The sequence below is a fragment of the Vitis riparia genome, chromosome 3, assembly GCF_004353265.1.
Source record: "Vitis riparia cultivar Riparia Gloire de Montpellier isolate 1030 chromosome 3, EGFV_Vit.rip_1.0, whole genome shotgun sequence".
NCBI classification, from domain to species: Eukaryota; Viridiplantae; Streptophyta; class Magnoliopsida; order Vitales; family Vitaceae; genus Vitis; species Vitis riparia.
The window spans coordinates 19,509,245-19,571,118 of NC_048433.1; the positions used below are offsets into that span (position 1 = coordinate 19,509,245).

A 61,874-nucleotide genomic window follows, 5' to 3' on the forward strand; every position below is an offset into this window, starting at 1 on the left:
GTAGGATGATTGCAGGCCACCAAGAAGAAAGGAGATCAGGTCTTGATCGTCAACAGGCTTGCCAGCTGCTGCCAATTGATCTGCAAGGGTTTTGGCACTTTCAAGATACTCAGAATAGGATTTGGTACCTTGAGTCAATGTTTGAAGTTGACGTTTAAGATGAGAGATTCGAGAACGCGATTGAGAAGAAAAGCGAGTCTGCAGGGCAGTCCAGACTTGCTTAGATGTTTCTAATCCATATATAGTAGAAACAAGTTTTTCTGAAAGAGATGCAAGTATCCATCCAAGGAGACAAACATCTTTCTTCTGCCAAACAACATAGGCAGGATTTAATGAACCAGAGGCAATATGTTTTGGAGGACAAGCTTCAGTGCCATCAATGAAGCCCATTAAGTCATGTCCTCGGAGGAGATTAAGGAACTGCATTTTCCATGCCAAATAATTGTGGGAGCCGTCTAGCTTAACAGAAATAATGGTGGTAGATGGTGGTAGGATAGATACAGGGATGGAGGTGTCATCGGTGTTGGCCATTTGGAGGATGCGGAAGCTGGAGAGAGGATCGTTTGAAAAGCGTGAGCTTATAGAATTAAGCTCTGATACCATGTAAAACCTTAACAACTCAACAGAAAGATGAACACACAATATATCTTTGACTTGGCTCTCGCACTCAAGCTGTGGAGTTTTCCATTATATTTATAGTTGTACACTTGAACTGATAAGCGTATAATAAGGAACACAAGTATGAGCAAAGATAAGGAAACAATCAAATACACATTTGTAGGAGAAAATAATGCTAACAGTTGGATCATTTTGATTCAGTAACAGAATGGATAAAGTGAGGAATGGGTGCAGATGCTTCTGGAATTTCTGCTGGAATTTCTGCTGAAGATTCTGATAATTCTGATAGTCTAACATATGCAACTTATCTGAGCTGTTGAATCTCCATTAGATCAAAGCATCAAGTAGCTGCAACCACTTCATAAATCCTAGCTTTCATTACAGCTGAAAGGGGATGGAAATCTCCATTAAAATCAAGCTTCCATTATGGCTCAAAGTGATTAAAATCTCCATTAAAATCAGGCTTTCATCACGGCTCAAAATGGCATAAAAAAATCAAGAGCATTATCCACTAAAACACACACTCACGCACCATGTATTCTACATTATTTCAGCCACTAGAGAACCATTTGATGGCTGCCACTTTCAGCCATTAGACTTCCCATATTTTATCCACTTTAAACAAGTATAAGAATTCTCCATTATGCAACCAAAACTTCCTTAATGTTCAGCCATAAGAATCTTCATTATGCAGCCACAATTTCCCCTTAATTTTCCACCGAAATTCAGCCTCCAAAATCCACTAACAGCAATAAAAAATTCAGCAAGTTTGGTTAGCTTCAGCAAGCACCATTGGAAGAATCGAACTCCACTTTCAGCAAATAAAAAAATTCTGATTCTCCCCATCCATAGCCGTGTCTCCATCATGAAATTCTCCACTTGTAGCAAATAAAATTCAGCAACTTTTAAGCTCCATTCTCTGTAAATTTTCAGCCACAAAAGTTCCATATTGCATTCGCTTTATTCAACCATCTATCCTCCATGATGCAACCACCGTATTTGAATTGTTAATGCAACAAATTCATCTCATCTCCACGACCATAAACTTCCATTTAAATTAAACCTTTCAAGCCCCGTTAACGGCCCGCAATTCAACCATGAGTCTTCTTCTTCATTAAGCTCTCCACTAAGTGCCAAAAGTGGCTGCTAATGGTGTGAGCTGGAAGTTTCTAACAATAATCTGGTGCTCTTCTCAACTCCTTCTCTTCTCAACTCCTCCCATGTAACCCCAAGTCAAAACCTTAAGATCTCCCATGCATCATCCAGAGAGTCATCCTAATCTCCAAAATCCTCAAGTCGTATCCTTCAACATTTGGCACCCCCTTTGCCCTAAAGTCCCAATGCTCTTCATCTCCAAAAACGCTCACCAAAAGATGTCCTCTCCCATCTCAAATTCTCCAGCATCCGCAAGTCTCGTCGAACTCCAATAACGTGATCCATCCAAATGGCAGCCCTCAAGTCCCCTAATGAATATTAAATCGCAGCCCGCATGCCCCTCTCCAATGACCTGATTCTCTCTTCTCTATCGCCCGTGTATGTGTTCTTGAAGAAATCTGATTCTTCTTCTCTCTATAGCCCGTGTGCCTGTTCTTGAAGAAATCTCACCCTTCTTCTCTCTACAGCCCGTGTGCCTCTTGTTAGCTTTTTTCCTATAATGTGTGGTCATATATGATTATATTTGTGTAAATATTATTTAAGGGTATTAATTGATAAGTAGGTAAATCAATTTATTGAGCATCCAAGAGTCTTATGTATCAAAGACTCAAATTATAAGTTATATATCAATTCATAAAGAAAAAGAAATATGTATGAATTAATTTCATATTATATATGAAACAAGGGACGTACAAGTTATATATAGCCACTTTCTCATTATAAGAAATGAAATGTATTGTTACCTTATAATTATAGGCATTTGAATGGGGATGAATATCTCAACCTCTCCAATGCGTTCTTCCTTAGCTCTTGCAAGTCATCCATCAACTTTTTCTTTCATAAATAATTTGCAGGCCATTTAATATTCAAAATTATAAGATATTATATGAAAGTTTTAGAGATAAGTGGGGCAGCTATGCCTCTACTGCCGTTACATATATATTGTTTATTATAGGCCTTCCTTGTTCTCGAGAAAGAATGTAACGTGTTTGAAGGAAAGAGATAAGAATAAAGAAAATTAAGAAAAATAAATTAAAGAAAGTAAAAGTGTTTACTTATATCTTAAGTAAAGAATTCTCTTTAAATTTTGTAAGTGTTTATGCTTATAATTTCTTTTTCTATATATATATATATATATATATATATATATATATATATATATTTATAATTATGTATATTTTTTTAATGGATTAATTTGCTTTGACAGGAAATATAGTTAAGTTCAATTTAAAGAAACCATGCCTACCCTATATATATATATATATATATATATTTCATAATCAATCATTTTATAGCTAGTCCAACATGTCTAGCCTTTTTTATTTTATTTCCCCCCTTGTTTTGCAGAATCTTTACATGTTTAATTTCCTTTTGAGAGTGCTCATAAAGTTTTAAGAAGATGCCTAACTACTATACTTTCATTTAACTAGCTTGCTTTGGGTTCTCATTAGGTATACTGCCTCCTGTTTGTATTTTTAAGGCATCAAAACACCAAAATGAAAATATTAATAAATAACTCCCTCTTTCTTAGTGGTTAACTAAAATGATTAATCATCCATAGAAATTAAAGCCAAAAGACTTGACCTTGATAAAATTCCACAAGGCAAGGGTTTGGTAATTCTTCACATGACCTTAGTAATCTAACAATAGTTTATTAGCACACAAATACATTTTGACACCAGTTATATTATTTTTATTATTATATTATTCTACCAATACTATTTAATTATTATATATATTATTATAAGTTTTATTCTTTTGAGTGGACATATCTATGTGGAAGATGAATTAAATATTCAATTGAGTTGCTAAGAAGATGGATACAGCTTGTTGGGGGAGAGTGGTTTTATAGGATTAATCCAAGAGAAGGACTAGATTAGGTCTTATAAGAATTGTTGTAAGTGGCATATGGATACTGAGATCAACTTGAAAGAGTACAAATTATCATAATTTTTTGGAACATTCTAGAAGAAATATCAGCATTACCTAGTCAATTTTCTTTATCATAATTTGGTTGAATTTATATATATATATATATAATGGCTTTAATGATTCTTACTAGTCGATCAAGTTAATGATTCTTAATGTTCTTATCAGGTCATAATCTACTGGAAGGGCTAGTAGTTTGTCAACACTATGGTATTTACAAAGTATTTTCACAAAGAACTTGTCGAGTTTCAGTTTCCTTAATGTATAATACTATATAATACATGGATATCCAACAGTCTTACAAACAAGGAATTTGATTAATGTATGTAGAAAACCAGCATGTAGCTTAGAAATGAAAATTTTTAAACTCAGTGAAAAGGGAGAATTATCAAACCCAAAATTATTAATCCCAAATTTTGTAATTGAATAGAACTCCAAAAGTTGATCGGTCTCCTAACCAGAAAATAAACTAATCGGAGAATTTCAATATCAGTTCTAGCATCATAATCATAAAATTAAGAATTTAAGAGAAAGGCATTATAAGTTTATAACAAATATGTGCTTTTGCCATAAATTATTCGTGGCGAGGTTGTAGCTATAAGTCCGTGAGCAATTATTTTTTACCATAAAATAAATAATTTTTCCATAAAATAAAATTTGTGACAAAATGTCATCTTTCACCATAAAATAAAACTTGTGACAATATATAATTTTTCTTGAACATGATCATGGTAACAAGTCTTTTTTGTCATAAAAAATTCAAGGTGAAAGATCATCTTTTAACCATGAAATATAATTTCCTGGAAAATGTATTTTACTACAAAAAAAAAAAAAAATTATTTTTATGCATCTGCTTCGCTTTTAACTCATCTCCCTTGTTTTAGCTTTAAATATTTTTTCTAATAAATTTAATAGTAACATTTCAAACATGAATAACAATAATGATACATGTACTTGTATATAATTTCTAAAAATGAAGTTTGGGGCCAAAAACCAGTAGGAATAGCAGAACAGGAAAACTGTGTGCAAACTAGAGAACCTACAAATACTGTGCATATCACAAAGACCCTAGAAGATCAGCTGTAGATAGCATTTGACATGGTTGACAGAACTAAAATAATGGTCAAATATTTATTTCCAAGCCCACAAAACTGAGAAGGAGCTGGGTCAGGATCATGAATACAGGCCCCAACTCTAGGACTTCAAGTTCCATGTCTAGTTTTAAGGAAAAGTTCTTCTGTTGAAGTCTACATTTTGATGAAACATGTATTGAATTATAGAACAAATATATTTCTATCAGCTTTCAATTTTCTTAGCAATGAAACAAACCATTAACCAACAAAAAAAATGCAACTGAACCATTTCCTTTTAGGAGGGAAAATCTGAGATACACCATTCAAAATAGGAGAAAAGGTCTAGACATAGTATCAAATAGCATGGAAAAACTTCAAAGTTATAACAAACCTTTTAGCCTAAATTTTAAACTAGATCTCGAGCCAACTCTAGTGTGAAATTGGTTCAGAATTTAAATTTCAACATTTAAAGTTTTCTCAATAAGACTAACTAGGATCGCCCACTTCCCCAAAGTGCTTTTATTAAACAGTTGATGTTTCCTTTGAAAAAGCTAACTTCATTATCAAATTTCATATTCTATCATCTTAAGTCAATTAAAATGCAAACTATCATATCAATCAAAAGGTGCAGAACTATTTCGATTGAGCCAGTGGTTCTTAGCCTTTTTATCCACCAAACACCTTTTCCATAAAATCTAGAGAATGCACCAAAGAAAACACATATATAAGCAAATACATATCTTAATTACCACGAAATCATAGTTTTAGAAACATTCTAAACATTACAATTAGAAACTTTCTAATTGAAAAGTAAATTTTATTTAGAAACTTTCTAAACATTACAATTAGATTCAGTCTCTAAAAGTCAAATGAAAATATTTTATTTTATGTGGTTATTTTAGTTTATGTTTTTTAGTAGTCAAGTCTTAGAAGGTTTCTATATTCTATTATTAGGAATTTCTATTTTGCTCAATATGAGTATATATCTATAAATTAGAGATTATGTAATATTTGAAAAAAAAATAGTGGGAGGCAATAAAGTTTTAAGTCTCCCCAATTTCTATCTTCTTTTATAATTGTTTGTGTTCCTCCTTTAACCCTATTACATCAACAAATTAATTGATATCAAAGCTTTTGCATACCCTACAAATTGGTATCAAAGTCATATGATAAGATGGCAAGTGGGATGCATCCATTTCAAGTCCCCCAACTCAACAAAAGACAATTACGACAATTGGAGTACTAAGATGAAGGCTCTACTTGGTTCATAAGATGCATGAGAGGTTGTAAAGAAAGGCTACAAAGAGTCACAAGATGAAACCACTATATCCTTAAATCAAATGGATTTTTTGAAAGTTATGAGGAAGAGAGACAAAAAAACTCTCATCATCATTTATCAAGCAATGGATAAAGGTATTTTTGAGAAGACTTAAATGCAATCACCTCGAAGGAAGTTTGGAAGATACTACAAAATACACACAAAAGAATTGATAAGGTACAAAAAGTTCATTTTCAAGCATTTAGAGGAGAATTTGAAGTTTTGAATATGAAAGAATCGGAATCAATCTCTAATTATTTTTCTAGAGTATTAACTATCATGAATTTATTAAAAAGAAAGTGTAAGAGTTTAAATGATACTCATAATTTATTAAAAAGAAAATGCAAGATTTTAAATGATACTCGTGTAATTGAAAAAATATTTTGATCGTTAGATTCGAAGTTTGATGTTGTGGCCATTGAAGAATCTAAATATTTTGATTCTATGACCATTGATCAACTAATGGCATCATTGTAACCATGTGAAGAAGAGATTAAAAAAGAAGAACTAAGAAAAAATTAAAACAAGTTCTTCAAACAAAATTTCCAATAAAACAAAATTAAGAAAATTTAATGAAAGAAGTCAGAATAATCATAGACACGACCATGCACATGGTCATGAACATGGCCAAGGCAATAGAGGAATAGGTGGTTTTGATTCATCAAACAATGAAGGAACAAGTCAAAACCCATATTCCTCAAAAGGACGTGGAAGATGGCATAACTCAAGGCAAAATGAAATGCGAAGGTATGATAAATCCCAAATTCAATGTTATAATTGTAACAAATACGATTATTATGCTTTTTACTAACAATATGGAAAGACAAGCCAACTATATTGGAAAGAAAGATCAAGAAGAGCCTACCATATTATTGGTATATAAAGGAGCAAGTAAAGAGAAAAACACATAAGATCTTGACACCAGAGCAAGAAATCACATGTGTGGATTCAAAAACATGGTTGTAGAGCTTAATGAATTGGAAAGTGGTCATGTTACTCTTGGAGATGCATCCAAAAGTCAAATCAAAGGCAAAGGTAAAATCCTAATTCGCTTGAAAAATGGAAGACATCAATTTATCTTGAATGTCTACTTTATATCTAACATGAAAAATAATATATCAAGTTTAAGTCAACTCTTAGAAAAATGTTATGATATTCAGATGAAAAATCGAAGTCTTTCAATAAGATATCAACATAATTCAAAATGATATTGTAAAATGTCTAAAGTCAAGGATTTGTCTTGGATTTGGAACTTAAGATTTGAGCATTTTAATTTTAGAGGATTGTAACTGTTGAGCAAGAAAAATATGGTGAGAGCATTGTCTTCTATAAATCACCTAGATCAATTATGTGAAGGATGCCCACTTGGAAAACATGCCCAAAGTAGTTTTACAAAAAAAGCAACTACAAGAGCAAAAAAACCTCTAAAGCTTATTCATGTGGATGTATGCAGCTCAATTCATCTAAACTCTTTTGGTAAGAATAAATATCTTTAGCTTTTCATTGATGATTTTAGTAGAAAAACATAGGTCTATTTTTTGAAGGAAAATTTTGAAGCATTTAGTGCTTTTAAGAAATTTAAAGCACTTGTTGAAAAAGAAAGTGGACACAATATAAGAGCGATGGGATTCGATAGAGGAGGTGAATTCATATCAAAAGAATTTAAAATTGTTGGCATGTTAGATCTAAGCATTGGAAGCAATACTAATTATTTAAAAACAAATGATCTTTAGGGTTAAAATACTAACCTTTAGGTTTGGATGTTCCTAAACCTTAAATCCAAGTGTTGAAGAATCAAATCAATGTCATCGAAAGTCTCGTAAACCCACGATCTTCCACCCAATGACTCAACCTCATTCCTTAGCACACAAATGGTGGGTAGTTTGGGAGGATTGAGGCTAGGACTCTTTTCTTTTAAGATGGTAGAAGATAAAAAGTGATAGAAACCCTAACCCCTAGGGGTATTTATAAGATTCCTAACTGGGCTTAAGTGACTTAAGCCCACATAGGCTTGGGTAACTTATTCTAGCCCAAATTGGATCCTAATTAATTAATTAATCTAATATGGCCTATTAATTAATTAAATAACCCAAATCCAAAGACCTTGTTCACTTACTCTTGTATAACCTTGCCTAATTACCAAAATTCTCTTATGCACAAAAGTGAACTTAGAGCTAATACGATCCTTAAAACCTATGCTAACAATGTATGTGAGCTCAAAGCGAGGACCAATAGGACCCGAAGGAATATTATCTCCCTTAGAATCCAATTTTGAAGTTGATTCAACATTCCACTACACATGATCAACTAAACTCCAATATCCTTTGTAAATAACAACAAGACATTATGTGCTTGAGTTCATGACTTTTTACCCATTGTATTCAGTCTCCCTATGAACTGGTGTCCATAGTCTAACAAGGCGAAAAGTATCAATCTTTCGAGACTACCTCTACTATCCTTGAGTTACAGATCCTCCCATTGTATGTTCAACTAACAAGTCTTAGCTCTCAAAAAACGTATGTCAAGTTCCACTTAAAGAACTACTATGACCATAGTTTCCATGAACACACGTCCTTATGATCACTTAAGGTGACTCTCTATCTCTATCTCATAAGATATCATGGTGTCTCTATTGAGAATATCTTTTGCTACCAACTTTCACCAACAATGACTCAATCCATAAGGAATATATAATTAACTTACGATCTCACCCGTAGGTTAAAGCCACTACTAACTTTAGCACAAACTCAATATTATCTTAAGGTTAAGAGACAACACAATGAAGAAGCTTTGTGAGGTCATGACTACTTGATAACCTTAAGTCATGACTCACCATAAGTCTTGTCCAATGTGTAACCATACACACTAGTGCACTCACCAAGGGAAACTTATCACAATAGCCAAGACTAGTCATTCCTCTAATTAGGAGGTGGTGCACTACAACCTCTAATAGGTTACCTAGATCCATGAACCAGTTGTGACCAAGTCATCTATTTGCAAGGAACCTATGATTTGGATCTTTCTTGCAACTCCTAATGCACCCAAATCACATACAATGCAAAAGATGCTAGACAAGAATGCGCATAAAGTACAATACATGAAATAAGAATAGATAAAAGTGAAAATGGAATAACATTAAATAATGAATTCCAAATTTGTTACATCATGTCATGCCTTTAAGGGCTTTATCCTAACATTCTCCCACTAACCCTCAAAGCATAATGCTACCAAACCATATCAAATACTCATCTAAAATCAATGGTGTCCTTATGACCAACATAGACTCTCCCTGTCAATGTCTTTGTGAAGGGATCCACCAGGTTCTCCATAGAAGGTATCTTGTCAACCATCACATCATTTAGAACACAAGTCCCTCATTCTCGAAAAATACTTGAGTAACATAATTTTCCTATACTTTTAGTCTATAAGGGCCTTAAACCCACGAATATATTGCTCCCCTTCTAGACTTCCATCTATAATCGAATAGACAACTAGATCTTGATTGATGACAATATCCCTACATTATTCTCAATTAGTAGATTGTCATCTACATATAAAATCTTAAAGCACCACTATGTTTCTCTACACTTTCTTACACACACAAGGTCCTTTGCTATGAAAATATCTTGTTACATCATATAGACGTTAATATCAAGATAATCATTTAAGAACACTATCTTGACATCCTATTGCAATATCTCATAAATGAGATACACCATAATGGATAAAGGTACTTTGGTTGATTTAAGTATGACAACTGGTGAAAAGGTTTCCTATAGTCGAAACAATGTTTCAAACTATAACCTTTAGCTACAACATAGCCACATAAATCTCAACCTTTTCATCTACTCCTTTGTTCCTTTTATAAACCAACTTACACCTATGGGTTTTTATCCTTTCAGGTACTTCTATAGGAATTTAGACTATGTTAGAATACAAAAATTCTAACTTTCCCTTCATAGCTCCTTATCGAGTTATGAGCACCAACACATTATGCTAAGAATATGTGTAATTATCCTAGCCTTTTTCTAAATCCTATGCACAATGGAAAAATAACATTTTTATATTTTAAAATGATTCATAAAATGCTAATGAAAACCATACCTCAGATTTGGATTTTCCCAAATCAAATCCACATGGTGAAGATGAAGATCGAAATCGCAGAAGTCATGTAAACCCGAAGTCTTCTGCCCGATGACTCGAACCTTGATTTTGGCACACTTCCGATAAAGAGGAAAAGAAGATGGATGTTATGGTTGTCTATCTCTCTAGATGGTGGAAGATAAAAGTTATGGAAATCCTAACCCCTATGGGTATTTATAGGGTTCGTAAGTGGGCCTAAGTGACTTGAGCCCAGATGGGCTTGGGTCACTTAATCTAGCCCAAAATGGTATCTAATTGATTAATTAACCCAATATGATCTATTATTTAATCAATTCACCCAATCCAGAGACCTTGTTCACTTACCCCTATGCAACCTTGCGTAATTACCAAAACGCTCTTATGCACAAAATTGAACCTAGAGTCAATCCGACCCTCATAACTGATTGAAGCCAAAATATGTGCTCTAATGGCACATATTCTATATGATTTGTACACCAAAGGACATTCAAATCACTCAACTTGACCTAAATCAATGCTAAGGCCTTAGCCATGAGTTTAATCTGTACTTTGGAGACTTATCTCAGGTTCAAGGGAAGAAAATTGTGCAAATTGAATGACTTTAGATTTTGAAAGATCAAGAAAGGGCTAAATGAGGAAATAAGTGAGTCAAGACTCATTGAACATAAGGAAAGGCAAAACGAGGATATCATGAGGTTGGAAGATGATAAATAACCATTATGGAGTAAGAAAGAAGGCAAAAAAGCATGGGAAATGAGGCATGAAGCAAGATTTAGCTGCATGGAAATTTAGAACTCAAAAATCTGATAGCATTATATACTCTGACCTTGAGGACAAATTTGAAGAACTTTCTGGAGTCCATTATATACATACTATATATCGTTTCGAAGCTCGGGAAGTCAGGAGTCCAACACTTCAAACGTTTTGCAAATCGGAGCTGAAATGAAGAAGTTATGGCCATTTGAAGACAACTGCACCAAGCTGGAGGGTCATTTCGAAATGATTTCGAAATTCAACTTATGATTTCGAAATTCAACTTATGAATTCGAAATCCACTTCGAAATGACACCAATTTCGAATTCACCCACTGCCACTTTGATGTTCCGCCTCTTCTACCCCAGGAATTGCATCTATTCAACTTATGAATTCGAAATCCACTTCGAAATGACACCAATTTCGAATTCACCCACTGCCACTTTGATGTTCCGCCTCCTTTACCTCGAGAATTGCATCTAAAGCACTCCATCCACCCTAGGTGGACCCCACACGACTAGAAATCACCATTTTATTATTTTTTAATCATTTTTAGGAAATTATTTTGTAATAAGTGGCCAATGAGAGTGTGTCACATGTTAGGTAATTGATGGTATTATATAAACTCTCTCAATTCTAGGTTTTAGGGATCTTGGATTTTTTTTTTTTTCTAGAGAGTTTGACATTGAAGGTGGAAGAAGACGAGAACTTTGGTTTGTTTTCTTTTTCTTCTTTATTGAATATATTGTTTTTAGTTTCTTTTTATTCAAATTATGGATTTTTACCCTATTATGGATTGTGAATGTGACATCACCCCCATGAGAGGCTAAGACCTAACTTGGGGTTTGAAGCATGAAAACCTAAGGGCTAGGAAACCTATAGGGACAATGGGTAAATTATTATAACAATGAGATTAATTATTGGATGGGTGACAATTTATCATTTTTTTATCCTATCCTTGTGAGTTCGTTTAAGGAATGATATGGTAGGTTATTACTTGATACTAGTGATTCTTGGTAATTCTTGATCATTAGTTATCCTCGTCTTACCTACCGTTATTTGCCCCTAAACAAATCTATAAGGAGTAGGAAGGGTTAAAAAGCCAAATCTTAAATCGATAATCAATCTCATTCATTTGATAGTTTTAGGAATCTGTTTTAAAAAGGAAAAATTAGGTTTCTAATGCAATTTTGAGTTATAGAACTCAACTTGATCACGAGCAGCCAAGGATCCCAAAACCCTAAGATCATATTACTTAAAATACCCTTGTTTTCTTTAATTTCTATACCCTATGTTGGATTGTGGAAAACTCCAAACTTGAATCAATTGAATTTAAAATTAATATTCATTTTTTCTTATTAATTTAATTTCTTTTACTTAGTTTCACATTATTCACATATTGTTTTTCATTTAAGGATTTAGACAAAAACAATTCATTTATTCTAGTATTGACAATTTTCATAAGTCAGTCCTTGAGAACGATACCTGAAATACTACAAAAGGCGTAGTGACTCTTTCTCTAGTTTTTTCTTGACCAGAGTTACTACGTAAAAAGGCTAAGTATTTTGGTACAATAGAGAATTTCGGTCAATAACCCATGTCAATAAGGTATATGAGTTCAGAACGGGGACCACTTAGACCTATAAGAATACTGGCTCCTTCATAATCCAAATCTAAAGTTGATTCAACATCTCACTATAGAGAATCAGCTGAACTCCAATATCCTATGTAAATAACAACGAGACACCAAGTGTTCGGGTCTGTGACCTATCCATTGTGTTCAGTCTCCCCATGAACTAGTATTTGTAGTCTAACAAGGTGATAGTTATCATCCTTTCAAGACTACCTCTACCATCCTTGAGTTACAAATCCTTTTATTGTGTGTTCAATCAACATATCTTAGCTCTCAAAGAGTCTATGTCAAGTTCTGCTTAAGGAACTATCATGGTCATAGTTTTCATGAACACACCTCTTTAGGATGACCCAATGGGACACCCTGTCTCAATCCCAAGAGATATCATGGTGCATTTATTGAGAATACCTATTGTTACCAGCTTCCATCAACAGTGACTCAATCCATAGGGAATATATGATCAGCTCACGATCTTACCCGTAGGTCAAAGTCATTGCTAACTTTAACACAAGCTCAATATTCTCTCAAGGTTGAGAGACAACACAATGAAGTAGCTTGGTGAGGTCATGACTACTTGATAACCTTAAGTCATGACTAATCGTAGGTCCTGTCCAATGTATAACCATACACACTAGTGCACTCACCATGGGAAACCCAACCCGATAACTAAGACAAATCATCCATCTAATTAGGAGGTAGTGCACTACAACCTCTAATAGGTTTCTTAGACCCATGAACTGGTTGTGAACAAGTCATCTATTTGCAAAGAACCCATGACTTAGATCTTTTGTGCAACTCCTAATGCACCTAAGTCACATACAATGCAAAAAATGCAGGCAAGAATGCTCATAAAGTATAATACATGGAATAAGGATAGATAAAAGTGAAATTGGAGCATCATTAAATAAATAATGACTTCCAAATATAGTACATCATGTCATGCTTTTAAGGGCTCTATCCTAACAGTATAAACCTCATATTATGATGAGGTACTCATCTACTGGAAATAATAGGAATGGTGTGTCTCTCCTCTAGATCCATAGTATCGTATGCAATGTGCATAAGACTATCTTCTAGTGTTCTTCAATCTATATCACTATTTGTCTTATTACATATCATATAGTCTTCATTAGAAATCTAGTATTTGTAGCAACAAACACCTTCTAATAATCCTAACTATAAAATAATAATCCTGAAGTCATCTTGGATATCTTATAGACTGATGTAGTTCTTACCTTGCTTTCAACTAGTCTACCTTAGTGTTCAGTACGAGTATTGGACACTCTCATATGTGGATTTTTTGTAAATTAATTTTACAATATGCCCACATCTCTTTGGGAGTTAAAGGTACCGACTTAGTAATGGAGGTAAGATACAATTCCTAAGGAATATCCCAAATGAATATGAAAAGTGATGCGAAACCAATCATCAATCCCACTATGTCCATCAAAGTTCAATTTCTTATTTACTCCATTATGCAATGGAGTCCCCGGTACACACAACTAGGATATTATCTAATGCTCCTTGTGGAAAGAATCGAACATACTAGACACACCACCTTGATGTAATCAAAGTGTGTTGATATGTTTACTCAATATTTTATCTAATTCTACCTTAAATTCAATGAATGTATCCAAGGCATCAAATTTCCTATCTACATATTCAAACCTAGAGTATTTATTAGTAAAATAATCAAATACTCATACTTTCCATGCATAAACACAAAAAGGTTCATACACGTCATATGCACTAACTCCAAATATTCCTTGGTTCCATGTCCTTTAGAAATAAAGGGGTCTCCTAGTCATTTTACCATCTATATAGGATTCGCAGACTGAAAAATCCTCTAGAATAAAAAGGTTCAAACTTAATCAGTTTTTGGATCTTGTTTAGATCAACATCCTAGGCTTTAGAAACCAAATGTTTGATTATTGCTAGGTTTGTACTTGAGATATGATTATTCTCAATATTTGGCAAAAGGTAATGGATTCAATGTAAAAGAGGTAATATCTCCCACTAGCCTGCACAGCTAACCTTGAAACTAAAGTTAAGGTAAGTACAATCCCATCATTTAACCTTCTCATTTGTTGAAAACCTTGTAGAGAACTATAGATAGTGGTATTAGAATCAATCCACCACTGTTTTTTCAACAATGAGAATATGATGTGTACTTGTCTATCTTCATGTAATTCAGGCATTCCTTTTCTAGTTTCCTAAAAGGTTTACAAAGAAATCACTGCCCATGAGTTTGTTCTTTCATTCCCTTTTCTTGAACTTTCCTTTTTTGGTGTTATTCTTCTTCTTCTTGATAAAAGAGCCTAAAAAACATTAACTTCTATATGAACACACTTCTACTCTTTGAGAATCTTCTTGCCCATCCCAAAGGAATCTGATAAGATCTCAAAGATAACATGAATCCTAGTTTTCATAATAATCATAAGTGCAACTTGTCTAATTGACTTACCATTATCACCAAATAATCCTTGCAACTTTAAAAAGAATATCATAGACCATAACAATAGACATATGTTGTTTTTGCAACACACTATCCAAAGACCCAAGTATGAGACACTTGGTCTTTTGATATGTCTTGCCACCTTTGATATGCTTCTCTTTTTTATGTTAGGTTTGTTTAAAAGAAATAACAAACTCTATCTAAATTAGTTTATATGCAATTAATAATATATTTAGATTATTTTCATTCCATAACTAGGTCCAATTTAAACATGAAATAAGAGGTGACAGGCTAAAGACATGATATCTATAAAAAATATTATAATTTCATACATTAATAAAAGGAACTGAGCATTCAAGGTAAGTTGGTAATTAGTGCTCTCACACTACATGTCTTTTTGCAAGGTATTCTAGTATTATAAGAATCAAGTCTACTTTAGGCAGGTCATGACTCCTATTACTAGGGTATAATTGATCAACTTTCCTTAAACTTTAAAAGTTATCTTAAGGCATTGATCAACATACCCTTTTGTTTAGCCCTTAGCCCATGCAAGTGGACCACTTAGGAAATTCTACCACTTCATGTCTAAATTAAGTGTGTAATTAAGATCCTTGACCTCAAAGTTACAAAGTGAAGAGTTCCATTTTTAGGATGGGTCACTCCCACTACAAACATATATGGTCTCATCTACAAAGAATAGTCCATATCCCTTGATTCCTTAGGTTATTTCATCTTTAGGATGGTGATGCACCCAAAATCAAAATGAGCTCAATCTTGCAAGTTATGGGTTTGCCTAAGCCCTCTTCCACTTAATCTTTTGAAACTAAATAAGAACTTTTAAAACTTTAGTAATTATTTTGATAAATAAATTATCTTCTTTGAGAATTTCCAAAAATATTTATTGCTTAATTAGAAAACCTAGTGTTATAAGAAAATGTCTATATGAAAATTTTAAAATTTTGATGAGAGTATTTTATCCAAAAATTAATTTTAATAAAATGTCCACCTCAAATTTTAAAATCTATTTTCACAAATATTCTTTTTTTTCACACAAATCCAATTAATAGATATTTTGTGTAGGAAATATGTTCAAAGTAATTTATTTCCATCAAATTACTAAATATACTTTTAGTAATAAGCTTTAATGATAAATTATTTCTAATGAAAATTTTCATAAGATATTTACTATCTAAATTGGAAACTCTAGTGTAATAAGGAAACTTCTAATTTATAAAATTTTGAAAACTTAAGAGCACCTTATCCAGTTGGGAAAGATTTAATTCTTCACGGATTCTTAAAAATAAGTTTAATAAAGATATTTTAGATCCTTAAGAATAAATTTAAAAAGGAACTTTAGCTCTCATATTCAAAATAAAGTTGTCTCTATTGAACATATTGAAAATACACTCATGTTGGCAAATCCATTGACTAAAGGCTATCCACTTAAGCTTTTTAAGGATTATGTTATGTGCATGAGCTTGTGACAAGTTTGTCAAATTTTGATTAATTGAGAGTATAATGTATGTGATCACATTATAATGAAAATAAAAGTTTTTTATTATGATATATTGATTATTAATATTATGTTACTTTTATATATCAATTTTGTGCACAATCTAGATGTTTAAAAGTTAATGGGACCATTATGTGAATGAATTAGCATTATCACCTTAATGTTGCTAGAAGTCATTGATTCATGTTAATGGAGGTGTTGGTACTATTATCTTTGAAGAATATTGTATCGTTGTGTGATCCAATCATTTCAATGATTTTGTGTTGGTGATTCCATGAAACATAATCTTTAACTTAAGGAATGCCAATTTTTGAAATATTGTTGTAGTCATATTATGTTTTAGTCTATTACAAATATAATTATGTAGGCCAAGTGAGAGATTGTTAGCATAATGTGTGGTCGTTCATAATTATATTTGTGTAATGAATTGATATATATTATTTAAGAGTATCAATTGATTGGTAGGTGAATCAATTGATTGAACATCTAAGAGTCTTGTGTATAGAAGACTAAAATTATAAATAGGGAGTTAAAATTTTTCATTTATCTGAGTGTGGTGTTACAACTTTTGTAACCCATTCATTATGAGATTTAATTTGTACATAAAGTTTATGAGTAATGGAAGAAGATGAAAAGGTATCACCTATGCAATTACATAAATGCATCCAAGTTAGTAACCTACCATGATTCATTAATTTGTACATAATTCTCATGTAGTCTTTGATAGGAAGACTAAAAGTCATAAATCCCTTCTATAAGGTTAAGGTCTCAAATCACACTCTCATTTTTATGTTTTATTTTATTTTATTTATAACAATATACACCGAGTACAAATGTGACCCATCCACTATATAAGAGTAGTAAGTTGAAGATCTTGAGCAAAAACAATTCACAAGGTAACTAAGACTCACTTTAAAAGTTTTATTGATATCATGGATCAAGGTAAAAATATAATCATTATTTTATCATTTCTTTAATGTTTATATCTATTATGTTTTATGCATCCAAATTGATTTTCCAAAATAATTATTCCACATAAAGTTTTGTTAACATATTATACTCAACCCAATTTAGTAAAAAAATGTGTCAAGTTTGAGTCATGTTGGCAAATCATATCAAATTTTGTCACCCCTAACTAAGAATTCCATATTTATTGTAATTGTTAGTAAAGCATAGGGGTTGGGTTTGAACTTCAATTGCCTAGTCCTGGCCTCATATACTTAATGGGCCTGGAAATCTAGCCCAACTACACTGTTGGAAGGAGTACAAGGTGAAAAGTTGGGCCATGTTTGATGAAAATAACTCCAAATAAAAAATGAAATTAACTTCCATAAATGGATTAAAAATGATTCAAATATTTTTCATTTATTAATGAGAAAGTGAAATTTTTATTTTCAAAAATATGAAAATGAAAATGTTAAAAAAAAAATGGTAGTTGACACATTTTCAAGTGAATTGAAAATTACATTTTAAAGATGAATAATTTTTAAAAATAATATTAAATGCTATTCTTTATACTTAGAAAAAAAATTTATATATGCATTTTAACACATAAAAGTGATTAAGAAATTACTTTTATTTTTAATATTAAAAAATTATTTCCATTTTACATGTCCTTTGAAGTAGAGTTGCAGCTTTGACTATTCAATCCAACTCAACCTAAACTCTTACAAGCAATTTAATTTGTAATTTTGGTTGAGTTTAGGGGGAAAAAAGTGCCAACTTGAGTTAAAATTAGATGGATGGCACAACTCAAATCTAACCTCAACCCTATTATGTACTAGTATAAAATTTAAATAATTCATATTTATATATATATATATATATATATATATATATATATATATATATATATATATATATATATATAGGGTTAGAAATCAAACAAGATAAATAACCAAAGAAATTTAAAAAGAGAATGAACCAAAAACTCTTTAGTTCATAAATATAAAACCATCCATGATAGGAGGTAAACTAGAAATATAAAACAAACCATCCATGATAGGAGGTAAACTTAAAATAAACTTGAAAATTTACATAATTTAAAGACCATCCATCATAGGAGGTAAAACATAGAATACATAAGGAGAAATATCTTACAATGGGAGGAAAGCTTTGAAGAAAGCTTGAGGCTTGAAGGGCTTACATGTTGAGAGAGAAAGAAGAGAGAATGGAAAGCATAAGCTTGGAAGAGAGGATGGGAAATCTCAGATCTAAAAATCTAGGTGAAATTCTAGGTCCTTACAAATGGGGATCAAGCCTCCTTAAATAGCCAAAAAGAAGGGACAAAGCACTGTTTGCTTTTTGACTAACTGCCATGAATAGTAATCTCGTGCATGAATAGTGAATAGTGAATAGTGAATAATAAAATTCACTTTTCCACCGAAAGACCCACTTGATAGGCTACCTTTGACAATTTCACCGGGAATCTTTGCTTTCGACGGAAAAGACAACTGACAGGTTGCTTTTATTGCTAAAAACTGCTTGGCTTGATAATATTCTTGTTGGCAGGTCATCATGAAGAAAATGCTTAGGGTAGATAGTAATCCTTACGATGCTTTTCAAGAATCTTGATATCTCTAGTAAAAGACTTGGTTGGAAGATGGTCTAATCTCTTGCCACAAAAAATCTGATGACAAGAATCTGCAGCAATGAGATATCCCATATTTCTTGGAAAAGCCTCAAAATCCCTGCTAATAATTCTGGCTCTCCAATTTTTGATTTGCTTAATAATGGGTTCAGCACAGATATCAGAAAATAGCATAGGGTAAGCATGGAGGAAAATATCGCGAAATATCGGCGAAATATCGCCGATATATCGTGTATCGGGCGGCGGCGACACGGCATTTGGAGGAGAAATATCGCCCGACGATTTTTCGGAACAAATCGGCAATAAATCGGCGATATATCGGTGAAAACCGATAAATCGGCGATTTTTTGCTGAAATCGCCTGAGGCCGTGGAAAATCGCCGATAAATCGCCGACTTTTTGGCGATTTTTCTCCCCCTCTTTCCAGCGCGATCTGACGGCCCAGATCACGCCCGCGTTGATCCAAGGGCCCAGATGCGATTCCAACGTTCTGAATGTGATCTAACGGCCAGATTTGTCCCAGCTTGTGATCCAACGGCCAGATTTGAATTTCAACGGTAAATTGGTGTTCCAACGGCTATTTTGGCCCAAATTGCTTCTATAAATAGCTATTTATCCATCAATTTCACCCATTTTTGCTTTCATTCTTCATTTGCTCTCTCAAGGTTGCTCAATTATTCAATCTTAAGGTATGATTTAATGTTATTTTTATATTCAATAGTAATTAATTTGTATATTTTTATTAAATTGACTTAGGTTAATTTGATCATTTAATTATAAATTGATAAGTTTATTTTAGATAATTATTTGTGATTTAGTTTCACATTTAATTAATTTAATTAACATGAACTAGTATATTTTGAATATGAAATATGTTCATTTTTATGATTATTGGGATTTTTTTTCATATGCAATTATGATTAGTTTTTAATTTAGTAAATTTATCATAGAATTAGATCTAGATTTAAAAAATTAACATAGCTAAATTATTTAATTAGTTTAATTAACATGAACAACTATATATGGAATATTAAATATATTCAATTTTTATGATTATTGGGATTTTTTTTCATATGCAATTATGATTAGTTTTTAATTTAGTAAATTTATCATAGAATTAGATCTAGATTTAAAAAATTAACTTAGCTAAATTATTTAATTAGTTTAATTAACATGAACTACTATATATGGAATATTAAATATATTCAATTTTTATGATTATCATGATTTAGTTTCATATCCAATTATGATTAATTTTTAATTTAGTAAATTTTTCATAGATTATATTTAGATTTAAAAAATTAACTTAGCTAAATTATTTAATTAGTTTAATTAACATGAACTATTATATATGGAATATTAAATATGTTCAATTTTTATGATTATCATGATTTAGTTTCATATCCAATTATGATTAATTTTTAATTTAGTAAATTTTTCATAGAATTAGATTTAGATTTAAAAAATTAACTTAGCTAAATTATTTAATTAGTTTAATTAACATGAACTACTATATATGGAATATTAAATATGTTCAATTTTTATGATTATCATGATTTAGTTTCATATCCAATTATGATTAATTTTTAATTTAGTAAATTTTTCATAGAATTAGATTTAGATTTAAAAAATTAACTTAGCTAAATTATTTAATTAGTTTAATTAACATGAACTACTATATATGGAATATTAAATATGTTCAATTTTTATGATTATCATGATTTAGTTTCATATCCAATTATGATTAATTTTTAATTTAGTAAATTTTTCATAGAATTAGATTTAGATTTAAAAAATTAACTTAGCTAAATTATTTAATTAGTTTAATTAACATGAACTACTATATATGGAATATTAAATATGTTCAATTTTTATGATTATCATGATTTAGTTTCATATCCAATTATGATTAATTTTTAATTTAGTAAATTTTTCATAGAATTAGATTTAGATTTAAAAAATTAACTTAGCTAAATTATTTAATTAGTTTAATTAACATGAACTATTATATATGGAATATTAAATATGTTCAATTTTTATGATTATCATGATTTAGTTTCATATCCAATTATGATTAATTTTTAATTTAGTAAATTTTTCATAGAATTAGATTTAGATTCAAAAAATTAACTTAGCTAAATTATTTAATTAGTTTAATTAAATATATGGAATATCAACTATGTTCATTCTTTATCATTATTTTGTACATTTCTCATATATTTAAATTTAAATATTGACTTGATTTTTGTTTACATTGAAATCACATTCAAGTGTATTTTTATTGCAATAGATTTAGCATGGCTAGTGAAGGTGGTTCTGCCCTGCCAGGGCGAGATCCGGCTTGGAAGTATTGTTTACCAATTGAGGGTAACCGAAATGGAACAATTTGTAATTTCTGTGGGTTGGTGATGAAAAGTGGAGGCATCACGCGATTCAAGTTCCATTTAATGCATAACGACCCGCATAACAACACCAAAAAGTGTCCGAGTGTGCCGCCCGAAGTGAAAGAAGAGATACGATTCCTAGTGCGTGACAAAACAAAAGCAAAAGCAAAGAAAAATGCTGATATTGAAAACTTCGTGCTGAATTACGTGGCACAATGGGGACTCATCATACACATTTGGTAGACGAAGATGATGATGAAGATGTTGAGAATGAAGATGTGTATATGTATCCGGCAAATATGCACCCAGATGAGCGAGATGCGTATCGATCTGCAGTTCGTGCCTCGAAAGCATCAGAATGGGAACGTGAACAATATGAGAATATTGTAGGAAGCAAACGCAAAATGGGGGAGTCTTCACAGTCTACTGGATTACCGTCGATGATGCGAAAATCACATAGTATGCGACATTCGCAACAATCACCCCCTATTGCCCCTTCGCTTTACAAGTCTTCTGCAGCAAAATCAAAAAATATCAAAGATATATTCAAGGGTGGTGCAATTAAAGAAACGATGGGACGCTTAATTAGCAAATTCTTCATTTATGAGAGCGTCGCACCCGCAAAAGCAAAGTCTCATCACTTCAAGAATATGATTATTGGTGCACAACAAGCTGGTAATTACTAATTTTTGAAATGTTATATTGTGCTATACTTTTAGTAAATATAGTCTTTTGTGACATGTTTTACATATTTTTTTTATATGAAGTGTAGGAATGGGAATCGAACCTCCATCTCCATTTGACATAAAGAACAAGTACTTGGAAATGGAGTACAGAGAAATGGAAGCTTATGTGAACCAACAAAGAGATAAATGGAAGACATATGGGTGCACAATAATGTCAGATGGATGGACAGGGCCCACGAAATTAAGTATTATTAATTTCATGGTTTATTCTAAAGGGAGCACGGTCTTCCTTAAGTCAGTTGATGCATCGAACCATATCAAAGACCACAAGTATATATACGACCTATTGAAGACTGTTATCAAAGAAGTCGGTAAAGAAAATGTCGTCCAAATTGTCACAGATAATGGGTCGGCGTTCATGAAAGCAGGGAAACAATTGATGAAGAAGTATAATTTATACTGGACTCCGTGTGCGGCGCATTGCATCGACTTAATCTTTGAAGACATTGGTAAAAGACCCAGTGTTATCGAGGTGATAAACAATGCTCGTAAGATAACTAACTTCATTTACACTGATGGTTGGTTACTAGCACAAATGAGACTGTATTGTGGTGGAGACATTGTTCGACCAGGAGCTACAAGGTTTGCTACCAATTATATTGCTCTTGACAGTCTTCTTAAAAAAAAGGTCAATTTGAAAAAATTGTTTATGAGTGATGATTGGGCACAACACAAGCTGAGTCGAACAAAACATGGACGAGAGTTGGAGCAATTATTGTTTGACCATGCGTATTGGAACAGAATGACAAATATAGTTTCATTATATGAGCCATTATACGTGGTGCTTCGACTTATGGATTCTGAAGTTGTTCCCACAATGCCATTTGTGTATGAGCTTATGCACGTGATGAAAAAGAACCTTACGCATCAAGGAGCTGGAGATTGGATGTTCAAAATAATACAAGATCGTTGGGAGAAAACACTAAAACATCCACTTCATGCAGCAGGTACTTAAGTACTATATATCTTTATAAGTTTTTACTCTGTATTTAATTTTGTTTTAAAAAATACTAACTCTACTTAATTTTATTGTAGCATACTTCTTGAATCTAAGATTTCAATATAGGCGTGGAGTTGGTAGTGATCCGGAACTACTTCAAGCGGTCCATGATGTTTTTGTAAAATTAGATCCAACTACTGAATCACTTGGTCAATTTGGAAATGAGGTAAATAAAAAACTGTTATTTGTCTATAAAACAATAATTTCATTCATCAATTTATTTGAATGTTTACTTACAAATATGATATTAACAAATTAAATGTTCAATACATAGCTTGTGCTTTTTCGAGATGCAAAAAGAGGATTCGGTGATCGAGCGGCAATTGCAGCAAGGTCAACCATGGTGCCCGGTGAGTCTTTATAGGAAAAAATTGATTATCATTATTGTAAATTCACCACATAAGTATTTATATGATTATCAAATTGGTTGCAGCTGAATGGTGGTTTATGTATGGGAATCAAACACCTACATTGAGAAAGTTAGCCATCAAAGTTCTCTCACAAACTGCGTCATCTACTGCCTGTGAGAGAAATTGGAGCACGTTTGCTCTCATCCACACAAAGCAACGAAATCGTTTGGCTTACTCTCGATTGGAGCAATTAGTTTTTTGTTACTATAATATGAGGCTAAAGTTACGCGATATGGAGGCAGAAAATGATCGAGTTGCTGAAAAAGATTATCTTGATCTTCTTGACATTTCAGCCGAAGTGGGTGAAGAAGAAGATAATCAATTGTTCCAATGGGTGAGGCCTATACACTTGGATGACGAAGTTGGAAATCCCGATCCACGAATTGCCGCTCATGCTCGAGAATTTGGAGTTAATGTTGAACGTGTGTTGTCTGAAGAAGTTCACTCTGAAAGTTTTAGCAAAGATACTGATGATTCCCACCAAGAGATTGACTCCACAAGTGCTGGCCATAGTAGTAGACCTAGTGCTGCAGGTACTTCTGCTTCTGGTTACGATGGTTCAAGAGGTGAAACTGATGATGGCGGTGATAATGCGGGAGGAGATATTAATGAACGTCAACATAGTCAATATCCAGTCAGCCAATTCACCTGTGAAAATACTTTCACACACTGCACACAGGATGAAGACCATGGCTCTAGAAGAGCTGGTCCAGGCATAGGAGCTATTGGGAAGCCTTATAGAGGAAGAGAACAAATGATGGAACCATATAATGAGGAGTTACTTTCAGGGAGTTTTGAATCTATGAGTATAGGAACTCAATTTAGTGACTCCTCGAATGAGACTAATGTCTACCCTCCTCATGTGATGAGTTATGGTCAACCTTCAAGTTCAACAGATGAAGAGTATGGTATGTCACGTTATTCACCTTCTAGACAAATGCCTTACCAAGTTCCATATCAGATGGAAGGAGGATTGGGCATTAACACATGGGTGAACTTTGAGTATCCTATCCATGTAGAGGCAGTGGGCAGGACTCAAGAGATATATGCATGGCATGTTAGAATTTTTAACCAATATTATCGAGGCTCATTGAGTTGGTACCAATATTGTCTCCAACAGCAAGACGGCGTTCCTTCATCTATCAATCTCATTGAACCACATCGATCCTTATTTTGGTACTAAAGGGACATTGTAATGTAATGTGTACAAATTATTGCTATTTAATGAAATGAAGTATTTTATGTGACTTTATAATGAGAACAATTACAAAATTAACATTTCTTATAAATCGACATGATATAATTACATTTAATATCGCAAATTATATCATATGTATATCAAAATTTTCTACAAAACAACTTTAAAATGTCTATTATACTTCTAATTATATTATTATGAAGTTTTCTTTACATTTCCATGAGTTTTTAACAATTTTAAGCCTACCGATATTTTTTTCCAAAATATCCGCCGATATATCTCCGATATATCCGATATATCCGTAAAATCGAAGTACCGATATATCCGTGATTACCGATATTTTCTTCCATGAGGGTAAGACGGTTGAGTAGGTCTTCTATTCTGATAGTGAAGAGAAACAATGTGCTGGGCTGGAATAAGCTTGCCACTAGAAACCCACTCAGGAGCTTTGCTGATGATGATGGCGTCCGCGAATTTCTTGTTCATTTTAAATCCTTGGATTAGGCCAAGAGCAATTTTTCTTCCAAACTGAAATACTTGGCTGGGATCAGAACAGATGATTTGATGGACCAGACCATGGTCCAGAAACTTTTCTGGAGTTAATAATAATTCTTCACCCTTGAATTTGATGCTGTTTAGCGAATAGTATTGCAAGTCCAAGCAAACACGACTGATTGTGAAATTTTTATTGCAGTTGCAAATCATTTTCTTGATGCCTTTTTGGTACTGGAAAGGTTCTTCAATCATTCTGCAAATTTCAGAATCATCAACTTCCTTATCAGTAACCAAGCTTAAACCTGGGACCTTAAGACCAATATTGGTAGAAAGATAGAGATGAAGATCCTAGAAGTATGAAGAGATGAAGATTTGTCTTTCTTCAGCTGAGGACTTAGCCTTTTCCAAAATAAGGAGACGTAGTTCTGGCTGAAGAGAGTATAGATTCTCAGTCTTATGATGATACATTCTTAGCATACGGTAACCCAACTCTTCCTTACTCAATTTATCATTCACCAGTGCGGTAGAATGCTTATTCTCACCATTTTCCAGTGGGGAAAATGAGGCTTGAGCTTTTAACATGAGCTTATGAAAGTCGACTAATTCAAGTTTCCTTTCAAGAGTCTCACACCTTTCCTGCCATTCAAAAATGCAATTGATATAACCAGATAAAGTGTTAGTATTGTTAAAAGATGGATTTGTGGGGAAGGAATCTTCCACAAAAGGTAGAGATTCTGAGCTTGAATCTATATCCCTACTAGGGGATGCTGAAGGAATGTGACGATTGAAGTGGCTGGAAGAACCTGCTACTTCAAAATGGTCATAATAAAGTGGCATGAATTTCTCAGAAAGAGCTGAATGGGAATTCTTAGAATCTATAGGTTTAATGGACCTAAGAGGTTGTTTGTCTTTCTTGGGGGCCATGATTTTGTGAATCCTGCAAAAATTCACGGGTTAGGAAATCAGGGATTGAGTTACATTCTCCTTTAATATACTCAATTTGAAAATCAAAATTGCTTAAAATAGCTTGCCATCTAGCAAAAATATGTTTAGAAGCTATATTTTTAACATCCTTTTGTAAAACTGATTTTGCATATTTGCAATCCACTCTTAATAAAAATTCTTGATTCAAAAGGTCGTCTTGAAATTTTGAAATGCATAAAACGATGCTTAAAATTTCCTTTTTGATGGTGTTGTAGTTGAGTTGGGCATGGTTCCAAGTTCTAGAAGTGAATCTAACCAACAATTCTTGATTATTACTTCTTTGCTTAAGAATTCCACCGAAACCTATGTCAGAAGCATCAGTCTCAACAATCTTAAAGGCTTTATGATCAGCTAAGGCGAGACATGGTAAGGTCTTGACTCTAGACTTTACTGTTTTAACAATCTTGGTATGATTCTCATTCCAAGGAACTGGATTTTTCTTAAGTCTCTGTCTTAAGGGGGCACAAAGCTGGCTTAAATCTTGAATAAAGTCTGATACATAATTAAGGCTTCCTAAGAAATGTTGAAATTGTTTCTTATCCTTAATCTCATCAGGAAACTTATCAGCAAACTCAATTGATCTTTGAATGGGAGTAAATATTCCTTGGTGAATATGATGACCTAGGAATCTTACCTTAGTTTGAAAGAGGTTAATTTTAGTGGTTGACAAGCTTAAACCATTACTCTTAACAGTCTCAACAAACTTATTGAGATGTTTCCAATGCTGTTCAACAGAATCTGAATAAATCAAAACATCATCAATGTAAACAATAATGAAATCAGAAAACTGGTTAAAGATTTCATTCATTATGTTTTGAAATTCAGAAGGTGCATTCTTAAGGCCAAAGGGCATTACATTCCACTCATAATGACCAAATAGGACGACAAAGGCTGTTTTGTACCTATCTTTTTCCGCAATCTGGATTTGCCAAAATCCTGATTTCATGTCAAACTTAGAGAAAACTTTGGACTTCACTAATCTTTGAAGGAGGTCTTTTTTATTTGGGATAGGATACCTGATCCATCTTAAAACATCATTGAGGGGCTTATAGTTGATGACTAGTCTAGGTGTACCTCTTTCTAGTTCAGCTTGTTTCTGAACATAAAAGGCTAAACAACTCCAAGGGGACTTAGACTTCCTTATCAACTTCTTATCTATGAGATCCTGGATTTCTTTTTCACAATAGCTCAACAAATCCTTGTTCATTTGGATTGGTCTTGCTTTAGTGGGAATATTTTTCTCACTAAAATCAGGCTCATAAGGTAATTCTACCTCATGCTGCTTCCTGTGCCAAAATGCATTAGGAATGTTAGAACATACTTCCCTAATAATTTTATTCTTAAAATTTTCTATGGTATCTTGAGTTTTCTTAACCTTCAATTGATCTTCTGTTCTAACCAGAGCAATCTCTTGCTTTAAGAGATTAATATGATTTTGCTTAGCCTTAATCACCTGATCTTTTATGGTGTTTATATTTCTTTCTCTAGGTGGATTGGCAAATTCAAACAGAATTTCCTTATCTAAAAGCTTAGTTCTTATACCTTGATCATCTACCCACATGGGAAAGATGGAGCTTAAGAAAGGGACTCCAAAGAGAGCTTTCTCCTTGAGATCTTTAACAAGAATGAAGGTTTGCTTAATGCAAATGCCTTGGTTACAAATGTGGGCATTCGATAGCTTGTACTTGATAATAAGCTTTTTACCATTGGCACCAAAAAGGGCTTGCCTGGTTTTCTCATATAGTTGGGTAGGTACAAGACCTTCTTGTAGACAATTCAAAGCTGCACCTGAATCAATTAAAGCAATAATATCAAGGATAAATTTATTCTTAATTACTATAGTAAGGGAGACTTCCCACCTTTGGAAGATAACTTTACTAATAGTATTTAAGTATGCATTTATCTTATCACTATTGTCTTGTGAAGATTCAAGAACTTCTTCAAAGTCTTCCTTTTTAGGATTACTGTGGTAAAAACCTACCCTATTGATATAATCATGAGGGATAGGGAATTCTGAGCTTGTAGGTTGTCTTAAGTTCTTAATATCCTTCTTATACTGCCCTATTTCTTCTTGAAGATCTTTAATAGTCAGGATATTAAGGATAATCCTTTTCTCTTGTTTATCACTATGATCCTTAAAAGGGTTTTGGATAGTAAGTTCTCTGGTTAACCTAATTAGTCCATTATCCTTTGCTTTTGGACTAATATTCCTTTTAACCAAATTGATTCTCCTATGGGAAGGCAGAGGTGTTTCAGGAATAGCAAAAGTTTGAGGTGTTTCAGGGATAACAAGATTATCTTTAACCTTTTGGCTTATTCTATCAATGAAAGTTTGATCAATTTGAGGATTTTCCTGGAATTTCTTAGATAATTCAAAAGGCTTAAACAAAGGCTTATTGTCATTCTTAACAAAAGACTTCTTAAGGTGATCCTGAGTTTCAATAATCTCCTCAACTCTGTTGACTTGATTTCCAAGGGTTATGAGAAACATATTAGTATAATTGATTTGTTCCATAATCCTTCTAACATCGGTTGCACTAGCAGTTCCTTTATCCTCTGGCTTAGTCTTAAAAGGTGAGGCTGTGACTATGGTTCCATTAATATTCTTTTCTATCTTAGCTTCAGGATGATGGATGGATTCTATAACAATATTGTCACTGGTTTTCCATATCTTAGCTTTTGTAGAGGTGTTATTAATACGCTTACAAGGATAATCTGGATATTCCTCTTATTTGAAGAGTTCAAACCAAATCCAAAACTTAATATTTTTCTTTTCTTGTCCTAAGTAGGCATAGAATTCTTCTTGGTAAATGATTCTAATGACCTTAGGAACAGTGCTAAAGAACCAATCATTTCTTTGCTTATTGACTTCAAAATAGAAGTCCTTTCTTGAGAAATCCTTGTTGATCTCAAAGTCCTCATCACTTAGGCTTATTGTGTTAATCATCTGGGAATAGGTAGGAGACATAACAGGGGACTCATCCTGTTGGGATTCCTGAGTAGACTCATTTTCCTCAGTGTAAAATGGTCTAGCCGTGTGTTGGTGTGACTTCTAACACCTATTAGCTTAATGTTCTTAGGATTTCCTGAGCTGGATCCTTCTTCTTCCCTAGTGGTTCTAACTGGGAAAGAAGAGCTTAAAGCTCTAGAGGGTTCATAAACTGAAACTCTAGGACTGCTGGAATGTCTGAAAGAGTTGGACAAAACCAGTTCTCCTTCTCCATCAAGATATTGAACAATTTGTTCAATCCTTTCAAATCTCTGTGTAATGGCTGGAACAGCATTAGAAAAATGCCAATTTTCAGGAAACTCAACATCTTTCCACAAGATCTTCTTGGGAATGATGAAATCTGACTTATCTAGCATATCCGAGTGAAAGTAAGTGGTCTCACCTTTAGGACTGGTGCAAAGAGCCCTAGATCCAACGCTTGTGTTAATGCTCTTATAGGCAAACCTGGTTATGATTGAAACAGGACTGTTTCCTGGTTTGATCTTAAAGCCATGGGTCTTAATATGCAGGACAACAGAATCTAAGATGTTTGCATCTCTTATTCTAACTGTGAAGTTAGGATAACACTGGAAATAAACTGGGCCATCATTCAATCCAGCTTGGACTGCTCCTATAATGGAATCTCGATATTCGAGATGCCTATTATCCCTTAAACACATGACAATAGAGGTGTTTAAACCTAATCTTGTCAAAGGCTTAGCTACTACTTGAATCATACCAAAGTGTATGAAGTTATAGCCATCTCTCTTATGCTTTTCAATGGATCTGTTATCTAGAAGTCTTATGACTTGGTTGTCTTGTTCTAAGCTGACTGTCATTTCAGAGGTCTTGATGGTATAATCTGTGAAAAACTTAAAGGTTCCTTTCTTATAAATTTCTTGATTAGACACCTTGGGTAACTTCCAATCATCTAATTCATTTTGGATCTTAGGATAATTGATCTCTTCACTGTTTACAACAGCATCTTGAGAATCACTGGATCTCCTAGACATGGTTCTGAAAATTGAACTCATTTTAAGGTTTTGATCTAGAGCCTAATAACAGATTGACAAACCTTATGAGACGTCACCCCAACCCTCTTACAGCCTAACAAACGCCTATCCACGGCTAACAACGGCTCAACCGGTAGGGCTCGCGCTCCTAGGCACACTGCTACCTATCCTAGGATAGGCCAAAACACCCAAAACAAACCCAACTTCCCTTATATATATATATATATATATATATCATTTAATAATATTATACTAACTTTTACCCATTATTTGACTATAGATTTGCTTATAAATGTCATATAATCTTATATGATAGTCTTTTCTTTTGTTTTATTTTTTATTTTAGATTTTTTTTTATTCATTTTGGTGATGGTTGTTAGCATATGATTATAATTATTGAATTGATGCAAGAATGAATGTTGTAAGTTTATATACTCACATATTAATTTATAAATATTCTAATTTTTAGTTAAATAAATATTATTAATATTTTTATTTATTAAATATTAAGTTATTTAGTGAAATATTTGGTTCTTGAAAAGTACTATGAAAATTTATAAAAAAAAATTTTTAAAAATCATTTTCTCAATCTTATAAAAATATATAAAAAAAAATCAAATATAATTCAAATTAGTTTGAAACGTATGCATTTTTAAATTATTTAATTTTTATGTCAAAAAAATAAAATAAGTGAAATGAGTTTAAAATAATATATAAAAATAATTTATTAATTTTAATTTTTTTTTTATTTTTCATTTTCTTTTCCTTTTCTTCCCTTTGCATTTTCCTTTAAATTTTCTCAAAATTATATATAACCTTAATAAAGTTTACAGTAGTTAATCTAACCAACTTCAACATATGTTTATTAATTCGAATATAATCCAACTTAAAAAAAAAAAAAAAAAGTTGAGTTAAACTTGAGGTATATAATCTGATTCGAACCTCGGATTGGATCGGCTTGGATTAACCAACAACCTGATCCGACGTGACATAAGTTTCACTTGCACCTGCTCAAATGCATTGCACCCATGTTGAGGTTTTACTTATACAGATAGGACCCAACTGCTAGGGTTTATTCAATAAATGTCTATATGGTCATATGAAGCTAGGACCCAACTACTAGGGTTTAAGCTCCTCAGCCTTCTCTTCTAAACCCCAAACTAATTTGTCTCTTCGCCCACCACTGCAAACCGGGCTTCCATGGCTCCTCAGCATCTCGCTCTGTTCCCTATACCACAATACTATCAAGTAAGATCTGTCTGCTCTCTTCTTCACTCCTCATTTCTTCAAATACGCCTCCTCATTTAACTCCTACTCCCTATATTTTCTTCCATGTGCTTCAATTCCCATGTGGGTTTCTTCAACAAGGTGGGTTTCTTGTAGAAAATTTATCACCCACGTTCAATTAACCCGATTTAATTCTGTTTGGGGTCTTGCCCATTTGAGCCCTGCCGCGCAATACCCAATTGCTGAAGAACAAGCTGTTTATACCTATAGCAAGGACTCTGTTGGTGATCGTTTTATTGATTTAAATACAAGTAGAGTTGTTGAAATCTTTTATAATTTGAAAAACGAGCCTAATCTCGCATGGTCGTTTTTTACCCAATTGAAAGAAAGCGGTTTTCAGCACAATGTTGATACGTATGCGGCTTTAATCAGAGTACTGTGTCGTTGGCGCTTGGAAAGGAAGTTGCAGTCTTTGTTATCGGAGATTGTTGGGTCAAAAGAGAGTGTATTGGGTTTTGATATTACAGCTTTGTTTGATGTTCTGAGGGAGGGAGGGGGGGAAGTTGAGGGTGAGCATTCGAGTGTGCTGATTCTGGTGCTTGATATGTTGGTTAAGGCTTATGTTAGGGTTGGTATGTTTGATGAGGCCATTGATGCTCTATTTCAAACAAAAAGACGAGGGTTTGTTCCTCCTATAATGTCTTGCAATTTTTTGATGAATCGTTTGATTGAACATGGGAAGATAGATATGGCAGTGGCAATTTATCGGCATTTGAAGAGGTTGGGTTTGAACCCAAATGATTATACTTATGGCATTTTCATAAAGGCACTTTGTAGGAAGGGTAATTTTGAAGAAGCTGTTGATGTGTTTAGGGAGATGGAAGAAGTTGGAGTGAACCCTAATGCTGTCACATGCAGTACATATATTGAAGGGCTTTGTTCCCATAAGAGGTCGGATTTGGGTTATGAAGCCCTCCGAGCATTAAGAGCAGCAAAGTGGCCAATTGATACCTTTGCTTATACAGCAGTTATTCGTGGGTTTTGTAGTGAGATGAAATTAAAAGAAGCAGAGGACGTCTTCATTGATATGGTAAATGAAGGGGTAGCCCCTGATGGGTATATCTATGGTGCCTTAATTCATGCTTATTGCAAGGCTGGGAATTTGCTTCAAGCTGTGGCTCTGCACAATGATATGGTGTCAAATGGAATTAAAACAAATTGTGTCATAGTTAGCTCAATTCTTCAATGCCTGTGTGAAATGGGCATGGCTTCTGAAGTGGTGGATCAATTTAAGGAGTTCAGGGACTCAGGGATTTTCCTTGATGAGGTTTTGTACAATATTGTGGTGGATGCTCTTTGTAAACTGGGGAAAGTGGAAGAAGCTGTGGAATTGCTGAATGAAATGAAGGGTAGGCGCATGTCTCTGGATGTCGTGCATTATACAACTTTGATTGCTGGGTATTGTCTCCAAGGTAAACTTGTTGATGCTAAGAATATGTTTGAAGAAATGAAGGAAAGGGGCATTGAACCTGATATTGTTACCTATAACATACTAGTTGGTGGGTTTTCTAGAAATGGCCTCCAAAAAGAGGCACTTGAGCTTCTCGATTGCATTGGGACACAAGGCCTGAAACCCAATTCTTCCACACACAACAGGATCATTGAAGGTTTATGTATGGCAGGGAAAGTGAAGGAAGCTGAAGCATTTTTAAATACCTTGGAGGATAAGTGTTTGGAAAATTATAGTGCCATGGTTGATGGGTACTGCAAAGCAAACTTTACAAGAAAGGCATATGAACTATTTTCTAGGCTTTCTAAGCAGGGAATTTTAGTTAAGAAAAAATCATGCTTCAAACTACTAAGTAGCCTCTGTATGGAAGGGGAGTATGACAAAGCTCTTATATTGTTAGAGAGAATGTTGGCTTTGGATGTGGAGCCTAGCCAAATTATGTATGGTAAACTCATAGGTGCCTTTTGTCGGGATGGAGATATGAAAAGGGCTCAATTGGTGTTTGATATGTTGGTTGAGAGAGGAATAACTCCTGATGTCATCACCTACACAATGATGATAAATGGTTATTGCAGGGTGAACTGCTTGCGAGAAGCCCGTGACATTTTCCATGATATGAAGGAGAGAGGAATTAAACCTGATGTTATCACTTACACAGTTGTGCTTGATGGTCATTCGAAGGTAAATTTGAAAATGGCTCGTTCCCTTCAATTTTCAAAGGGAAGCGAAGAAGGAAAAATGGATGCTTCACCTTTTTGGAGTGAAATGAAGGAAATGGGAATAAAACCTGATGTTGTTTGTTACACTGTTTTGATCGATAGTCATTGCAAGACAAACAACCTTCAGGATGCTATTAACCTGTATGATGAAATGATTGCTAGAGGACTACAACCTGATATTGTGACATACACAGCTCTTCTGTCCAGCTGTTGCAGTAGGGGTGATATGGATAGGGCTATAACCCTTGTTAATGAGATGTCATTTAAAGGGATAGAACCAGATAGCCGAGCCATGTCAGTGCTGCACCGTGGTATTTTAAAGGCCCGGAAAGTGCAATTTCGTTAGTAGACACTTTGATAATCAGTGGCTAGAAGAACCAAAATTATTTATATTAGCCCAACCACGTGGTGTAAGGTAGGTCGCAATGAATTGTGCTACTGATTTCTATTCTAATTTGGAAATACTCTGAAAACGCCTTTTACAGTGTTTATATGGAAGGGTGAATTCTTGACGTTGGCACAGGCTTGAAGAAATGGGAGCTTTGTGGCGGGACGCTTGGAAGCCATTTATTTTCAGGTATGTGAAAGGTAGATTGTGTTGGAGCTGGATGGTGTACACTAGGTATCCTTGCCTTATACTTTATTTGATTATGTATTGCTAAATGTTATGGAGGCTCCTGTCCCACACTTATTTTGTTTTCCCCTCTAATATATTCTTTATCAATATTGTTTAAAAAAAAAAAAGGAGAGTTGTGTTTTAATGGCTTTTTAGTTATGGACCCATCTAGTGTAACATCCAACTTTATTTTGTCTATCATCGTAAAGCACGGTGATCACAAAATCTAATAATTGACATTTGTGTTTTACATTCGTCAATTATAGATAATATAAGTTGGGTGATTTCTCTCGTTCCAATTTGAAATCCAATTTGAACTTTATGAAAATTCCACTCATTCCACCTTTTCTATCATATCTATTTATGCAGCCAATGACCCTTTCTCACATAAGTAGGTGGTAAAAGTGACATGAGTTACATCTTCCTGCACTTTAGTTGAGAAGACCTCTTAGTCTCAAATGGCTGTATACGTTTGAATCTGAAACAAACATAGTTGGAGTAGGGGAGTTGTCCTTGTGAGGTTTGATCATGTGGGAAGTGTCTAAACAACTTGTAATACACAAGCAAAGAAACTCGAATTTTAAGTTAGGCTTATTGTTTTGTACTGCAGGTTTGCCTCAATAAACTTGTAATTCTGTCATGTTTAGGCTTACAAGGTTCTGAGTTTGAGAAGCACTTAATCAATGTTATGAAGCAGGCAAGTCACCTAATATAGGAGGCTATTGCAATTAAGGTTTGATTAACTTTGATTGGTAATTGTGAAATGATCCTGCAGCATTACATAATCATATCGTAGAAAAAGCATTGAAAGTGAATATCATGAGATAAAAATAATTAAAAGCATTATAATCTATTTATGACATCATATAGCCAAAAAAAGGCATACTTTGAAATATGCTCTAGCTTAAAGATTTGTTTGAATTGTACTAATCATTTTATTTTTGGACTGAATGTTTTTATCCTTTTCTTAAAATCATTAATGGGTAATTGAGTGAGATGTCTTCACCCTTTAGTAAGGAGGTTGGTTTTGATAATGTATCAAGATTATGATGTTGTGCTGTATTATTTGTATGCTGTGCAGTTTTATAACAACCAATTCTCTTCTGTGTAGATGTTGTTTGCGTTGGGTCCAGTGGACTCTTAAGACTTTAAAAAGCATCTACACGTTAAGAGAAGTCCACTTAGGTATATTGTGGTAGTGTTGGGAACTTCTTTCTTTAACCAATGTCCAGACCATAAAAAATCTTTCATTTTTTGTATGGGATGTTAGTAAGGATGAACATAATGAACTTTAAAGGAGTAGGGAAGGCTACTCTGGGAATTCGGATTATGGTGGGGTCATAAGAGATGACAATGGCGCTGTTATATAAAATTATTTTGTTCTTTCATCATAGAAGGGGTTCACTAGCTAAGAGTTAAGATGTTCTTGATATATCAACCAACCTGACTTTTGGCCTCTGAAACTTTCAGGTTAACTCCCTTGTAAGCTTTATAAAACAATCCTCAAGGGCTTTACAGAGTGACAAAGCAAAGAAAAAAGGTGCTATTTCTGTATTACATTTATGTGCAATTTTATTTCAGTCTATGGAGTCAGAAGCTGATATCTGTTCTTTTAGGCCAATATCTTAGCATGTGGTTGGTGATGGAGATGTGAACAATATCTGTCATCAACTTCCATAAAGGAGTTAGAAGAATGTTGATTTAATTAAGTCAGATGAGTTGGTTGGTTTGAACCAAACATTCAAAATGACTCTAGATGTACCTAGGATGAAGAAAGATAATGATGTTGTGTTAAATACAACAAAAGAAGTGGAAAATGAACCTAATTCAAAAGTTGAATCCATAATGTCCATTGCTAAAATTTCTTAGTTTTCTAAGAAGCTAAAGAGAGACATAGGGTTTGTTTGGAACAGTCAAGAGTGTTTTTGTGAGTAGTGTTTCCATTAGGAACTCTTTTAAAGAAAATCACTTGGTGTTTGAATATAAACAATGATACTGCTTTGGTAGTAGTGTTTTCTATGATGTGTTCTATAAAAATAAATAAATAAATAAATGATTTTTGGAAAAATCACCTATCAAGTGATGGTACAAGAATCATTTTTAAGTGATTCTTTAATTATTAAACGTAATTTTCAAAGTTTTATCAAACACCTAGTTTCTATAGGGAAGCGCTATCAAGCATTAGGAATGTTTTCTAACCCTCTCAAAGTCACTTACAAACATGCTCTAAATAAGAAAAGAAATTTTTTTTTTCAAAAGACAAAAAGCATAGGGAAGATCCAACTAAAACTAAGTGCTTTAGCCATGGTAGGATAGATCATTTTGCCTATGATGATGAATCCACCAATTACTTAGCATGTATTATGATATTTTGATTGATTTTTTTTTTTTTCTCATAAGTAAATGAAATAAATATGTTAAAAGCACAATCTAACAATATGTAACATCCAATGTAAATAGTTAGAGCCTATTTGGTATAACTTTTAAGAGTCCATTTGGTAGTGATTTTAGGAAGTGTTTTTAATATTTCTAACACCTAAAAATTTTTATCATTCAAGTATTAGAAATGTTAAAAACGTTTCCTAAAATCACTATCAAACATACTCTTAGAGTTTTTTTTACAGTGATTTTAGGAAGTGTTTTTAATATGTCTAATACTTGAAAATTTTTATTTTTCAAGTATTAGAAATATGAAAAACACTTCCTAAAATTACTGTCAAACGCATTCTAAATTTTAACTTCATTAGCATAGGAGTAGAAATAAAAGTAATTGTGTGAATGAATATATGTTTAAGGATTGTATTTTTAAAATATTTTTAATTAAAATCAGTATAATTTTCACATTTTAAAAATATTTTCTAACTAATTGCTTTCCTTATTGCATTTGTGGTCTTGTTTGGCTTGACTTTTAAGAGATCGATTATTTATTTATTATTTTTTAAGTTTAATAAAAGTTTTTTGTTATAGATAAGTTCAATGAAAGCTTCTATTTAATAAAAATTTTATGATACTTGTATCACTCTTTAAAAATTACAACTTTGGCTTCGGCCTTAGCTTCCAAATAAATTAGGTATTTATTATGAATTTGTGTATCTTAGTTTATTTAGGATGACATAAATACACTATATACCTTGATATGAGTTTCTTGCAAGGCATCATCACCTGATCATGATTGTTGATGTTGTGGCTGTGAAAGGCTTATACAAGTAAATGTTACTTTTGTAACCTATATAAATTATTTTATAAATCAATCTTATCTTGATTTTTATTTATTAAAAAAAATTAATTAATATGATATGCAGGTGCTTTGAGGGACTTAGAATGGACATGAAGATGGAGAAACACAGGAATTGGTTGAGATGTGTGAAGGGTGTTGTTGGGGATACAATCCAGAGATGGAGAAAAAAGACTGGTGAGGATGGAGAAAATAGAGTTATTGATGAGAAACAGAATGATTTTGAGATTTTTCCATTCTCATTCCCTATTCCAATGTTCAAAACACGGACGCAGCTCGTTGATAAGGAAATCATACATCATTCAATTATTTTACTCAATGTAACCTCTTGTGCTCTAATGAAGATCAGACCTCTTCATCACTCTGCACCAAAGGCCATTCTTGGTATGGATTGTTGCTCCTGTGACCAACTCCACAGATTCAGGACCTCCTTTCAGCTCAACATCAAATTTCTGCAGCAACATGGTCAATGCAATGGTCGACTCCATGAGTGCAAATTGGTCTCCCACACATTTTCTCGGCCCTCCACCAAAGGGTAAGAAGGCGAAGTCTGCAACAATCTGGTATTTCCACAAACTCGGTTACTGATTATAGCAATGTGATGAACATGAGGGTTAAGTGGAAAAAAGAGTGGTTAGTAGTAACCTCATTGGGGTACAATGCTCCAGGGCTCCGTGATGGATCAAAGCCAGACCATCCTTCAATGTCGCTGTTCCTTGGTACTAGGAACCTCTCTGGTTCAAATTCATGGGGGCGATCCCAGAAGTATGGGGACCGATGGAGGTTATATACCTGAAAAGGATGCGGGTTTATGGAGAAAATGTGTACATGGTGGAAAGCAGAAAAGCAAGAGCACAAAACAGAAGTGATGGAAGTTGTTCTACTCACTGAAAGAAAGATATCAGTCCCAGCAGGAATTGAGTGGCCGTCCTTTTTACCCTTGTATCCACCTGCACAAGCAAACATTTCTAGGCTTAACCCGAGTATTAAAACAACGAAACCCATCTCATGCCTACATTAAGAAAAAGAAAGCAGAACTCGTCCGTTCATTATCATTGTTTTTTTCTTTTGTTCACTCATTATCATTTTTTTTTCTTTTTTTGATAATGAAGAATCAACACTACATTTATCTTAACTGTCAGAGAATTAAACTCAAGTGATATGGACCCATGGCTTTACCCTACACCACTTAAATACTGAGGAGACTCGAACTCAGAACCGCTGGATCATTGCCAGAAGTCGCAGTCTTTTTTTTTTTCTTCCCTTAACCAAAACTGAGGAGCTCAATTTTCTAAATTACTGAAAGCTGTTATTATAAGGACTGGAAGAACATCTAATGAATGTAACAGAATAATTCAATAGCTGACAACCATTTATCAACTCAATACTGCAAGGTCATTTCTAAGTAAATAACAAAAATGATCGATAAAATATTTATTCAAGAATTAAAATGTGGTTTTTCGAGAATAGCAAATGAGGAGATTTACCTGGTAATGAATCTGACTTGAGGGAACGTCTGATCAGTAATGGGGGCTGAGGATACAAACGGAGAGACTCTGCAACAATGAGTCTTATGTACCTAAATGCATGAAACATAACAGATCTTTATAGTCTGGGCCAGGAAACTTGCCTATACAACTGAAATGTCCCAATAGTAGATTCCCCTATAAGTTAGGAGTAGGAAAAAAGAAAGTTGAGTCTATAGTACAAGTTCTTGAATCCGGTTTACAGCTTTAGATTTTCCAGGAATCTCTCCCACAAAAGCCAGAAAAGGAAAAGACATTTGAGGTTAGTTGTAAGATATACTCTTTTTTTTATAAGAAAAAAAGAGGATACGTATTAGAAGGTGTCAAACAAAAAAATGGCGGGACTTAAGTTCATAGGGAGTATACATGAAGCATCAAAGGGCAAAACCAAGAAACAGAAAGCAACACACAAAACAACATCCTATTCATTTCCTGAGTTACCAATGAAATCTAAGTCATAATGTCACCCTTCTAAACTTCCCTCAACCAAGAGAAGCAAGAAATAAGTATGAGCTTTTTCAAGAGCTAACTCAGATTGCTCCAAATCTTAAGAACTCAAAAGGTTATATTTGATTCCCATAAAGTACCAAGGAAAGAAGAAAATGGTAGGAAAAATGATTTTCTCATATTTGGTTTCATTATGGCCATGTTTAGTTCCTAGAAAATTTGAAGGAAAATGCAAGGGAAAGAAAATATAAAGGAAAAATAAAAGAAAAGAAAAAGTGAAGGAAAATAAAAAAAAATAGATTAAAAGTTGATAAATTATTTTTTGTTACTTTAAACTCATTTTACTTATTTTAACTCATCAATATAAATATTAAATAATTTAAAAATACATAATTTTTTATTAGTTTAAATTATATTTTATTTTCTTTGATATTTTTCATAGGACAACCAAATATGAAAAAATCATTTTCCTTTGCATTTTTTTCTTTCCTTAGTATTTTTCGGGAAGCAAACATAATCTATGTAAATTATGAAAAAATAATCAAATATAATTAAAATTAGCTAGAAATTTATATTTTTTTAAATTATTTAATCTTTGCATAGAAAAGGAAAACAAAAGTGAAATACATTTAAAGTAATATATAAAAATAATTTATTAATTTTAAATCTATTTTTTAATCTTCCTTCACTTCTTTCTATTTACTTTTCCTCTCCATTTTCTTTTTCTTGCATTTTCCCTCAACTTTTCCAAGAACCAAACAAAGCGAAAATGTTTGAAGGTTCATTCTCCATATCCTCTCCCTCTCATGACCAATAAAACTACCCATGCCAACCAACTGGTGTTGTTCCTGATGCTATGAGCAAGACCCAAGAAATTGGGGAGGGGGCATAAATATATTCTTTTCTGATAAGTGATGTATATCTTTACTCAATTGCATATTTATTAATAGATTGCATTCCAATACACAAATTTTATTAATTACTGTCTCAACCAATGGAATCCATGTTTTGTGCGCATAGTATTGTAGTTTTTTTTTTTTTTTTTTTTGATAAGTGCGTATCGTAGTTACTGTTTCACATATCTACAAACATATCAATCTATTAAATTATATTCAGAACTAAACTTGTTAGGGCCTATTTTACATTTTATGAATCATTTAGAGTAAATCTTTCAGTTTCAACATCAAGTATTGTGTTTTTTCTTTAGATGCAATTTCTTTGTTTTTGTTCCCTTCTAGTTTTCTGAAAGTTTTCTTTCATTGTTTTTGTTGTTGTTTAGGTCCCAAAAGCACAAATTTTAACCAATATTTTGATGACTGAAGAATATTCCCAAGATTCTTGTTACAACTGTCACATTAAGATTAATTCCATATATTTGATTCGTAACTAAAAAAAAATACTGCAAATTTGGAACATATTTTGTGCTTTAATAGAAACTGATTTTAACCGATACTTTCAACATTGACCTGAATTTGTATAAATCCTTCTACAGAAGGGAAGATTTGAAACCGAATTGAATGTAACTCATCAAGACACCTCCTGTATGCAGAGATGAGTTGTGAAATTCAGAGCTCTTACCTAAATGTTTAGACAGGTAAAAACACAAGCCTACTGAAACATAATTACCTTCTGTAATAAGTAGAACAAGCACACAAAAAGCAACTGATTCGATGACTTACTCCAATTTTTTTAGTGATTCAAAGGATATTCTGCCCTGACCAAGAACTGAATCAATCTCAGCTTGAGCTTTTTTCATCTTGGAGGGATTCTGCACTACAGAAATTCAATACACATTAATATGGCTGTACAATTTTTGGGAAAAACAAATTAATTCATGCAAAGTGGCAGTAAATTGTGCTGCAACTTGAGTGGGTTGGAAGGCTAATTTGTGCCAAACCCGCCTATCCACATGTGAACCCACACCAAGCCCATGAGCAATGGGCAACTCAGGTTCCTATGGGTTCTCACAGATTGTCACAAGTTATCAAACAAAAGGCTTATAATAGAGTTACCCAATAAATAAAATACTTATTTCAAAGCTATAGAAGATAAATCATACGATAAAATACGATTTTAAAAGCTAAATAGGTCTCAAGCTATCAAATATATTATCAGTCACTAATTTAATATAAATGGCAACTCTTAAACTCAAGTTTCAACATTTAAAAATATTTTACTAACTAAATAATAATAATAAACTTATTAGTATAATACAATTATAAAAGGCAAAGGCTGGAGTTCTCTCATTATCCTTTTTATATTTTCATATTTTAAATAAAATGATATATAATTAAAAAATAATAATAATAATAATAATTCATAATATATGGGTTTGGGTTTCGATGAATTGGCCACACCTTCAATTTGCACCAAGCCTAATATTTTCTGATTGGTATTTTCAAACCTAAATCCGACTCCAACCCCAACCCATTCACACATTGCTCACACAAACCTGAACCTTGGGTTGACTTGGGATGGCCAGGTTGGACCCACTCAAGTTGCAGCCTTGTAGTAAAAGGACATAATTTTAGTTTTAACAACACTACACAAGAAAGTTGATCATCCAGAAACATACTTGTGCGAGTAGGAAAACAGCCCAAGTGAGAACAGCAGCAGTTGTTTCATGGCCAGCTATAAGCATTGTCATCAGGTCATCTCTTAGCTGCAGAACCAAAAGTAAATGCCACATTGGACTGTAGAACACCCTAATAATTATCAAGTGCTTGTAGGAGAATAATTTGCTCAAGACAAGTCCCACCAAATGGTACACACAAACAAATGTTCCAATTCAAAATCCTAAAGTTAAACAGGTCAAGCCAAAGTATACATGCATATAGCCCTTAGTAATAGGGGAAAAAAGGGAGAAAGAAAAGAAAGCTGCTACTTGGTAATGTTGAACAATTTGACAGAATATTCAATTATGGTAAATCTCAAGCTAAATTTTCTAACAAGAAATCCTTTGTATCCAAAGTAGGGCTACGTATATTCACCTGACGGTCATCCACATCAGCTCCTCGCATATCAACTAAAAACCGCAAAAGACTTGCATCCTGCAAGCTTCTATAGTTTAATGCCAAAAATAACAAGATTGGGATACAAATATTTATAAAGCTTCTAAATTATAACCCATATTTTGCAAGTCAATGAAATTTAAGCAATATAAAGGAGAACTATCCACCTTAAGATTTTGGTAGTCCCTTTGCTGCAGTTTCTCAACATCTGTTTCCTGTCACCGAATGTCAACAAAATCAAATTCCAGACACTGGAGATGATATTTTGTTTAAGCACATGCTGCAGACAATTAAGTCAAGCACATGTTGCTAAGAGACAAATAAAACATGAGAGAATGATTGTACTATTCACTGGTGAGCTTTTTAATTTGTTAAGATGAAAGAGTAATAGACAGTTTGCATGACTTGTTACTTTTCCAAAAAGCTGTTCGTTTTCTTTTCAGGAAACACTTTTTGAGAGCAAGATCTACTTCTATATCTTTTGGTCCCTTGTGTTTCATGCAGCATTTGAGATTTGCTTAATTAGTGATGTACAGTTGATTACAAAGCAAGTCCAAGCTGGTACAGGATGGTTTGAAATGCAACAGTATAATGGGAATTCAGGTTTGGGGATTGAGCTTTGCTGTAGAGAATGTTTAAGACAATTAGGAAAGGATAGAGTGCAGCTTTAGGATGAGATTAATGCTTTCTTCGGGTCAACTGAGGGCTCCAACACATGGTTTAAATTACATACAGCATCCACTTTTATTCTCAACAAAATTAAGAATAAGAAGGAAGGAAAACCAAGGCAATCATAGCTAGAGTTCCCTAAGCAATTACATCTTTGAAGAAGGCAATTATTACAGCCTATAATCAAGAAATTGTTAATTATCCTTGATCCTTGATCATTGTTCATTGATCATTTCATAAACAGAGAATTATGAATTCTTTTGCACTTGTAAACCTGAAAATTTTCATTTTTGTTCATGAATCAAAGCAATCTCAAATCATAATTAAGGACAAATAAAAAAGGACGAAAAATGTAACACTCTTAATTCACTATTAGAGCAGCTAGAACAGTAGTGCTACAGTAAATTCACTTTTATTATTTTGAAAATACAAATTATAAATATATAAAGGCTACCAATAAACAGGACAGAAAATAAAGCAAGAGACCCCGCCCTGAAACACATCTAAGTTGCTAGAAGAACTCCTAAACCAGTTCTTCCTCTTCTGGAAACTACCATATGAGAGAGTTTGGGCCTTAAGGTCCCTGGGCTCTTTTATGCTTTTTGCTTCTGTCACTTTAAACCATTAGAGGTAGCTATGGTTTCCCATCTGTTCTCCAGAAACAAGTGGGCTACTTCTTTGCAAACTTGTGATCAATTTCTGCCCCCGGCCATACTCTTTTATTTTTCCAATTTATTTTTTTAGAAGGGCAAAAGGTAGATTTATCAGTACATAACAACTATTCTGCAACTGCATATGTACAACCTGTTCTAATAATTACAGCAAAAAGAACAAATGAAATAAACAAAAAGAAAACCCCAAAAATAAACCTATAAATTGTTTGTGCAGAATTGAGAATTTCTTTTGTAAAATTTTAAAATTTATATAAGAATTAAAGCAAAAAGAAACAGCAAATAAAGGCCCAATAGATGTTTATATTAAGAACTAAGTGACTTTGAATTTTCAGCTTCAATCATGCAGCTCAAAGAACTTCTTACCTGTCTAGTCTCTTTTGCATTTTTGATGAGTCCATCAAGACAGTCATTAATAACCTTTAGGTCACTGTGGAACTTTCGCTGCCTTGGTACTATCCATCTTGCCAAAGGAACTTTCCAATAAGGGATGTAGAAGGTCGATCTATGCTCAGCTTCAAAAAGAGTACCATATACCGCCTGTGATATATTTTTAGAGGAGCTAGTCAAAATTTTGTGATAGCCAAGACAGAACAAGTGAATGCAAATCTTTATATTCTAAAAGTTGGTCAGGACAATGGTATTTGATAGAACTTAAAAAGAGTACAAGTTTCAACTCTCAACATTTAGTAAATTATTCAGAGAATTCAGCAGCAATCAATCTAAATGTCCACTATCTTTACAAGAGAGTTTTTTGTATTTATTTGTTGTTATTATTTGTTTTCCTTTCAATATATTTGATAGAGAGCGAATGATGTGTATTTAAAGTTCTTCTGGCCCCTGCCAAAGAAACCTCCTTAAACATGAGGTTCAAATTAAGTTGATATAAATTATTGGAATTATAGTCATTCATGTACAAAAGAATGTGAAATGATCTTCCCCGAAGAAGACTTAAAATAACAATGTATGACTTACTGGATCTTTCCTATAATCATACTTCAACATTTTTTCTTTTTGATAGGCAGCAAAAATATATTAAAAGCGCCAAATAAAACACACAACCAAGTATATAGGCAATCTGCAAGACGCATCAAGAGGCAAAGCAAAAAAATGCAAGGGAGTCTAAAAAACACAGCCCTCTAACAAAAACTCCAACCAAACGGTAAAATCCATCATGGTTAGAGGAACCCCATCTATATGCATCCTAGCCCATAACACAAGGATGCCAAGAAAAGAGGATTTAAAGGCTTCTGTTAAAAAGCATGATATACAGTATGGGGCCAAATTGGTAATTCAAAATGGTATCAAAGTCTCATTTGGCAGAAGGTCATGTGTTTGAGCCTCACTGTATAATATGTATTTCCCTAATTTATTAAGCCAATGTGTAATTCTAAAAGAGGTAGATTGTTATTGTTTGCCTATGAGCCTAGTGCATCCCCACATGCCGGTATAAGGCCACACATGAGGAAGAGTGTTAAAAGCATGATATATATTGTAGACTTTTAGGAAAATCAGTAATTCAATAACTTTAATAAGATAATTCCTTACTTTCCAAAGCATGTTCATTCCTCTCTTTCCAAGAAGACTATAAAATACACAAAGGGATAATCCTCCACATCCTCTTTTGCTTCTTTCCTACAAGAGAACCATGTCATCCCAAGAGGAGCCTTTTTACCAAGATTGACATCACCCAAGCATTCCTAAACAAAGATAAAAAAAACACACTATTCCACAACACTTGTGCTCTAGAACAATGCAATAGGATGTGATCAGCTAACTCCTCATCTTCCTTTCAAAGAAAGCAGCAATTCACCAAAGTCTATCCCCTCCTTTACAACATATCCAATGTCAACACCTTTCCCCAATGGGCTTCCATGTGGAAACTTTGGAAGGTGCCATCACATTCCAAACAACCGTAGTAGGGAACTCTTCCACTCTTTCTTGCTTAAGAAAATTGTAGGACCTGATTGAAATTTACCCTTCTTTGCATCCAACTAGACATCTCATTTTACATATCCCTATTCATTGCCACACCTTGAAGCCTTAACAAGAAGGCCTCAACCCTTCCCATTTACCAATCATTTAGATGCCTATAAAGCATTGGTTTCAACATCCTCTCTCGCTTTGTTGATTCCACACATTAGCCACCCAGGCATTCTTTATCACCACTATGCAATACAAAGAGGGAAAAGACTCTTTTAAAGATGAATTACCACACCATTTGTCCTTTTATAATTTCATTCTTCTATCGTTACCCACAAAGAAAGAGGTTCTGCAATTAAAATTCTCTCAGTCTCTCCTAATGGCCCTCCATAAACTAACTTTGAAACCACCTCTACCTTCCTTGGTACACCAACCCCTTCCCCCCCTCCCTGTACTTCCTAATAATGATTCACTTCCAAAGGAAACCATTCTTTAAGACAAATATTCAATTCTATTTTCCTAGTGAGGCCCATTTGAGAATTGAGATCTTTTTAATCTCGAGTTCCCGATTGAATTTTTCCCTACAAGTAATCTCCCATCTCACCAAGTGAGGCTTGTTTTCTAAAGAACCCCCACCCCATAAAAAGTCTCTTTGAATCTCAAGCCTCTCGCTCACCTTCCTAGGCATGACAAAAAGAAACATCTAGTAGATGGGCAAGCTAAACAAAATGCTCTTGATGGGAGTGAAGCTCCCACCCTTAGATAAATATCGTCACTTCCACATAGCTAACTTCATGTGGACCCTCTCTTCTACTGAATGCCAACAAGCCCTCGACTTGAAAGGTGCTCCTAAAGAAAGACCTAGGTAAAAGGTGGGAGCTCCCCTTACCTGCAACCTAACTTAACCACCAAATCCTCCACATTCGAGACACTACCCAGAAGAATCTCTGAAAATCATCTTGTGGAAGCTCTTAAAGAAATCTTGTTCCTTCTTTTGCTCAGAAATCTAACCATATTAAAATCCCCACCAACACACCAAGGGTCACTTCACAAACCTCTGATGTCCCTTAATTCAATCCAAAAATTCTCCCTCTCCCTACTCAGAGTAGGGCCATACACCCTAGTGAAGACTTGTCCAAAATCATGTTCACAGTATATAAAGTGACAAGAGACTGAAAAAGCTCCCACTTCCATTTTGATCAAGTCCAATACTCTTGTAATCCCAAAACAGCAGGATTCCACCAGCGGAACCCTGGGCCTCCACTGTTCCCCATTCCAACTCACCAAGTCCAGCAACATATCCTGAACTTTTGTTTCCTATAAACAAACTAAATCTGCCTTCTAAGATTTTGTAAGGGATTTGATAACCTTCCTCTTCGGCATTGACATCCTAAAACATCTAAATTAGGTTCAAGAGACTCTTTTAGACTGTAAAATGCCTTTTTCAACCTGAAAGTGTCTTTATAGCTATGGTGTACTCAAACCAGCCAGGAACATGTTCACGTTTATTCCTCTTCCTTTTCCCGGTGTAGAAATGCATTTTTTTCAGCAAAATTGGTGCAGTAACCCGTTAACATTGCCTTCTATGGATAGAACCCAAGGAGAATTTGTCTTGGCAATTGGAGCAAAGATTTACCAATAATCAATTCCCAGTGTGTTAGGAAATCGCTCAGCTATTGTACCTCTATTTGTCCCATCAACATTATATTTCACTTTGAAAACCCATTAGCGACCAAGCTTCTTGCCTAGAGGCAAATAAAACAAGTCCCCTATATCATTCTTCTGGAGAGCTCTTACCTCATTGAGCCTTGTTTATACTTATCCTATTGCTCAGGGTTTCATTTACTATCAGGTTAGTAAATTAGGTTGTTTCTGGTGCAGCAGAAGGTTTGTTTCAAAAAGAAACAGAAAAACACTCAAGAACCAACACAAAGATCACAATATGATCTGAAAATTAGAGAATAATTCTGAAAAAATATATTGAACTCCTCTCTAACAATTACAATGAGCCTTTAAATAATGTTTGTAATGCAAAAATAAAGGAAATAACTGAAATAAGAAACTAGAAATAGGAAACCAAGGTAATGATGAACCTACAATAGAAACTAATAATGTAGAAAACAGAAACTAACCTAAAATAGAAACTAACAATGTAAGAAATAGAAACTAATCTAAAATAGAAACTAAGGATGTAGGAAACTAAAAATAGAAACTAATGATGATTGTGTGCTGCATCAATCCCCTCCACTTGAAGAAAACTCGTCCTCAAGTTTTGTGGCTGCAAAGAAAACTCATCCGGAGGACGTATGTGTCGCTCTTTGACTTGCTTAAAGAAATCTGGGCTCATTATGTTGGTGAATAACGACTTATCTTTCTTAGTAACCGAATTATTTTCTGACGATTGAGACTATGGCATCAAAACAATCTTCTTATCAAACCACCAAAAAATAAAAAGTATTATCTCTATCTTTATAAGTGGCATCAACATCATAGTGTCACGGCCTCCCTAATAAAATATGACAAGCGTCCATATCCACCATGTCACATACGATCTCATCTTTGTAATACTTTTCGATCGACAAAGGAACTTTGCAAACTTCTAGCACTTGAACTTCCGGGCCTTTCTTAATCTATGCAATCTTCTATGGAGAAGGGTGTTTGTCAGTCTTCAAATTTAGTGCTTTCACCAAAGCCTTGGAAACAACATTCTCGCTATTTCCACTGTCAATGATCACGTTGCACACTATATTACGAATAGTGCATTGAGTCCAGAATATTTTATGTCGTTGAGAGTCGTCCGACTTTTTGGGGTAAGCAAAAGTCGTTGGACAATGCACGCCACTTCTTCTCCCATATCTCCTTCTGCAAACTCAGCACCCTCGTAGATATCTTCTTCAAGAACTTGTTCCTCTTCGCTACCACCTTCTTCTACAAAGTTAACAAATTGTTTATTCGGGCAATTATTTGAAAGATGGCCTGGCTGGTTGCACCGAAAACACTTCCCTAGATTTGGACACGCATGAGGGTCATTATTGATTCGTTGTTACTGTTGGTTTCAGCCTTGAGTATTAGATCGAATAGGGGCTAAAGTTCCACTTCGATTCTGCATCAAATTTTGAGTTGAAGGGGCATCTTTATCGTTGTTATCATTGCTTCCTGAAGGATTGGTCGGCCAAAGTTACTCGGAGTGAACACCGTGGACCTATGGATTTGACTTTCCACTTTCATCGCTAAATTAACTGCATCTATCATGGTCCAAACCCCTTGAAGAGTCAGTCACTCTTGAATGACCAGCTTTAGGCCCCCAATATAACGAGCAATTAATTGGTCCTCCATCTCAGACAAATTAACTTGGGCATTTAATCAATAAAATTCCTCCGTGTATTTGTTCATAGTCTGATTGGCTTGCCAACAATTTTGATATTGTTGGTATAAAAATTGTTCATAATCCGGAGGGAGAAATTGTCCTTGTAATAACTGTTTCAACTTAGGCCAAATACGAACACGTTGTTTTCCTTGTCGTTGACGATTATATTGAAGTTGTTTCCACCATGCAGAAGCTCCGCCCTTCAACTTATATGGCACGAGCTTTACTTGATTTTCTTCTGAAATACTCAAATAGTTGAAAAAGTTTCCGACAGTATGGACCCAATCGAGAAATCTTCAATGTGTAGTCGACCATCAAAACTTGGTAAATCCATCTACATCTTAAATTCTTGGTTGTTTTGACCCCGATTGTTAGCTCAATAATTGAAACAAAAATCATCTTCTTCTCCAGATGAATAATCCAACCTCCGTTGCTACCTTTGTTGAATATTCCTCCGCTATGAAAGTCGAAAATCATCACCATCTCGAAAAGGTGGACAAAACTCATCTTGGTCATCAAAAAACCCTCGTTGGAGGTTGTCGTCATCACGGTGCCTAAGAGCTCCCCGATTTCGACCCTCATACACTCGTAATGGATAAGCCTCACAAAAATCGCGATTTATGGTTGGATTCGTGCAAATCACGCCTCCGCCATTGATTTCCGAACCGATATGTGGCCGACATTGGTCATCGTAGTCGTCCTCTTGCCAATCACCATCTAGTCGTCGCTTCATGGGTTCACGTTTCCCTTCGATAGTCAACGCAACCACCATCTGCATGAGGTTGCGAAGAGTCTCGTTGATCCCGTCGAGTCGTTGCTCGATTTTTTCGAACCATCATTCGTCATCAATGGTTCGTTTTCCACTAGAACCGTCATCAACCATCAGATCGAGGTAAAAATCCTTGCTCTAATACCTATTTTGGTGCAACGAAAGGTTTGTTTCAAAACGAAATAGAAAAGCACTTAAAAACCAACACAAAGATCACAATAGGATTTGAAAATTAGAGAATAATTCTGAAAAAATATATTGAACTCCTCTCTAACAATTACAATAAGCCTTTAAATAATGTTTGTAATACAAAAATAAAGGAAATAACTGAAATAGGAACTAGAAATAGGAAACCAAGGTAATTGGAAACTAGGAAAACTAGGAAAGAAATAGGAAACTAATGATGAACCTACAATAGAAACTAATAATGTAGAAAATGGAAACTAACCTAAATAGAAACTAATGATGTAGGAAATAGAAACAAATCTAAAATAGAAACTAATGATGTAGGAAACTAAAAATAGAAAATAATGGAAATAGAAACTAATGATGTAGGAAGCTAAAAATAGAAACTAATGATGATTGTGTGTTGCATCAGTTTCATTAAAAAAAATTTGGACACCAGTATTTCCATTGGTATCATACATCTGAACAATCAATAATTTGGTCAATATCAAATTGAGCCAGGTACACAACTAGTACACTAGGGTGATCTCATATCCCCAAGGGATCTAGCTTCAACTTCTTTACAGGGAGAACCAATGCATGGCAAGATGTGTTGTTATGTGTTCATCAAAAAAGATATGCAGTAATCTACCTTTTCTTCCTTAACTTTTTCCTTAGTTTCTGCATAAGTTGATGACTCTTCCTCATCATTTCTTTCATTCCTTAAAATCATGGAAAAAGACAACTTGCCTAACTACTTGAGGTCAACAGCACCATGCCTGTTTTGCCATCTATTCCAACAACTAAATCCATTTTAAGCTTCGTGCAATCCAATTTCACACCATTTTTCATTCTATTTTTACCCAAGAATCTGAATTGGATCCCTACCACTGTTTGTTGATGTTTTATGTTCTTAAGAATTTAAGAAAAGATTTCATCTTGGCAATCTACCTAGAGCAACAATGCCTCTATCCAGGTTTAGAACTGGCCCTGAAACAAAGAAAAGAGAGAGAGAGAGAGAGAGAGAGAGAGAGAGAGAAAGAGAAGAAGAAGAAGAAGATAAAAGTTGTAAGCATCACATCAGTACAAATACGAGTATTAATGATGCACATACAAATATACAATGATAACACCAATTAAAATTAAAATTTTAATGTAAATATAGACAAGAAAAATAAAAGGTGGCAGACCTTGCAAGAAAAACAATGATATTTGGAAGAGATGATGAAAAGAAAGTGAGACAGTATCCATAATTGCAATTTGCCACAATTTTCCTTCATGAGAATAAAAATTTCAATAGTATATAGCAAATTACAATTATAAATTAACTTTGATTGCATCTAGTATATATACTTGAGGAAAATAAAAGTGGCAAAGCAGATGAAAAATCTAAGAGAGTAACTTAAACATTATAGAAACTGGTTTTTTTAATGCATATACAAAAGGAGTATAAATTATTGAATAAATATAAAAAATCTAAATGCATTGAAAGACAAATGCAACCCCATGACAGAGCTTCTAGAATGTATATTCATTTCATGAACCTTTATCACTGGAGATTCTTTTGTGACAGATCCAAAATCATAGTTAAAGACACCAAGCCCAATAATGTCAAGTGCCAAATCAGGTTTTTTTAATGCATATATGAGAGGAGTATAAATTATTGAATGAATATACAAAATCTAAATGCATTGAAAGACAAATGCAACCCATGACAGAAATTCTAGACTGTATATTCATTTCATGAACCTTTATCACTGGAGATTCTTTCGTGACAGATCCAAAATCATAGTTAAAGACACCAAGCCCAATAATGTCAAGTGCCAAATTTGAAAACTCAGCTTCAAGATCCAACTCAATTGTCTTTCCCCCATGCAAGTGCTCTCCTTCTAGAAGCTTCTCAAATTTCAATATTGCTCTTTCTGAACACTCAGTAAATACTTTTGCCATAGCTTCCAAGTATAAAGCATGGAACCCAGGAGCAATAACTGCAATTTAATTTGGAACAAATTAAAGATGTCCATTTAACGAAAAAAGAGCTCCAAAAATCAAAGACCATGAAAATATATATGTAGAAACCAGAACAATAATAGAAAATGCAGAACCTGTGAATATTCATACACCATTGTCACAAGCACTTCTTGTTAGCAACACAAATCATGCCCTTTAGTTTTTGTCAACCAAATGCAATGATTATACCAACAAGAGGTTTAAATGTAGTGTTTTGAACCTTATACATGGTATTTCATGGCTTTCTCACACTCTTTAGAACCATCAGCCATTCTATTGCAATAGTAGCAAAAGAAACTTAACATGCTACCAATTTATCAGTTTAACGAGTGAAAAATAATCACAGAATAATATTTGTAAGAAACAAAATTTTGTTGATCAAAAGCAAAGGCAATTTACAAAAGAGGGATAAGAAATCTTCAAAAACCTAGAGGACGGTGCAAACAAGAAAAAACAGAAGAAACTAAAAAGATAAGTAAACAAAATCCTCAAATCCTCATAGAGGCTAAAAATCATATTAAAATGATCCAGAACTAAACTATCTACCTGCCCAAGTACTTACAACCTAGAAGGCACCTTCAACCAAGAGATGCCCAGTCCCTATAGAAAAAGCCTCTCAAATCTCCAATAAGACTAAAATCCAGCTTCATAGCCCAACCAATAGCTCCTAGTACAGAGAAAGTAAAACATAGGAGGCCAAGCCAGTTTGTTATTTTGAAAAATCGTTCTCATAAAGTAAATGTTTTTTTGGAATTTAGACAATGTAAGTAAAGTCCAGTATTAGTAGAATATTTAGGTTATTAGCTTCACAGAAATGGCCCTCAAGTGATTAGATACCTTCTAACTAGCCATCCAGCAGCTCATGAATCCATTATCACATGTTAGTGTTTCCTGATACTAGAAGTTCATTAAATAATAGACTACAGTTGCCAATAAAATCTCCAAATCCCAAGATGACCAGCTAGTACTTAACTGCTTCTATTGTAATTTCCTTGTCACTTGACATTTTCTGCAATGCTTACACAATTAATATTGTTTAGCATTGTGGATTCAAATCAACATTTTCATCGAACTTTAATAGGAGAGGATCAAGTGTCAATATTCAAAACAGAAATCTAAAATAAGTTAGAATGATTGTCAAAAGTTAAAAACCTAGATTCATGATAACTATCCATGAAATCTTGCTTAAAATGTAAGGCCTCATAATTACTTAACATAATGAAGAAAATTATTCCTTTTTAAAGGTTGAAAACAGAACTGTAAATGATCTAGTTATATAACCAACTGATGGTGCTGGTGATTTGTTAAGTGAATACAAGTTGCCGCATAAATCCACCAAAGTAGGGACTAGAAATGGTTGAAGTAAAACCAAAGTGTAATGGATGCTCAGGCAATATGTTATATTACAAGAACCATCCTGAAACCAACAAGTTCCTCCTAACTTACCAATTTGGATATAGCATGCATGGGTAATACAATCCTCTCAACAGTACCGATCAAAAACAATACTTTCATGCCCACAATATTCAAGAATGGATATAAACAGTTGAAAACCTCAACAACAGAAATTTTTTATCAGTTAATGAATGTGTATCTAGTTAATACATTTCAGAATCTTAATTCTTGGTCATAAGCTAAGATGCAAACCTCAGCCTAAGTGCAAAGCCCTCACCTCTTCTCCTCTGCTTCCAGGTGTCAAGGTCAGCAGGTATGAGGCCTTTCCCCATTATTGGTTCTAGTATATCAGCAAGAACTCCCTAGTTAAAGATATGACAACTTGGGTACAAAGATCAGAATGGATAAATGACATGCAACAATTATGACTAGAAGTAAAATATATGCATATATAAGTAATAAACATGCACAAAATCAAAGATGCCAACATAACAACCTATTTTTTGGCTTATTTGGTCAAACAAAAAACCACATATAAATGCTTGGCCCTTATTTTCATTAACCATAATCATTTCCCCTTTTCTTTCATCATTATAGACAACCAAACTCCTTTTGAGAGAAAACAGGGGGATAAGAAAGAGGACCACAAACAAATATTCCTTTGACCAGTTTTTTTGTGATGTATTCATAAGAATCATAACCTAAATAATTCGTTAGCTGATATATAGCACTGATGGGACTGGGAAGTAAAAGGGATAGCCACGTTAACTTTCTATTTCATGAAATTTGAGATTTTCTGATACAAGGAACAAAAAGCTAAAGTCTACTATGCAATACAACAAGAAAGAAAACTCAAAATATTTTTGCTGTCTTTAAGGGTGGCTAAAACATAACCACAATGGAAACGCCCTCCTACAAGCAATAAGAAGATTCATACACGAGTCTTTCATAGCTACTGAAACAATATGAGAGCAAAGTAAGTTGGGCACTATCTCAATCTCTTATGATAGATGCTTTTCATGCACAATAGGTGGTTTCTACTTGGGACAATGGTAACCTCGAAGACTGTCAAGCATGAAGCTGCAGGTTCGAGCCCGTGTATGGCCATTGCATCCAAAAATGCAAACTTCAGGTCTGTTACTATTCCAACTTTAGGCTGTTATTGCTTCCTCTCCTGTAGTGCCATTAAAGCTAACATATTATAAATTTTTTTTTACAGCAATTACAGCTCTAACAACAAGATTAAGAATGTATCCAAAAATTGTTGTATTCAACATACAGAAAACAAGGTTCAAAATGTTGTTTTTTGGGAAAACCAATTGGGAGGAATGCAATAACTCAAAGATTCTCCAATTTGAGAAGATTGAACTCAATTAAATACAAAGTAAAAGAGTTCAAGAGATTTCTTCTTAACATTGGTAGGTATCATCTGAGCAATGTTTAATGAAATTAACGAGTAATCCTAATGTGGGTGGATTTGGTCAGGGAGATGCAGAAATAGTACTTCAAGATCCATTACGTATTCAAGGCCTTTTGTTCTTCTTGTCTTCTGTTATTTTGGCACAAATCTTTTTGGTTCTTAAAAAGAAACAGTTTGAGAAGGTTCAATTGTCCGAAATGAATTTCTAGATCCGCGGATTTATTACTACAGAGTCAACTTGAACAATTAGAACTTGACCTGACTTTAGGTGTGGTCCGTTTTTGGCAATCCCAATAAGGGACAACCATACTTGTTCAATTTATCTCTCTCAACTTGGATGCCATGAGGCGGGCCTTGAAAAGTTTTAGAATAAGCAGGGGAGATTCACAAATCCTCTAGACGTAGAGCGCGCAAAGCTATGAACCCAAACACATTACCCACAATGGAAGTAAACATGTGAGTAACAACGCCTTCTTCAATCATTTTATTAACATGAGTGTTTGATACCAAAAAAATTTCCAACTATTCATTTTGAAACTACCTCCGCATTAATATAGTGGTAGAAAGAATACCATGTTGGATTTTCCACATCCCTTTCTTGTGTCGAAATAATAATGATCCTTGACACCTTTGTCAAAAATTCCTATTCTTAGTTTAGATTTTTTTTTCTAGGTTTATCATAATTTTAGATTTGTTACATATGAGAAGTAGTGGACAAACAAAAAAAAAAAGGGTGAATTAGTCAAGATCCTTTTGTACAGAAGAACAAGCAGCACATAAATTTCATCGTAAATGTGAAATACTTATCAAATAAAAATGCAGGAGAAATTAAAAGGATCCGGGGTTGTTTGTCTGCTTGGCTAGTTTTTTTAAATAAATAAAGCGAGTGAAGTCTTTGGAACGACAATTGGTATCTTTATTACATTAGCCAAAACTTATTTGTTCTTGTTCATTCCTATCACAGCAAGATGGACTTTACCTAGGCTGAGAATGGACCAACTATTAAATCTTGGATGGAAATTTCTTTTACCTATTTCTCTAGGTAATCTATTACTAACATGGAGGAAGAAATATCAGCTGTTGTCTATCACAACAGTCTCCAAAAATTAACTATTTTAGAAAAGTAATTGCTTTAGTAAAGTAGTATATTTCAAGTTGTTTCTGTCACCAAGATGCATTACTTCAAAGTTTATGCTCCCTATTAGGTTCAAGACCCAACTAAGACATATGAAACAAATTCAGTTTGCAAGCTTGAAATGGTGAAGGTTTGCCTCCACATAAAATTAAAAATGATGCATTCAGTAAATTGTTCAGAAGGTATAGAACTGCATAAAAGGTTTCTGTCTATATTGCTTCTCTATTCGATACGTAATTTCAAAGAGACAAAACAGGTTAAAGCAAAACTAATACATTGAGATAATGAATAAATAAATATGTGCACATATACATGCATGAATCCATATTCATTGAAGGCAATTTCATATATGGAACAAAATAATAAAATATTGATATTGGCCATCAGGTTCGCATCTTGAAAATATGGAGTCATTGAGAAAGATATCAAGTAAATATTGAATATGGATCCAAAAAGAATGCAGAAATTACTAGCAAAACATGAAAAATTTTGGATAAACATTTCAGGAGATATATGTTGACATTGTAGAATAACACATACAACATCAAGCCAAGAGCATGATCTATTTAACCCACATTTTTTTTTAGAAAAAAATGTCAAGTCCAAACGATAAAACATGGCAAAAACCATGAGACAAAGCTACATTAAGCAATATCTTCTGCAAGCAAGGGAGAAATAAAAAGAATAGCAAAAAGAAGCACATTATTAGATAATACCTTGTCATAACCAAAGATATTTTCTCGAAGAATATGCCTTGCAACAATGGGATCTGACACAACAACAAATGCCTTTGGCCCAAAAGCAAGTTTATACACTGAGCCATGCTGCCAAATTAAACCAAAATAAAAGAGGATATGAAATGATATGGAAATGGGGAGACTCAGAATATTAAGAGTGGCAAAAAAATAGAACAATGAGACTACAATTCATGAATCCTCCATCTGGTACCCAAGAAACTGGAGGAAAAGAAACCAAAAAATGTCAAAACCCTTATATTTTCCAACTTTTTGATTTTCAGGCATGGATTTATACACTATCAATGCTACTCAAAGGGAATAATTCTACGTATTTATAAAGACCCTAGGCAGGATAACAGCAAAACCTAATAGATTTATGGTCTTTGGGAAAAATGCATCCAAGATCATACATTTTGAGCTGGGTTCCATGGGAAGTTCAAACTTCCTTTTTGATTATCATATCACATATAAGATAAATTTTGAGACTCAATAGCCAAATACATGGCATTTGAATTATGATCAGAGATCAAAATTAGCATAATACAAGTAGAAAGTAGAATTAACACAGTGGAGTCTCTTATTTAGAAGAATTGAAACACATTGATATCATGCTACCTATGCCTAATAACAGAACAGGGCAACAATATGTAAATTATCCTCCCTAAAAGGATTACACCAGATAAATAGGTAACAATTAGGAGAGGTGTGCCAGAGACCAGAAAGGTTAGTAGCTTCCCTCAGGAAAGCCTGGCAAGACCAACACATGCAAGCTTCCCTGCATGAGCCTTGTTTATGATAAATTTTGTTTGATTTAAATGAACTTGCAGACTGATCACTAAGTGGGGTTGCTCCCCTCCAGCATTAGCAAACTTTGTCAGAACTGGTTAGAAATGGGCACTACCATCCCAGACCTATCCAGCCAGGTTCTATTTTTCATGTCCCTTTCGCTAACAGATGAAATCAATGAAGTTTTCAATGACCAATCAGCTAAATCAAGTCAAGATTTGTTTTCCAATGAGCCCTATCACAACCAAAAATATAAGACTATAGATTTATTATTCTTTTGTACTTTTCCTCTTATATCGGCAACCAAATAGTAACATAGTCATCAAAGCATCTACCACTAAACAAGTAGGAGCCATGTGTAATATACACAAATGAAATATTATGAATACATTCCTGAAAAGAAATGGTACCTCTATGAACCAATCATACAGTGAAAAGAAGAGAGGCCGACCAAAAAGATCAGAAACTGCACCTTCAGCTACAGGCATTGACCCTATACTTCCCCCACTTAAAAAATTGGTTAGGAGGTTGCTCGCATTGTCCAATAGATTTCTTGATTTCTGTTTATCCGTGCTAGTGGATTGGCATCTATATGAGAAACAAATAACAAATTAGCCCCAAATCCAATTAGTAACTCCTAGGCTGCCAAGGAAAAAGTAGGAAATAAATTAATTTAGATCTTAGACTTCTCATTAAACAAGATGAAAACCTCCACTCTGTTGAACCTAGTTTGCATATGCTCTGTTTGGTTTCTGAGAGAACTCAAAAGAAGAGAAAATTAAAGATTTTTTTATGCTTAGAATTCCCATTATTTGTGACCCAAGAAAAATTTCTACTCGGCTGAATTTACTTTCCTCTTTCTTAGTTTTCTCAGCAACCAAACATAAGGTATGCCAACTTATTTTTTGAAGTTTGGAAGCCAAGGCAAAATAAATATCAGACTGAGAAAAGTCTCAATTCTTTTCTCTGCAATTAGATGGAAGCAATGAAAGAAAAACTGTCCCAGCTCTATTTGGTTGCTCAAAGAAAAATGCAAGAAAATAAAAGGAGGAAATGATTTCTCATCTCAGATATTTATCAATTGGGACCCTAGAATTCTTTAACCGACATCCAAATGTGCCTAATAAAACTGACAATTTTGCTTAATTGGGTTACCATTTTTTTTTTCGTCCCATTATTAAGAAACCAAACAAGAAGAACCAAGATGATGCCCAAAATCCAGTGGTTATCCTCAATTTTCCCACCATCCAAACCCATTGTTACCTAGTTTAAGACCCTTTAGGCTTGAATCTCTGGGCATAATAGAACTAAATTATTTTGCTCAATTGGTATCACCGATTTTCTTCGTTTTTCTTTTATTTTTTCCCCATTTCTATAACACCAGAACAGCAAGGGCCATGATAGTACTAAAAAATCCTACTGTTTCCTCCATTTTCTCACCACCCAAACATAGGGTTACCTAATTGAGGTCCCTTTGGACTTCTAGCCCTAGGAAACTACAATAACAAGAGCCATGATGTTACCCAAAAGAATCAAATTATTGATTGTGTCATAAAGACACATATGTCTATGCCACAATCATCCCCTTCTCTTAGATTCTACCATCTTAGCCATTTTCCAACCTATGAACGTCGTCTAGACTTCAACTTCTGCACCTATTTCAACCAACTGTTTTGCTTAATAGGGCATCAGTTTTTTCCTGTTTCAAGAAACCAAAACAAAAAGCTAATAAAAACCACCATGTTACTGAAAACAGCATTATTTTCCTCCATTTTCCCACCACCCAAACACAGAGTTACCTGATAGAAAGCCTTTCCTTCAGCTTCTGGGCCAAACACAACTAAGTGCGTCTATAAATTGGAAATCATTAATTTTCCGCTTCTAGTAAACTAAACCAACAAAAACCATCACGTAACTCAAAGCCCTACTGCTCTCATCCATTTTTCCACTACCCAAACACAGGGTCTCCTAATTGAGACCTTTAGACTTCGACTTCTGGGCCTAATAGAACCTACTCTAATGCTTAATTGGGTATCCTCTTCTTTCCCCCATTTCTAGTAAACCAAAACAAAAAGAACCATCACTGCTAAAAAATTCGACTGTTTTCTTCCATTTTCCCACCATCTAAAAAACAGAATACCGGATTTAATACCCTTTAGACTTGAACTTCTTGGCCGAATATTACCAACTATTCTGCTTAATTGGGTATCATTTTTTCCATTTTTAGTAGACCAAAGCACCAAGAACCATCATGTAATTCAAAGAATCCTTCTGTTTTCCTCCATTTTCACACCATCCAAACACAGGGTTACCTGATTTAATACCCCTTAAGCTTCAACTCCTGGGCCTATTAATAATGGACAACTAACTATTCTGCTTAATTGGAATTTTTTTTTTTTCCATTTTTAGTAAACCAAGGCACCAAACCATCATGTAACGCAAAAAATCCTACTGTTTTCTTCCATTTTCCCACCACCCAAACACAAAGTATTACCTGATTGAAGACCCACAAGGCCTGAGCTTCGAAAGCTGAGAAGTTCTAGAAGACTGCAAATAAGGGGTTCTTGAGAAACAGCTATCACTCACATGAAAATGCTGCAACAACACACATGTAGCCATTGCCCAACTCAGATTCCACACCCAGTAGTAGTGACCCAAAACATATATCCACTAGACGCATGCTCAAATCACAGCAGTTGTCTTTCACACCCATCACAGGCACACCAACACGATTGGATGTAAATACAAAAGAAAAAACAGCTGGGACCCATAGATTGGAGGATGACGCAGGAATTCCACCGAGCCCTCCTCACCCAATCATTCCATGGCTTGTGTGTGAGACGCACCTAACCATTACCGAAGTGCTCTTCTTGTGGTTATGCCTACCTTTCTTTTCTCATTTTCTTTGAATTTTGTATGCAATCCACTATGGGTCTTTCGATGGAGTCTGAGAATAAAAATGGGTTATTTGGTCAGCTAGGCCAAAATAATAGTAAAATTGCAAGATTGACTTCCTTCTTAATTTTATTGAAAAATAATCTAATTTGGAGTCTTTTACCCTTTTGATTTGTTTCCCTCCAAAAACACCATCTTTCTAATTATTTTATTAATTTCATTTTTTTTTTCTTTGCCACGATCCGAGCATACTCTCTCTCTCTACATGACTTCGTCTCTAAATGTGAGTTGAAACTTTCCTTCTTTCTCATTTCATGAACATTCATTATATTTTTAATTTACTTTATTTTTGAAAAATTCTTTGTCATCTCCTAATGCTCTATCCACTCTCTTATCTCCCAAATAACTTGTTTTCATTTTTGTTCATATTCACCAAAACTACATTGCCTAAAAAAATAAAAATCATGTTCTCATTTTTTTTTTTTTCATTATATTCATTTCATCTTATAATATTTTTCATTTTCACTTTTTATTATTAATTTCTCATTAAGGGTGTTCACTTTAAATATACACTTGAGTTTAATTTAAAAAAACACCTAAATAAAGTTAAATTTTCAAATATAATAATAATGTAAACTCTACTATAAATAAGTTTTATTTAAAAAAAACAAAAAACTTAACTTATGTTAAGTTTTCCTTTTATATGTAAAGAAATTGATTATAAGGACCTGAATTGTAAAGTGGATAAGTTTCTTTAAAAAGAACTTAAATGAAATTAAGTTTTTGTTTTATTTATAAATTTTAATTAAAATGTTCGATCTCATTTTCAAGACCCAATAAAATCTCAATCCTAATAAATAAATAAACAACTCAAAAAAACTTTAACCAAAATCCCAACAAAAATCTCCAAACAGCAAAATAAACAAAACAAAACAAAAAATATCATAAAGGTTTTATTAAAAAAAAGAAAAAACCATGATAGAAAACCCAAACAATGAAAAAGAAAAAGAAAACTAACAAAAACTTCTGCAAATCCTAAATGCAAAAAAATATCAACTAAAAATAATTACAAATATTTCTAATAAAAAAACAATACCAAAAACCCCAACAAAAAATTACGGCAAAAATTGAGAATGGCGATCTTGAAGAAGAAAGAAAAATAAAATGATTTTTGCAGTTGATTTTATCCCCTGATGGAAGAATTCTCATAAGGGGTCTTTATCTCTTGAGGGAGCAAACTGAGAGAGAATGGGAGAGAGTTAGG

The 61,874-nt window shown here is 33.7% G+C and overlaps 2 protein-coding genes across 6 annotated transcripts; one reads left to right on the plus strand and one right to left on the minus strand.

The window, feature by feature from the left end:
• Positions 1–31,460: 31,460 nt before the first annotated feature.
• LOC117911078 (pentatricopeptide repeat-containing protein At2g26790, mitochondrial-like) lies at positions 31,461–38,867 on the plus strand. Of its 4 annotated transcripts, XM_034825257.1 has the most exons (5): positions 31,461–34,248; positions 34,319–34,410; positions 35,561–35,634; positions 35,920–35,989; positions 37,752–38,867. In XM_034825257.1, exon 1 carries the CDS (start codon positions 31,726–31,728, stop codon positions 34,177–34,179), a length of 2,454 nt encoding a protein of 817 aa, XP_034681148.1. In that variant the 5' UTR covers positions 31,461–31,725; the 3' UTR covers positions 34,180–34,248; positions 34,319–34,410; positions 35,561–35,634; positions 35,920–35,989; positions 37,752–38,867. The 4 variants fall into 4 exon arrangements, with proteins under 4 accessions (XP_034681148.1, XP_034681147.1, XP_034681149.1 ...); XM_034825256.1 differs by lacking the exon at positions 35,561–35,634; XM_034825258.1 differs by lacking the exon at positions 35,561–35,634 and having other exon boundaries at positions 34,357–34,410.
• On the minus strand, positions 37,892–60,585 carry LOC117911080 (cytochrome P450 97B2, chloroplastic). Of its 2 annotated transcripts, XM_034825261.1 has the most exons (15): positions 60,210–60,585; positions 58,126–58,303; positions 56,909–57,016; positions 53,915–53,999; positions 52,035–52,220; positions 51,777–51,829; positions 44,375–44,548; positions 42,836–42,883; positions 42,648–42,707; positions 42,233–42,319; positions 41,337–41,425; positions 39,172–39,263; positions 38,573–38,634; positions 38,330–38,476; positions 37,892–38,244 (listed from the first exon to the last, which is right to left on the minus strand). In XM_034825261.1, the coding sequence occupies exons 1-15, from the start codon at positions 60,332–60,334 to the stop codon at positions 38,020–38,022; spliced, it is 1,719 nt and encodes a 572-aa protein (XP_034681152.1). In that variant the 5' UTR covers positions 60,335–60,585; the 3' UTR covers positions 37,892–38,019. The 2 variants fall into 2 exon arrangements, with proteins under 2 accessions (XP_034681152.1, XP_034681151.1); XM_034825260.1 differs by lacking the exon at positions 51,777–51,829 and having other exon boundaries at positions 51,982–52,220; positions 60,210–60,584.
• Between the last annotated feature and the right edge of the window lie 1,289 nt (positions 60,586–61,874).

What these genes read in the sequence shown, in the direction of transcription:
- LOC117911078 (XM_034825257.1), top strand. Translation starts at nt 31,726, where the DNA reads ATGTGGGTTTCTTCAACAAGGTGGGTTTCTTGTAGAAAATTTATCACC.
- LOC117911080 (XM_034825261.1), bottom strand. Translation starts at nt 60,334, where the DNA reads ATGGCTACATGTGTGTTGTTGCAGCATTTTCATGTGAGTGATAGCTGT. An exon ending in CCTTGTGGGTCTTCAATCAG is followed by an intron (nt 58,304 to 60,209) that starts GTAATACTTTGT and finishes TTTCTCATATAG; the next exon opens with ATGCCAATCCACTAGCACGG. An exon ending in GAATCACTAAAAAAATTGGA is followed by an intron (nt 39,264 to 41,336) that starts GTAAGTCATCGA and finishes TCATGCATTTAG; the next exon opens with GTACATAAGACTCATTGTTG.